General features: G+C 46.8%; 1 protein-coding gene across 3 annotated transcripts; it reads right to left on the bottom strand.

Annotated features, from left to right (window-relative positions):
* Positions 1 to 18,766: 18,766 nt before the first annotated feature.
* Positions 18,767 to 68,139, bottom strand: TMEM229B (transmembrane protein 229B). Of its 3 annotated transcripts, none has more exons than XM_053601706.1 (3): positions 68,002 to 68,139; positions 33,412 to 33,584; positions 18,767 to 22,288 (listed from the first exon to the last, which is right to left on the bottom strand). In XM_053601706.1, exon 3 carries the CDS (start codon positions 22,265 to 22,267, stop codon positions 21,764 to 21,766), a length of 504 nt encoding a protein of 167 aa, XP_053457681.1. In that variant the 5' UTR covers positions 22,268 to 22,288; positions 33,412 to 33,584; positions 68,002 to 68,139; the 3' UTR covers positions 18,767 to 21,763. The 3 variants fall into 3 exon arrangements, with proteins under 3 accessions (XP_053457681.1, XP_053457680.1, XP_053457682.1); XM_053601705.1 differs by lacking the exon at positions 68,002 to 68,139 and adding an exon at positions 67,664 to 67,951; XM_053601707.1 differs by lacking the exon at positions 68,002 to 68,139 and adding an exon at positions 35,332 to 35,445.
* Between the last annotated feature and the right edge of the window lie 3,589 nt (positions 68,140 to 71,728).

Here is a 71,728-nt window from a genome sequence, read left to right as displayed (position 1 = left end):
AAGTCTTAAAAGGTGACGTGCTTCCAAGTATTGGTCAATTTCCTTCAGATTTTCTTATTTCTGAGAATAAAGTTTCTTGTAATATTCATTAAGGATTTTTTGAATTTCTGAGGAGTCTGTTGTTATTTCGTCTTTGTCATTTCTGATTGATGAGATTAGAGATTTTACTCTTTTTTTCCTGGTTAGGTTAGCCAAAGGTTTATCTGTTTTATTGACCTTTTCAAAAAACCAGCTTTTTAATTTATTGTTCTGTTGTATAGTTCTTTTGTTTTCAATTTCATTTAATTCTGCTCTAATTTTGGTTATTTCTTTTCTTCTACTGGGTTTGGGGTTGAAATGTTCTTCCTTTTCCAGTTGCTTGAGATGTCCCATTAAGTTGTTAACTTCCTCTCTTTCCATTCTCTTGAGGAAGGCTTGCAGTGGTATAAATTTCCCTCTTAGGACTGCCTTTGAAGTATCCCAGAGGTTCTGATAATTTGTGTCTTCATTGTCATTTTGTGCCAAAAATTTGGCAATTTCCTTCTTAATCTCATCTCTGACCCAGCTATCATTCAGTATAAGGTTATTTAACTTCCATGTTTTTGTATGAGTATGCAGATTCCTGTTGTTACTGAGCTCAACTTTTATTCCACGGTGGTCCGAGAAGATGCAAGGAATAATTTCTATTCCTTTAAATTTACTGAGGTTAGATTTTTGACCTAAGATGTGATCAATTTTGGAGTATGTTCCATGGGCTGACGAGAAGTATGTGTATTCAGTTTTGTTGGGATGAAATGTTCTGTAGATGTCTGCTAAATCCAAATGTTGGATGGTTAGGTTTAAATATAAAATTTCTTTGCTCAGCTTCTTATTGGAGGATCTATTCAACACTGCCAAAGGAGTGTTGAAATCTCCAACTATTATGAGCTAGAGGAAATCAAGTTGCTCATGTCTGTTAGAGTTTCTCTTATAAATTGAGGTGCATTCTGGTTGGGTGCACAGATATTAATAATTGAAATCTCATCATATTGAGTATTACCCTTAACAAATATGAAGTGGCCATTCTTATCCTTCCTTACTTTTGTTGGTTTAAAGCCTATTGTATCTGCAAATAAAATTGCAACACCTGCTTTTTTCTGATTACCATTTGCCTGAAGTATGGATACCATCCTTTCACCCTAAGTCTATATTTGTCTTTTAAGGTAAGATGTGACTCTTGTATGCAGCAAATATCTGGCCTGAGTTTTTGTATCCAGTCAGGTAACCTGTGCCTCTTTAGAGGATAGTTTAAGCTGTTCACATTAATGGAGAATATTGATAAGTCTGGTAAAATTTTGGGTATCGAGTTTTTTGAAAGTCCAGTGGACATTTTTAATCCTTTCGCCACTGTGGAAGTTGGAGTTTGATCAAAAGTATCTGAGTGAGTTTACTCTTATGGTAGAGGATTGTGCTAGTCATTATGGAGGATAGGTCTGAGAATATCCTGAAGAGCTGGTTGGGTTATGGAAAATTTCTTCAACATAGGAATGTCATTAAAGTATTTCATTTCTCCATCATAAATGAAACTCAGTTTCGCTGGATACAGGATCTGGGTTGAAAGTTATTTTGCTTTAGGAGATTAAAAGTCGATGACCACCCTCTTCTGGCTTGAAAAGTTTCAGCAGAGAGATCTGCAGTCATTCTAATATTCTTCCCTTTGTAGGTAATGGATTTATCACGTCTGGCTGCTTTCAGAATTTTCTCCTTCATATTAACTTTAGTGAAGTTAATTATGACGTGCCTGGGGAATGTCTTATTCAGATTGAGTTGTGCTGGGGTTCTGAAACTGTTTGCTATCTGAATTTCAGATTCTCTTGGCATGTCTGGAAAATTCTCTTTCATAATTTCATGGAGAAGGGCCTCTATGCCTAGCGAGGCCACTTCATCATTTTCAGAGATTCCAATGAGGCAGATATTAGCCTTCTTCTCATTATCCCAGAGCTCTCTGAGAGAATGATCCATTTTTACTCTCCATTTCTCTTTCTCTTTGAGAGTTTGGGAGCATTCAAAAGTTTTGTCTTCAATGTCAGAAATCCTTTCTTCAGCTTGCTCCACTCTGTTACTGAGGGATTCTACTATATTTTTCAGATCTTTGAAGTCTGCAAATTCTTGCTTCAGTGCGTCAAAATCTTTGGTGGTTTTGTCTTTAAATTCATTAAATTCTTGAAACAACTTTTGAATTTCTCCTCAAATTTCTAATTCTGACTTTTGAATTGCTCCTCGAATTTCTAATTCCAAATTTTCCTTTATTTTTAAAATCTAGTTTGTGATCCAAATTCTGAATTCGATTTCTGACATCTCGGCCAGCTGTTTATGAATGGGATCTTCAGTTACATCTGCCATATCTTTCCTTGGGGGGGGGGTTGATCTATTCTGGTTATTCATGTTACCAGAGTTTTTCCACTGATTCCACCACATGATTGTTTTACACCCTTTGATTTTTTCCCCTGGAGCTTTGTCGAGGACCCATACAGTGCTATGGCCTGAGAAACTGGGGCCCTGTTTGGTGTAGTGGGACTAAGTGGTTCTGTCTTGTTTTCAGCTGGTCTCTGTTCAACCCTAGTGAAACAGTTACTCTGGGTTGAAGTCTCAGCTGTGGATAAATACCAGCAATTAAGTCACCCCACTCCCCCACAGGCAATAATTGGAAAAGGAAAATCATACCTTCCTACAAGCACACACCCAGGGCACCACCTGAATAGTTCTCGGGCAATTGGCTCAGTTCAAAAGGTCCAAATCAATTGTCTCAGTCAGCACCTGTCTCAGGTGGAGAGTTTAAAAGGTCTCTGGCAACTGGATCACAGGGGTCTGGTGACTACTCTGATATGGCTTGCTCCTGTGCTCCATGGAGTCAGGAGGACCCACCCAGCAAATAGAGTAGTCTGGGAAGGTTGATGCCTCCTTCCCTACCTTGCCCCTCTGTCACACCCAGTCACTGATAGTCCCGCAGGGCTTTGATGCAGTTGCCTGTAGTGAATAGATACTCTAGGGGGTTGCACCTGCCTGAATCACAAGGAAATCTATTTATGCTCAGCCAGGCTGTTGTGCTCTGCCTGTACCTAGCAGGTGGAGGTGAGGCCCGATAACCTTGGGCGCTTGATGGAGGCTGGGGTATGTTCACTCAGTTCCAGCCCTGCCCCTGATTGATGTTACTGACAGAACAGAACAGAACAACTTTGCGGGAATTTGTTTCTGTCCCTGCTAAATTCCCCTGCAGAAGAGAAGCTGTTTTGAATTCCCAGAGCCTGCACCTCAGGCCCTGTCTTTGCTCCTGCAGGTTTATATTCAGTTACCTATCAGTTCTAGCCTCCTGTCTTCCTTTGTCTATAGGCCGATGATCCCCTGAGGGCCGGGTGCATCTTAGGCTCAGTAAAGTGGTCCTCTGGGTCAGCCCCACCCTGGGAACTTCCTGGCTCTGCACCCAGGCTGGTACCACCTCAGGGAAACCCTTTACTCACGAGGCCTGCATTTCCATCCCAGATCTGTTCCGTGGTGGTTGCCACCTGAGTAGATGCCCGGCCTCCTCTGGTTGCCCAGGGAGACAGGAGGTGTGGCTTCAGAATATCCAGGAGTGAGCCCTATTGTTGCTAAAAGACGGCTGCTGCTCTGTGCCTCGGGGCACCGCTGCTCCGGTGTGGTTCCCTCTCAGCCGACCATTCTCTCCTCACTCCCGTGCCCCAGAGTCAGCACTGACCAGCTGCAGTTTAGGCCCTGTCCACACCCCTTGAGAAATCACCCAAGAATTTGGACTCCAGGGGGACAGGCCTCCAGACCTCAGAGTGAGAGTAGAGGGGAGTGCTGGGAGCTCAGAGTTGCAGGTAGAGAATATATACAGTTTTATACAGTTTTATGCCTGTCAGGAGAACACCGTGGCACCCTAGTAAGGGAGGTAGGTCCAGTTTTTAGAGGGTCTCTCCTGTGGAGTGTAGTGGGAGGACCTTTGAACTCTGCTCGTTTGTTTGTGGGGCACTCCAAGCCGTTCTCATTGGGGAGGGGACTCCCATCCGCTTGGTGATGGATTTTGTACCTTTTGTTTGTATCCTTGGGGTCGCAGCTTGCCTCAGTGGGGTCGATGTGCATTCTTCAATCTTCTCTCTTGGTGCAGCTCAAATCCACCTGGTTACTTGCTAAATTTCTGTCCTTTAACTCTCCTTCTGCATGGGAGCCTCTGTGGAAAGCTGGCTTCAGTCAGCCATCTTGTCTCTGCCCCCCCTCAGTCAAGTTCTTGAGGTGAAAGTAACCACTGTGGTCAAAAGCTGCTCCAGTTACCCCCAGGGGGATCAGCTTGGCACTAAGGTTCTGTGTCAAGGAGGCTGGGCCCAACAGTCAAATTGCCTCTTTTCCCTGAGCCTGTCAGCCATGTTCAAAGGAAGCCCCCCGAGGAGAGTCGGGTGGAGCAGAAGCAGGAAAAGTATCTTGCCATTCGACCTGGGTCATGAGACAGAGGACCTCTGTGCAGCTCCATGTCCCACCTGCCTGCCTGATATAATTCATGTCAGCCTGCTCGGGTACTGGGATGCTGACTTGCTGAATCCTTGAACAACATTCCCCTAGGTTGAGCTGTCACCTTCCCACCCATCAGGGATGTATAAATAGATTTTAGCTGCACCTATTTTTGCCCTCAAAAGTTGCTGATGGGCTAGGCTGTTCCTAATGCCATGCCAGGTCATGGTGGCATCCCTGTGTCTGTCACAGTGGGGGAGAGGTTCAGAGCTGGGATAGGAAGCTCTGGAGGGTGGAAAGGGGGCTGCTGAGTCAGAATGTACATGAAGGACAACCATCTGCTGGGCCTTGGCTGAAGTTCCTCAGCTCTGGTGCAGGGAATGGCAGAGGCCACCTGGTCTTACAGCACAGCCGTGAGTATCAGGAAGACACAGAACACAGTGAGGTGGCCTCAATTGCAGATCCTGACTCTGCTGCTTATCAGCTGGCTGAACCTTGGCAATCTCTTTGAGCCTCAGCTTTCTCTTCTGCAAAACAGGGAAGAATCACACCTCCTTCTCAGGAAAGCCTTTAAAAAGATATGAAGCTCCTAATTAGCACCAGGAGGAGAGCAAGGACTGGTAAGAACCTGGCTTCCAGAGCCAAGCTGCTTGGGTTCAAAGCTTGGCTCTGTCACTTACTGGCTACATGCCCTGGGGGTGGCAGTGGGGATGTGCATAACCTCTCTGCTCCTCAGTTTCCTCCCCTGCAAAATAGACAGAGTAATAATTAAATGCTTTGTGCATTTATTATGAGCATTTAAATGATTTAATGCTTACAAAGCACTTAGAATAACACTTAGCATATAGTTCACAAGCGTGTGAAAAATACACAGCTGCTGTTCTTGTCCATCCTTATAAGCCCATGCAGATTCACCTACTTAAATTCCTTTCTAGCATCTGGTAAACAAATTCTCCTCAAAACTGTCATCCCCTCTTCCTTCTAAAGGATGGCACCTTAAATCCATTTTTCCTTCATGTGACACTAACGGCATGGGATCCCATGACATTTTCCCCAGCTATCTAGCCCTTTCACCAAATGTCAGCAGGGGTTTCCTGAGTGTGTAGAACTCAAAACACCCATCCAATATACTCTATGATCTGTGGGAACTCACTCATGGATTCATCAAACACTAACAGGCACCTATCATGTCCCTCCATTGGGCACTGGCAGCATAGGATGAAAAGCCAAGGTCTCTGCCTTCAGGGAGCTCATAAATTGGGAGGTGGAAATCAAAAAGTAAGAAAAGATGCTATTAAATTGCACTTTTTCTGTTTTTGAGACAGGGTCTCACTCTTTCTACCCAGGCTAGAGTGCAGTGGCATCATCACAGCTCACTGTAACCTTGAACTCCTAGGCTCAAGCAATCCTTCTGCCCTAGTCGCCTCCGTAGCTGATTTTTTGTAGAAATGGGGTCACACTGGCCTGGCTTGTGGTTCATGCCTATAATCCTACCACTCTGGGAGGCCAAGGTGAGTGGATTGCTTAAGCTCATGAGTTCAAGACCAGCCTGAGAAAGAGAGAGATCCTGTCTCTAAAAATTAGCCAGGCGTTGTGGTGGGCACCTATAGTCCTAGCCACTTGGGAGGCTGAGGCAAGAGGATGGCTTGAGCCCAAGACTTTAAGGTTGCTGTGAGCTATGATGCCACAGTACTCTACTGGGGACAAGAAATTAAGATTCTTTTTCAAAAAAAAATGGGGGGAAAATAAATAGGGGTCTCACTATATTTCTCAGGTGATTCTCAAACTCCTAAGCTCCTAGGCTTTCCCACCTCAGCCTCCTGAAGTTTAGACCAGCCGCTGCTTCTGGTCTAAAGTGGACTTTAATAAAGTTGTAAGAGAAAGAGAAGCCCTGGGCCCTATGGGGGCCTGGGGGTTGGGAATAATCTTCTGGAGGAGGTAAGATCTCCTGAGGGCATCCTTCTCTGGTCCCACTGAGCATACTGGGACATTGCTGGCCTGTCTTCTCTTGCTCCGGCCTCACCATGGAGGCCTGTCCACTCTGACTGTGCCTCCCCTGCCAGTTTCATCCTGCACATGCTCATCCTCACCCTCCTCACACCCCAGCTGCCCCTTGATTTCTTATCCCATAGGCTCCCTCCCACCACCAGACCCTTCCCAGGCCATCCCCTCTGTCTGTAGGGGTCTTCCTTCCCCACTTTGGCTTTCAGTCAAAGACTCTCTTCTTTTAGATCTTGTGTACTTGTGACTTCCTCCAGGCAGCCTTTCCTGACCTCCCCCATTACAGATGCTCTACAACTGGGTACCCACATTTTGTAATTCTGACATGCTCATTCTGTAATTATGTAATTTTTATCTCTCCTACAGAACAAAATAGGGCTGAAGGAATAACTGAATTAATAATTAATCATTTAATAATAAATGAGTAAGTGGGACCATGTGTCTGTTAATCCTGAGATACTATGGGAATTTCTGCTTCATTTATATAATCATTTATTATAATAACTATCATTTATAATGACCATGCAAAAGAGTTCATTTGTTTGTTCATTCATTCCACAAATATTAATTAAGAGCCTGCTTTGGATTGAGTGCAGTTCCCAGTGCTGGGATGAAAAACCAATGAAAGTTAGATATCTCTGAAGCTTTACAGGTGGAAAAGATAGAAAATAAAGAGGTGAACAAATGCACAAGGAAAGAAATCACAGACTTTAGAAAGCAACTGGTTGTCAAAGCCCCCCAGCTGCAAGAGGGACCCTCAGAGCTTGTCCTCTAGGAATTTACAATGAGAAGGATGACATTGGCCCAAGAAAAACAGAAAATCTCTTCAGAAAAGCCCACCCAGTGAGCTGGGCTCTAGCCTCTGCAAAAGGACTTTCTAGAATAGGCTGAGTCTCTTTTCAGTACCACATGCCCAGGCTGGCTGGGCTAAGAGATGACAGAACACCTGAGGCCCAGCCAGCAGTGGGTGAGGGCATGGACGCTGTCTGGTGCCAGGCGTCCTTCTCAGCTGGTCAGAATGCTGCTGGAGATTGCTGATCCCTACGGCCTGATGTTCCCTGCCTCAGCAGCCAGGAGTGGGAAGTGGTGGTAGAGCTGGCCAGTCATTGTGGCAATGAGTGCTGAAGCCCTTGAAACTGGAGTAGATGGATGAGGACAGCCCTTGACTCTATTCCTCTGTCCCAGAGTGAACTTTAGGCTTCGAATCTTTGCTGCATTGAATGAAGGACCCAATAGAGTGGATACATAGTGAGAGGATGGATTTCTGGGGTGAACCAGAGTGGAGAGTGAGCCATTCCCCCTCTCTGAGTGGTGCATTGTCCCTTATAGAATTATGATAACACTTACCAACTCCCTGGTTCATTCAACAAATGTTCATGGAGCTCCTACTATGTGCCAGACATATAGTGGACCAAGTGCTCAAGATATGACAGTGATGGAGACATAGTTCCCAACATCCCCCAGATCATTTGAGCAATATTTCATTCTTTCTGAAGCATTTGTCAGGATCTTAACTGATACTAGTCACAATGTTGTGAATCACATGAGATCATTCCTGTTGTTCCCATTTGATGGATGGGCAAGTCGAGACAGAGAGAGGTTAAATAATGTGTTAAGGAGGAGCTAGATGGATCCAGCTGCCCCAGATTCATTTAGTCCTGTCGCTGACCCCAAGCCCCAACCTCACCAAGGGGGCAGGTCAAGAAACTGGTATTTTATACAGTGTTGGTTTTTAATGGTTGACCCGAATTAGAGTCTGATAGAAACTTGGTGAATTAGGGAAGTTTTCATGGAACCCCTTCACTTACTTTCCCTATTAATTATTTCATTTTTTTAGCACCTTCATGCTGAACAGAACTGATGCCATTCACAGGCCAGGGGATAGATTAAAGACTTATTTAAAGTTCTTGCTTTCACCAGGCATGTCACGCCGTGATGCCCATCTTGAAAAGCCCTGCTTAGGGCTTCCAGGCTGCATGCAAACAGAGCTGGATCTGAAGGTGAAAGGCCTCCCTGGTTACACATAAGCTCTCTGAGGGTCAGAGACACAGCTATGCTTCTGTGTATCCAAGCACCAAAGAGCATGCTGTTCCCACATAGGCACTCAATAAACCCTAATTGATTAGTTGACTGGGAACAACAATTATATAGTTGAAGTGCATGGAAAGACAATTTCCCAAAGGCTGCCAGCCAGCTGGGGGCTCAAGGGACAGATGGTTTAAAATCAATGTGCTTGCTCATCCCCATGAAAAGTTTAAAGTGTTTTGCAAGACATGATTGCAAGAGGGACTTTACATAACAATTGCAATCAGTGTAACCTGGCTTATTGTACCGTCAATGAATCCCCAACAATAAAAAAAATAAATAAATAAATAAATAAAAACTGAAAATAAATAAAAACAGCAGCATCAGGGGTGGCGCCTGTGGCTCAAAGGAGTAAGGTGCCAGCCCCATATGCTGGAGGTGGTGGGTTCAAACCCAACCCCAGCCAAAACTGCAAAAAAAAAAAAAAATAATAATAATAATAAACAAATAAATAAAAACAGCAGCATCAGTTAATACTTTATATGGATTTATAAAAAAAAGAAAAGTTTAAAGTGAATGAAGCATTATGTTAGAACAGGGCAAAATTGCAAAGATGTAAATACCCAGCAATCAGGGGATACGTAAGCAAACTAGGTTATATTAAGATTCTGGTTTTGGCACAGTAACTGAGATAACGCCAGAAAGGCTATGTTAACCACTGTGATAAAAATGTGTCAAATGGTTTATGAAGCAAGTGTATGATGCCCCATGATCATATCAATGTATACAGCTATGATTTAATAAAAAAAAAAAAAAGAATAAAAAAAAAAGATTCTGGAAGACTCTATAGTTATTTATTTATTTATTTTTTTAGAAACAGAGTCTTACTTTATCGCCCTCAGTAGAGTGCTATGGCCTCACAGCTCACAGCAACCTCCAACTCCTGGACTTAGGTGATTCTCTTGCCTTAGCCTCCTGAGTAGCTGGGACTACAGGCGCCTGCCACAAAGTCCAGCTATTTTTTTGTTTGTTTGTTTGTTTTTGTTTATTAAATCTGCCTTGTTTTTTTCTGTTGTTGTTTTGTTTTGTTTTGTTTTTTTGTAGAGACAGAGTTTCACGGTACCGCCCTCGGGTAGAGTGCCGTGGTATCACACGGCTCACAGCAACCTCTAACTCTTGGGCTTACGCGATTCTCCTGCCTCAGCCTCCGGAGCAGCTGGGACTACAGGTGCCCGCCACAACACCCGGCTATTTTTCTGTTGCAGTTTGGCCAGGGCTAGGGTTTGAACCCACCACCCTCGGCATATGGGGCCGGCGCCCTACTCACTGAGCCACAGGCGCCGCCCTTGTTTTGTTTTTTTTTTTAATTTATTTGGCCAGGGCTGGGTTTGAACCCGCCACCTCCGGCATATGGGACTGGCGCCCTACCCCTTTGAGCCACAGGCACCGCCTCCCGGCTATTTTTTGTTGCAGTTTGGCCGGGGCCAGGTTCAAACCCGCCACCCTCAGTGTATGGGGCTGGTGCCCTACCCACTGAGCCACAGGCACCACCCAACCGTAGTTATTTTTTTTTTTTTTTTTGGCCAGGGCTGGGTTTGAACCCACCACCTCCAGCATATGGGACCGGCGCCCTACTCCTTGAGCCACAGGCGCCACCCCCAACCATAGTTACTTTTAAACAGCAAATATGTTGTCTATTTTAGTACGGACAAATGTGTATCAGGTACATATTTCTGGGAAAAACAGAGACTGAAAAGAATGTAGAAATATAGATACATATACTTAGAAAGACAAGAAGAAAAGTTGACTGTGTGGTAGCGCTCTCTTTTTATTTTATTATTATTATTATTTTTGGTAAAGTTCATTCTGGAAAGGGAATTATAACAGGGTCGTAACTATCACACTCTGTGGTGTCATGGAAGGAGTCCCTGGACAAGATCCTGATGCTGCAAATTATGGACCATTTGACTTGAACAACACACTCTCCTGACCCTCAGTTTGTTATCTGTGTAGTGAAAATTATAATACCCATCCTGCCTTTCTCACCAGGTAAGGATGTAAGGTGATTAATTATTTATCCTACATAGTACAATATTCATAGGTTTGGGTGTAGAAATAACATGTTTGATTATAGGGTCCTGACCCACACCTGGCTCAGGAATTACAAAATATGCAACACATAAAGGTTGTTCTTTCTGGAATCCAAAAAGTCTTGCAAAATCCCATGGATTGTGAGTAAAGGAGCAAGGTCAGACATATACAAAGCAGGTCAGACATATCATTTTGTTCATTTAACTTAATCTACATAATAATTCTATAGTTTTCTATCATCCCATTTTATAGGTGAGAAAACTCGTATGTTTAGGGGTTAAGTAATTTGCTTTTCTATTAATAATAAATGGTCTCGGGCAGATTAGGATAACTTCAAAGCCCATGATTTTGGCCATTATTACAATGCCAGCAAAGATCCAGCAATGCTTGCTGGAGTGACATCTGCTTGCATTTTACTTGTGAGACTAATGGAGAAGAATGTTTCTCCTAATATCTGATTGAATGCTAAGCACTCGACAATCTGTGTCTCATTTAACCTCCACTACTCTGGGAGGTCTGGACTAGTATTAGTCCAGATGATTTCCTCATCTGGACCTGTTTGCAGAAGAGGAAACTGGGCTAAGATAGATCACATAACTTGCCCAAGTGAGTCAGAGAGGTGAGATTCCAACACAGGTTTCATGACTCCAAAACCAGGCAATCAGGAAGTGCCCAGGGGTACTTGGTGTGTGGGACAGCCATATTCCAGAAAAGCTGAGAAAGGAGTGAGTTGCAACAGAGTTACAAACATGGAAAAATCTGGCTTCTTTCATTTTCTGATCCTTCCTCTCCCTACCCTCTCCCTTTACCCTCACTCTCCTGCCTTTTGGACAACAAAGTCAGTTGTCATCACGTGGAGATGAAATGTAAGCCGGGATTAAGGGTCAGGTGCCTTCAGCAGAGTCATAGGAAGAAAAAAAAAAAAAAAAGAAGGGATACACAATTAATGCCAATCGTTATTTTTAGGGTGCTCAGAGCACATGCAAAGTTAGAAATGAGGAGATATTCCTACAAAAGATGCCATCTGGTCCTGCTGGTTGAAGAGGTTCAGGCAAGGTTCTGCCTCCTGCCTTGACCCTTGGTTTTGTTCCACAGGCTGGACTGTCCCAGTAGGTCAGCCAGAGAGGTGCTGTGTACTAGCTGTCCTTGACTGCCTATCTCTAAGGAACTCCTGGGGACCCCACGGCAGAAAAGGAGCCAAATCAGATCAATCCAAACTGGATCCAGTCAGCATCCTGGAGTATATGTAAAATTAGAAAGGTCATGATCAACTTCAGAATGGGAAAAGGTATTTGCATGTTATGAATCAGACAAAAGCTTGGTAACTAGGATCTACAAAGAACTCAATCACAACAACTACAAAAAACCCCCCACAATCCTATATATCACTGGGCAAGAGACATGACTAAAACCTTCTCTAAAGAAGACAGATTAGGGTGGTGCCTGTGGCTCAAAGGGGTAGGGCGCCAGCCCCATATGCTGGAGGTGGTGGGTTCAAACCCAGCCCTGGCCAAAAACTGAAAAGAAAAGAAAAAAAAAAAAAAAAAAGAAGACAGATTAATGGCCAACAAACATATGAAAAAATGCTCATCTTTCCTAATCATCAGAGAAATGGAAATCAAAACCATCCTGAGATATCACATAACCACAGTGAGAATGGCCCACATCACAAAGTCTCAAAGCTGCAGATGCTGTTGTGCATGTGGAAGGAAGGGAACACTTTAACACTGCTGGTGGGATTGCAAACTAATACAACCAGTTTTGTTTTGTTTTGTTTTTTTGAGACAGAGTCTCGCTATGTTGCCCTCAGTACAGTGCCATGGCGTCACAGCTCACAGCAACCTCAAACTCTTGAGCTTAAGCGATTCTCTTGTCTCAGCCTCCCACGTTGCTGGGACTACAGGCACCTGCCACAACACCCAGCTATTTTTTGTTGCAATTGTCATTGTTGTTTAGTTGGCCCAGGGCGAGTTCCAACCTGCCACCCTCGTTGCATGTGGCTGGCACCATAACCACTGAGCTAAGGGCGCTGAGCCATTAAAAAAATATATATTTTTGAGACAGTCATACTGTGTCACCCTTGGTAGAGTGTCATGGCGTTACAGCTTATAGCAACCTCAAACTCCTGGGCTCAAGCGATTCTCTTGCCTCAGCCTCCCAAGTAGCTAGGACTACAGGCGCCCACCACAACACCCAGCTATTTTCTGTTATAGTTGTCATTGTTCTTTGGCAGGCTTGGACTGGGTTTGAAACCGTGAGCCCTGGTATATGTGACTGGCACCTAGCCACTGTGGCTCACAGGTGCTGAGCCATAATACAATCTTTTTGGAAGGAAGTATGGAGAATCCTCTAAGAACTCAAATTAGACTTCCCATTTGATCCTGCAATCCCATACTAGGCATCTACCCAAAAGAAAAAATCATTTTATCATGTTTATCGCAGCTCAATTTACAATTGCCAAATTGTGGAAACAACCTAAATGCCCACCAACCCAGGAATGGATTAACAACTATGGTATATGTATACCCTAGAATACTATTCAGCCATTAAAAAGGTAGAGACTTTACATCTTTTGTATTAACCTGGATTGAGTTGGAACATATTCTATTAAGTAAAGCATCACAAGAACGGAGAAGCAAGAATCCAAAGTACTCAATTCTAATATGAAAGCAGTAGATGATCTAATACAAGTTGGTGGGTAGGGGAATGAGGGAGTGGGGAGAGGGGATGACGGAGGGGGTTGGGGGATCATGGCATATGGCACACCTCTTGGGAGTGGGACACAATTATAAGAGGTACTTTATCTGACAAATGCAATCGATGTAACCTAATTTTTCGTACTTCAATGAATCCCAAGCAGTAAAAAAAAAAAAAGTCATGCTATGTACTCATGGGTGCTTTACAATTTATTTTTTAAAGGGCTTAGTTTGGGGCACCTCCACATTGGAGCTTCCTCCAGATAGCAACAGAGCCAACCTAACACTCAGGAATAGGTGAAGGAGGTGCTGAGCAGAAACTGTAACAGGCGAGGTCTCCTGGAGGTGGGGTGGGAATTGGATAGGAGCAGCCACTCATGAAGATTAGGAAGGGGGTGCATAAGCGCTAAAGATATGATCACAGGTGATAGATGTTTAAAAAGAAGTCATGTAGCTAGGTGTGGTGGCATGCACCTATAGTTCTAGTAAAGAGAAAAGGCCTTGGGAGGCTGAGGCAGGAGGATCACTTAAGCCCAGGAGCTGGAGGCCACAGTGAGCTATGATGATGCTGCTGCACTCCAGACTGGGCAACAGAGCAAAACAATTTTAAATGGTCAGATGTATAGCAAGAATCTGGATTGTCAACATACTGAAGGTTGTCTCTGCTGTATGAGAGTAGGGAGAGGTGTTGGTTCAACCAACAAAACAAACTGACATAAACAAAAATGATGGCTGGGAAAATGGCTCACACCTGTAGCTCCCAGCTACTTGGGAGGCTGAGGTGGGAAGCCTGCTTGAGCCCAAGAATTGGAGGTTGCAGTGAATTATGATCTCACCACTGCACTATAGCGAGGGTGACAGAGCAAGACCCTGTGTCCAAAAAAGGAATTTACTGGAAAGCTGTGAGGAGCACCTCATGGAGTCATAGGAAAGGCTGAACAGCAAGCTGGGAAAACAACAGAAACCCAAATACTTGCGAGGATCTAGCAAGAATTAGTGGACAGTCCATTTAGGCTTTGTGTTGAGATTCATATTAAAGAGAAAAAGGCTGATTGTTCTTGTCTGGGTTAGGAATCCATCCTTAGGAAAGGAGGGCCCACCCACCAACACCATGTGCAATGGGAGAGGGGTGACTCTGCAAAGCAAGAACTAAATTGAGTTGAAATTAGTAAGAATGCTTAAGCTTCCACTAGCTAGGGTGCTGATTTGTCCTGGTTTGCCTGGTTTGGGCACTGAAAGTTCCATGTCCTGGGAAACCTCATACTGTAACTAAGAAGCTTCAACCTCAGGACCCTTCACGATCTGGGTCCTGATAGCAGAAAACTTCTTCTGTTTAGAAGGTATGATTATGACAGAGGCAAAAGAGCCAGACCAGATCATCTGTGGGTCCTTCTCTGGACTGGCACTAAAAGGCCACCTTGGCCCAAACCAAGAAAGTGTATCACCAGAATGAAGCAATGGACAGATCAATGGAAATAGGTCTTTGGCAAGGCCTAAAGGCTCTGAGGGACGTTCTGGCAGGCCTCTGCACCAACCTATGGTTTGGAGGGGGGAGGAAGACAGCAAGTTGCTTTATAGTGGTGGGCACAAATGTGACAGGGATGGCTGTTGTCTACACAGGATACCTAGCTTCAAGTTCCCCAAAGAGCCTATGGTATTCTAGAACATTCACCCTGGCCTTTAGCTTGTGGTTAACTGGGGCTAAAGCACTGTCAGACTTCATTTGTCAAGAGTTTTTTTTTTTTGAGACAGTCTCAACTATGTCACCCTCAGTAGAGTGCCATGGCGTCACAGCTCACAGCAACCTCAAACTCCTGGGCTCAAGCGATTCTCTTGCCTCAACCTCCCAAGTAGCTGGGACCACAGGCGCCTACCACAATGCCCGGCCTTTTTTTTTTTTTGGTTGCAGTTGTCATTATTGTTTAGCAGGCCTAGGCTGGGCTCGAACCCGCCACCTTCAGTGTGTGTGGCTGGCGCCCTTCTCACTGAGCTATGGGCACTGAGCCTCATCAAGAGTTTCTTGAAGCACCACTGCGCACTGACATTGTTCTGCTCTGTACCCATCTGGGCACCAACCAAAGCACAGAAACGTCTGCATTTCTACTCAGTGAGAATTTAGCCCACCTCTGGGAGCCCCAGTGATGCACCTGCAGGGCTATCTATGCTATCTCTTCCCAGGGCAATCTTGACTCTCCCAGTGGGTGAGTCAGGGTCTGCTGTCAGAGTTCCTCCTTAGAAGGCTGGCTGGCATGGTAATGTTGTGTGCTTTCTGCAATGTCTTTGTCTCCAACTGGCTGCCAGCCTCACAGCAACTAGCCTGGTCCCTGACTCACTGCAGGTGTCTGGTAAGGAGCTGATGAGGCAGTTCTCAGGTTCATCTGAGTTTTCAAAGGCACCTGGTGAAGTTTGGTCTGAGGGGAAAGGTTTCATCTGTACAGCCAGGGTCCCAGGCATTCATCCCAAGAGAAAGAAATAGGATTGAAGAGAAAAGGCCAGGCGGTGCCTGTGGCTCAAAGGAGTAGGGTGCCAGCCCCATATACCGGAGGTGGCGGGTTCAAGCCCAGCGCTGGCCAAAAACTGCAGGGGAAAAAAAAGAGAGAGTGAGAGAGAAAAGGCCCAGGGCAAAAGGGCTGTGTGTGAGAGGGGAGATGGGGACGACAGGGTGTCAAGGTTAAACCCAGGATTGTCAGAGGCCCAAATTTCACAACTCTCCTCCATGAGGGCCCTCCCACTCCCAAACTTTTTTTCTTTTTTGAGATGCTAGCCTGTTGCCCAGGCTAGCAGGCTGAAGAGGTGTGGCATCAGCCTAGCCTACAGCAACCTCAAACTCTTGAGTTCAAGTGATCCTCCTGCCTTGGCATCCCAAGTATCTGGTACTAAAGGCACCCGTCACAATGCCTGGCTAGTTTTTCTATTTTCAATAGAGACAGGGTCTGGCTCTTGCTCAGCCTAGTCTCTAACTCCCAAGCTCAAGGGATCCTCCCACTTTGGCCTCCCAGGTGCAAGCCATCATGCCCAGCCACCACTCCCAAACACTTTAACTTTGCAAATATTTAATAGTACTCACATGGACTGGATGTTTAAAGATGACTCACACCTGAAATCCTAGCACTTTGGAAGGCTGAGGTGGGCAATTGCTTGAGCTCAGAAGTTTGAGATCAGCCTGAGGAAAATCAAGACCCTGTCTCTACAAAAAAGAAAAAAAAACAACAAAAAAACTAGCCAAGTGTTGTGGCGGGCACCTGTAGTCCCAGCTACTTGAGAGGCTGAGGCAAGAGTATCACTTAAGCACAAGAGTTTGAGGTTGCTGTGAGCTATTGACACCATGGCACTCTACCAAGGGCAACAAAATGGGACTCAGTCTCAATCAATAATCAATAACAATAAAGGCATCCTGAATCTCATGAAGGGCAAAAGACATCGGCCACATCACAAACCCTGCCCTCCTGGAGAGCTTCTGCTTATAATAGAACAAAAGAGTGATTTGCAGAGAAATGTAAATCTGAGGGTGGTGTGGGTCCTGGCCACATACACAGAGGCTGAAGGGTTCGAATGAGTCCAGGCCAGCTAAAACAACAATGACAACTGCAACAACAACAACAACAACAACAAAATAGCAAGGCATTCTGTTGGATACCTGTAGTCCGAGCTACTTGGGGGGCTGAGGCAAGAGAATCGCTTGAACCCAAGAGTTTGAGGTTGCTATGAGCTATGATACCACAGCCCTCTACCCAGGGTGACAGCTTGAGACTCTGTCTCAAAAAAAAAGAAAAGAAATGTAAATCCGAGATTGCAGACTGTTTGCCAACAGACCTTCCCTGTGAATAGGGAGCTAAAGGTGGCCACTTCAAAGGGGGAAAATGAAAGAATGCAGGGAGTGCCTGGCCAAGTTGCAGTACTAGGGGTTGCGGGGCTCACCATGGCAGAAACCACAGCTGCTGTTTGAATTTTAAGGCCTAGCTCCTCTAGCCTGCTCAACAATGAATCAGCTGCTCCCTTTCCCTATATCTGTTTCCCTCCCTTGATCACACAGGGTGGGGGTAGTGTGGCCAGTCCTCCCTTCTGAGGCATGTGCCCCAGGAAGACAAGGCAAGGCTCTGGCCATTTATTCACTGTATTTAAACATTAGGCTGCTATGAAGGCTGGGCAGATTTCACAAGATGTGTCAAAGTCCTTGGCATTAGCTCTCCTAATGCAGACACATTTCTCTCAATGCAGCCTCCTTGAAAGGTCCCTTTAACTGGGTGAGGAGGTGAGGCAGGAAGGCACCCATCCAGGAGGACATAGCAGGAACAGCTCATTGAGAAGGTTCTGGGTCCCCCAGGTCTTTCTGCTTAGGGCCCTGCCTCTTGCCACTTCTTCGAACCTCCACAAAGTGACATTGCTCCACTATGCTTGCCTCTTTCTAAAAAATCCTGCTGCAAGGGAACCCCCTTGTAAATTTATGTTAACCCGTAAATTCCTGTTGGGGCTTTATGCTGGCTCATTTTCACAAAGAGAAAACCTTTCAGTCAAAGAAACAAACATGCTCAAGTGGGTAGGCAGCCTTCCCAATGATTAAGAAAGCAAGGTGCCTACTACTCCACCCAGAAAACCAGAAGGCATTCTGCAGCCTGGCTCTCGCTCTGCTCTTAAAAGGGCTCAGGCCATTTGGGCTGAACTAACTGAGCAACATTTGAACCCTCCATCCTCTCCCTGACGTAGGAAAGTGGGCAGGGATGTGGTGGGGGAAGGGAGGCCAGAGCAGCTAGATGGAAACGGAGGGGCAGAATGTAGGAATTATTCCCTTCAAATGCACCCCTCAGGGAATGCAGGGCTGCTAGAGAGGAATGCAGAGCTCTCTGTTTCTTCAAATCATGACTTTTGATGCTTTGAGCAAGGGGCTCTGGCCTTCTAGCTCTTTAGGGAACCCTCACCCCCCGCCCCCGACTTTTCTGTCCCATGAGACATCTCCCTCATGGCTGGTGTGTTTGAGAGGGGATCATTTCACCAACAGGTGCAGCCACCTGGGTACTGCCTGGGGCCCCCCATTTGCCTTGAGGGCTAGGACCAAACTTGGCCTGGATCACATTATGCTACCCAGAGGCTAGGGTGAAGGGGTAGATTCAGGTTACCAGACCGGGTGTGGGGTCAGAAAAAAAGGACTGGAAAGGAATGTTATCTGCCTTCCCACAGGGAAGCCCCACCCCAGCAGCCTTCTTGGTTCAGAAAGGGGCTTCACAAACAGAATAGGCTGACACCTGTAATCCCAGTATGTTGGGAGGCCCAGGTGGTGAAGGATCACTTAAGGTCAGGAGTTTAAGATCAGCCTGGGCAAAAATTACAAAATTTAGCTGGGTGGGGTAGCCCATACTTATAGTGTCAGCTACTCAGGAGGCTGAAGCAGGAGGCTCCCTTAAGCCCAGCAGGTTGAGGTTGCAGTGAGCTATGATACCACAGCCCTCTAGTCAGGGTGATAGAGTGAGATCTTGTCTCAAAAAAGCAACACACATACACACAATAGAAGAAAGAGAGCCAATCCTGGAACACAGACATCAGTATATTTTATGTGCACGAATGTGAAAAGGAAGAGACAGAGAGACCAATGGAGACACAGAGCAGGCAGTGGGCTCACAGACTGATCACATGTCCTTCTCGAGAGGTGCCCGGTTAGGAGACAGTCCCATTTACATCAAAGGTCCTTTTGCAGAGTCAGGGCCTACAGCTCCACCAGGCCTGGGGTGGCCTCAGGGTAGAAGGCACTCTTGCTGCCATAGCTCCTCTTCACCCCCTGGTGATGTCTGCATAAACGCAGGTTCTCATGAACTGACCCACTCAGCAGCTGCCCCTCCCCTAGGAGACCCATTCAGAATGAGGGACTAGGACAAAAGGGCTTCATGGGCACACCCTACGTATTATTGCTGTGAATAAGCATAGGCCATTGTGACTCACTGGCATCGAAGAGGGGACAGGGCACGGGGACAGGATGCCTAGCAGACATCAGAAGCGATTTAACCATGCAGAGCAGCACATTGCAACCTGTAACTCAGAGTTGCTTTCAGGTCCAGTGGAGAGTGGCCCAGGACATCAGGTTCATAGCCAGCAGACTCTCCCCACCAGCACCCATACTGCTTGGCAAGGCTGGGATTACTTCAAACTTTGAGTTCCTGGGCACTAAGGAATTGGGGCCCGGAAGAGCCCCACAAAAGCAAAAGTTGAAGTCGGTCTGGGATACCCCTGGGGAGACGTGAACCTGAGATACCATGGTCAGGCCACAGGTTTTTGCCACCTCCTTTTGGGGGCTCAGTGCCCCTCAAAGGCCAACAGGAGCAGAGGGGCACCTAGCTGTGGCAGAAGCAATGCTGCATGTTGGCCAGGCACACAGGCTCACCTCAGGACCTCCTACACTTGGGAGCTCAGAGGGCCCAGAGAGAAAGTGGTACCAGGGAATGCCCCCAGGCAGCATCTGGAGCGGCAGATCCAGGGGGCCTCGAGGGGTCACTCTGGGCGAGGATTATGGAGGCCTTACTCTGGGAGACATCAGCAAGCTTGTCACTGGATTCAGTTGTGGAAGGGGTGTGTGAAGGTGGCCTGTGTGGTCTTGGGTCCCAAGAGACCTAGATAATATGAAATTGGGAGAGAGGACCAAGGAAACAACGGCCCAGAGGAAACAGAGAAGCCAGAAAATATTCTCCCTCTGCAATCCTCTCCCCACGTGGGGAAAACAATCTGTCCCCACTGGAATCCTGATTCTCTGTGGTCCCCAAAGCCCAGGAACTGGGGCCATAATAAAATCAAAGGAAAGACCGCAGAATGTAGTTAGTTCATCCCTGGATTTGAGGAGCCTGCCCAGGTAAAAGGCAGGGAAACGCCCTCCATTATGCTCAGGACAAGACCAACTGCAGAAAAATCCTGCCAAAGGCAGTCACCAAGCCTCAGTCCTAACCCAGGACAACCCCCAGTCCTGTACCCTGGGTGGTGCTGTCTGCATGGTCCTGGTGGAACAACCAGCAAGGAAAAGGAGATTCTCTCCACAGGTTTGTCACATTTTAATGACCTATAAAAAGGGAAAGGCTAATTTCTTACTAAGAATCCTAGTGTGTTCAAGAAGAGACTAAGTACCATAGGATGGTGCACTTTATGATGGACCCCCTCCCCTCAGAGTTGGGGGCAGAGCCAGAAGTAGGCTGGAGTGAGGATTCACCCTTCCACTGCCAGCAATGGACCTGCCATGGGGGAAGAGGGGCAAACGAGATGACAAAGCCCACGAATGTGGCAGGTGAACACTGTTTAAGGAGCAAGCTCAATGAGCCAGCTTTGCGGGGAGAGTGGGGCAGTGGGCGGCACTGAGGAGGTTCTGCTACAGGGCTGGGGCAGAACCAGAACTGACCCCTTCCCAGAAAGGGTGCTCAAAGGACCTTCCAACTGACCTCTTTTTCTTCCTTGCTCACTCTTCATGGGTCTCAACAACAGACACCTGCTCTGCTCCTCCATTTCCCCAGAAACTAGACTGCTCAACTAGCTTGAAAAGAAACCAGTCAGGGCACAGATGACCTAGAACTCTGCCCTCCTCCACTTAGTTGACTTGCCTCTAGGCCCAGCTGTGGATCCACAGGGCCCCTCTCAGCTTGACTGAGGTGTCATTCCTTTTCATCAGGGCCACTGTGGGGAGGAGCACTGCCACAGCCCTCCAGACCTGAGGCAGTGGGGAGGCTAACCAGGAACGCCCCTGGCGGTGGGTGGCTGGGGTAGCAGAGGAAAGGCTGCAGGACAGCCGGGGGCCTGCTGGCTGCTGCTGTGTGTAGAGTCAGGGATGGGTGGGTGTGGTGGCCACCATGAACAAAAGGGCCGCTAGTGGTAAAGGCCTTGAAAACAAGAGAAAAAGGGAAACGCCACCAAACACACGGGGATTGAAACCTCCAAAAGCCCAAGGTTGGTGGGAATCCAGCACCACGGGGGCCCCCAGAAGGCCAAGGGAGCAGCATGGAGAGGAGCTACGGGAAGATCTCCCAGCCCTTGCAGACCTACTAAGCCGCCTCCAGGCTGCCCGTCTCTCAGGCCAGCAGCTCAGCAGGCCCCAGGGAGGTATTGGTTGCAAGCAAGCACCTGAATATTGCCTAATGGAACCAGCCAAAGCCCAGCGGAATCTCCATAAGAGGGAGTAAGCTCAGGCCTGGCCTCCCACCTGTGGACCCGTTCTCAACATCTGTTAGCCAGGACAGGACCTGCTGCTTCCCAAGTCAACCATGTAGTCCAGTCAGCCACAGACCTCCTGCCACCAGCCTCCAAGTTGCACTGAGATCCATGGACCCTTCCCAATGTCCTTCTGCTGCCTTGACACCCCCCATCCCCCAACACCTGGTCACACACCCCCACACACCGGCCCACCCTGGAGGGCAGTAGGCCTGTGAGTAACAGGGCCCCACAGGGCTGAGGCCAGGCTTGTGCTGTGTGGAAGGGGCAGCCCCACCAGCTTGGTCTCTTTGTCCATGGGTTCCCCCGCCCCCTCCTCAGTCGGTCTTGACATGACCATTGGCCAGGGCAAGGGCGCCACTGGGCTCCCCTGGCTCTGCGTCCTTGTCGAAGCGGAGACGCAGGGTGTTGCGGATGATGAACTGCTCCATGATGAGGGCCCCGCAGAACCAGGGCACGGCGTACTCCAGGGTGATGAGCCCCATGAAGTCAAAGTCGAACTGGGAGTAGTCCCAGGGGCAGGCGTTGAACTGGCGCAGGATGAAGCCAGTGGTGAACTCCCACAGGTAGGTCCAGAGTGTATAGATGAGGCAGCGCACCAGGAGCGGGCAGCGGCCACGCAGGCGCAGGTACATGCGTTCCACGATGAGGATGGACGTGCCATAGATGAAGAGGGCCCACACGCTCGTGACCCCCGGGAACTTCCAGTTCAAGTTCACCACAAACTCCCAGGCTGCTGTGAACATCACCTCGCAGAAGTAGCCGTGGATGGCGTATAGGTACCAGCGGGACAGCGCCGTCAGAGGTTCTGCAGAAGCCATGGTGCAGGCTGGGGCCGGCTGCTGGAGACACAGAGACAGGTGACGGGGGAGTCCCTTCTGCTGCCCCCACTGCACGGCCCAAGCCTCTGGCCTGACCAGGCTGGAGGGGATTTCAAACCTGCCTCTACTTTCTCCTTCCCCTAGGGAGGTGTCTCCTACACTGCTTATAACTTCCATGGATTATCTGGGGTCAATTGCAGCACTGGCCGTCCTGGCCCACCAGGCAGATAGCAGATTTCTCACCAGGTCCATCCCCCAGGGACCCTATCTCTTCCCTCACTTCCTCTCAGATAGTCCCATGTCACTCACATTTCTGCATACCTTGCCACATTTGTATATGTGTGTATATGCCATTTTAACCATTTTAAGTGTGCAATCTTCAGTATATTCACAATTTACTGTAACCATCACCACCATTCATTCCTAGAACTTTATCATCATCCCAGACTGACACGTAATCCTAGCACTCTGGGAGGCCAAGGAAGGTGGATCGCCTGAGTTCAAAACCAGCCTGAGCAAGAACGAGACTCTGTTTCTAAAAAAATAGCTGGGCGTCAAGCGGTGCCTGTGGCTCAAAGGGGTAGGGCACGGGCCCCATATGCTGGAGGGGGTATAGGTAGGTAGGAGGAGGGTGTGAGCAAGCCTGAAAGCTGAGGAAGAGTTTGGCAATTAGTGGGTGGCTTCCCAAGTAGGGTTTGCTCAACTCAAATCCAACAGCCCTCATCCTTGATGAAGGTCCTAAGGGCAGGCGGTCCACTAGAGGGCCAGGACTCAAGCTGACTTGTCTGGGCAAGGTATTATCACTCCAAGGGAACAGGTGACAGGGAGGAGAGCTGGCCTTCAGAGTATCTGCCTGCTGCTCTCAGAGCCTGCTGAACTCTTCCCCAGGGAATGGGGGCAGAAGGCAGAGCCAGCAGTGAAAGTGAAGAGACTGCCCTATAGGTCTAAGACAGGCCAGAGGCAAAACCAGAGGCCATTGGTTTTGTCAAAAACACAGGGACTGGGAACTTCTGACCAGAGTAGCACCTTGCTAGAACATTGTGATTCCTCTTCCCTGCAGCCAGGCTGGGCAGGCCTTCCTTCCACCTCACTTACTAGCCAAGCTTCATTCTCCACCCCAGACACCTAAATCCTTACAGTTCCACACTCTGGGAAGACCCACATCCCTTCTAGAAAGCTCCTGAGGGCACAGCTATGAGGCCAGTCCCCTGGGAGACGGTTTATTGGAAGTGAATGCAGGGAATGAGAGGAGGGAAGTTGTCTTTCCAACTGGGCTAAGATGCAAGGTCTGAAACTGCCCTGAGCTTCCCCTGAAGGCTGTCAAATTAGAGGGAGGAGGAAAACAGGGCTTGCTTCAGGGCCAGAAGAGAAACACATGGAGGGAAACACCTTCAGCGGCTGGCTCAGATACCATGGGGCTCCTCACTCTCACTGTGGACATCTCCTGGGAAAGTCCCTTGAGATCAGCGATGCTGCAAACCTTAATGGGGTCCTCCCCAAACTCCCAAGTCACAATAATAATAACCAGGCATTCTTCTCAGTACTTTCCATGTCAATCCTCAAGCCCATTTTACAGATGGGGAAAGTAAGGTAGGAAGAGCCTACCTTCTTACACATATAAAAGTCAGGGTTAGAATTCAACCCCCACAAGTCTAGCTCAAGTCTTCACTCCTGATCAGCATACTGCTCTACCTGAGGCAGACTGTAGGCTCCTTGGAGGGCACTACCATTTTCTTCTGAGCTTCCACTTCTGGAAGGCTGGGATAGTTATATGGGGGGATATCAGGAAGCAAGGAAAAGGAAAGGAGCTTCTGGGTTAGTGATTTTCAGCCGGCGTGCTATGAAAATTTTTAAAGATCATTAATTAATTATTTTCAAAAGAAGTTCAAAGCACAGTAAGTATAAGACAAAGTTTCACTATGTCGACCTCAGTACAGTGCCGTGGCGTCACAGCTCACAGCAACCTCAAACTCTTGGGCTGAAGTGATTCTTTTGCTTCAGCCTCCCAAGTAGCTGGGACTACAGGCATCTGCCACAAGACCCTGCTATTTTTTTGTTGCAGTTGTCACTGTTGCTCAGCTGGCTGGGACTGGATTCAAACCCGCCAGCAATGGTGTATGTGGCCGGCGCCATAATCACTGTGCTATGGGCACTGAGCCTTTTCACTCTTTTTCTTGATCGACATTATTTCAGTGTGTTGCTGAAGTATAACTATAGGTTCAAGTGTGCTGGGAGATAAAAAAGGCTGAAAAACACTGTTCTAGGTAGATCATCAACAAAGCTCACTATTCTGGGTATGAGAGCTACCAAAGGCTCCCAGCTGTGGGAGCTCTCACAGCTCACAGGCTGTGTTCTGGGAGGATCCACACTCAGCCCTATAAGGTCAAAGCTGACTCTCCTAGGACCATGGCAGCAGCCAACCCTCAGGGCCTTTAGACATGTGCCATTCCAAGACCCCTCACAAGGGGACACATGCTTGGAACCTCCCAACTGCTAGCCCACCCAGTGCTCCTGGGAATCTCAGACGGCCAAGCCCTGACACAGACATGTCAGCCAAGAGCACTGGCCAGCATGCAGGCTGCCCAGAGCAGCCACCTACCTAAAGCAGCAACAGCCAGAGCATCAGGAGCAAACATCCTTCCTACACATGGGACTTTAGGGGCCTCAGGTACTAGCAAATCCCAGCAGGAGGCAAAATAGGGCGAGCGGGTTTGAGGAATGGAGTCAGTCTTAGCACAGATGTCCACGGGGCTCAAGAAGCAAATGACACCCTGCAGATTGACTGGAATGTTCTTCCCAGACCTTCACATGGCCACACTTCCTTTTATCATCTAGGTCTCAGCTCAGATGTCATCCCTCCTCAGGGAACTTCTCTGGTCCCCCAATCCATAAAAGCCTCTGTCACTCATGTCATTCCATCTTGTTTTCTTTTTTCTTTTTTTCTTGGAGACAGAGTCTTGTTTCGTTGCCCTTGGTAGAGTGCCTTGACATCACAGCTCACAGCAACCCAAACTCTTGGGCTGAAGTGATCCTCTTGCCTCAGCCTTCCGAGTAGCTAGGACTATAGGACCCTGCCACAGTGTCTGGCTACTTTTTGAGATGGGGTCTCGCTCTAATTCAGGCTAGTCTTGCACTCCTGAGCTCAAGCAATCTACCCACCTTTGCCTCCCAGAGTGCTGGGGTTACAGGTGGAAGCCACCAGACTGGCCTCATCTTAATTTCTTCATAGCACTTTCACTTTCTAAGATTTTGTTACTTATTTATGGTCTGTCTCTTCTTCCCAACTAGAATGAAAAGCTTCATGAGGACAGAAGCTTTGTCTTGTTCACTTCTCAGTACCCAGTGCCTAGAATGTACCTGGCAATAACACTAATGCCTGGGAATGGATGGATAGACCCAAACAGGCTCAGGCACTAAGGAGGGCAGGTATAAACCACTGGCTGGCTCAGCCTCTCTCTTCTCCTCTTTCCGGGATGATACAGCCTTCTAAGATTTTTTTTTTTTTTAAGAGACAGATTCTCACTTTATTGCCCTCATTAGAGTGCCATCGCATCACAGCTCACAACAACTTCCAACTCCTGGGCCTAGGAGATTCTCTTGCCTCAGCCTCCCAAGTAGCTGGGACTACAGGCGCCCGTCACAACGCCCAGCTATTTTTTTGTTGCAGTTTGGCCGGGCCCGGGTTCGAACCCACTATCCTTGGTATATGGGGCCGGCACCCTACCCACTGAGCCACAGGCGCTGCCCGCCTTCTAAGATTTTTAATTCTAGCATTTGAAAAATTCCTTGTTTTTCCTGATTACAAAAGTACTGTGCTCTCAACTAAAACTTAAACACTACAGAGCAGAATTAAGGAGAAAGCAAAAGTCCTGTGCAATCCCACATTTTAGTGAGTCACTATTAATGGTATATTGTAAAGTCATCCAGATTAAATTTTGTTTTAAAAGAAGTCAATCCTGGCTCGGCACCCATAGCTCAGTGGTTAGGTCACTGGCCCCATACACTGGGGTTGGCAGGTTCAAACCCAGCCCAGGCCGGCCAAACAACAGTAACAACTGCAACAACAACAAAAACAACAAAATAGCTGGGCACTGTGGTGGGCACCTGTAGTCCCAGCTACTCAGGAGGCTGAGGCAAGAGACTCGCTTAAGCCCAGGAGTTGGAAGTTGCTGTGAGCTGGGATGTCATGGCACTCTACCAAGGATGACATAGTGAAACTCTGTCTCAAAATAAATAAATAAATAAATAAATAATAAAAAGTAGTCAATCCTGACCTATATCTCTCAATATAAAAAAAAATGAGGACTTTTGAAAAACTCGATATCCAAAATTTTACCAGACTTATCAATATTCTCCACTGATGTAAACGGCTTAAACTGTCCTCTAAAGAGGCACAGGTTAGCTGACTGGATACAAAAACTCAGGCCAGATATTTGCTACATACAAGAGTCACATCTTACCTTAAAAGATAAATATAGACTCAGGGTAAAAGGATGGTCGTCCATATTTCAGGCAAATGATAATCAGAAAAAAGCAGGTGTTGCAATTCTATTTGCAGACACAATAGGCTTTAAGCCAACAAAAGTAAGGAAGGATAAGAATATTCAATATGATGAGATTTCAATTATTAATATTTAAGCACCCAACCAGAATGCGCCTCAATTTATTTGAGAAACTCTAACAGACATGAGCAACTTGATTTCCTCCAGCTCCATAATAGTCGGAGATTTCAACACTCCTTTGGCAGTGTCGGATCGATCCTCCAATAAGAAGCTGAGCAAAGAAATTTTAGATTTAAACCTAACCATCCAACATTTGGATTTAGCAGACATGTACAGAACATTTCATCCCAACAAAAATGAATACACATACTTCTCGTCAGCCCACGGAACATACTCCAAAATCGATCACATCTTAGGTCACAAATCTAACCTCAGTAAATTTAAAGGAATAAAAATTATTCCTTGCATCTTCTTGGACCAACATGGAATCAAAGTTGAACTCAGTAACAACAGGAATCTGCATACTCATACAAAAACATGGAAGTTAAATAACCTTATACTGAATGATAGCTGGGTCAGAGATGAGATTAAGAAGGAAATTGCCGGGCAGCGCCTGTGGCTCAGCGGGTAGGGCGCCGGTCCCATATGCCAGAGGTGGTGGGTTCAAACCCAGCCCAGGCCAAAAAAAAAAAAAGAAGGAAATTGCCAAATTTTTGGAACAAAACGACAATGAAGACATGAATTATCAGAACCTCTGGGATACCGCAAATGCAGTCCTAAGAGGGAAATTTATAGCATTGCGAGCCCTCCTCAAGAGAACGGAAAGAGAGGAAGTTAACAACTTAACGGGACATCTCAAGCAACTGGAAAAGGAAGAACATTCCAACCGCAAATCCAGTAGAAGAAAAGAAATAACCAAAATTAGAGCAGAATTATATGAAATTGAAAACAAAAGAATTATACAACAGATCAATAAATCAAAAAAGTTGGTTTTTGAAAAGGTCAATAAAATAGATAAACCTTTGCTAACCTAACCAGGAAAAAAAAAGAGTAAAATCTCTAATTTTATCAATCAGAAACGACAAAGACGAAATAACAACAGACTCCTCAGAAATTTAAAAATCCTTAATGAATATTACAAGAAACTTTATTCTCAGAAATATGAAAATCTGAAGGAAATTGATCAATACTGGGAAGCACGTCACCTTCCAAGACTTAGCCAGAATGAAGTGGAAATGTTGAACAGGTCAATATCAAGTTCTAAAATAGCATCAATCATACGAAATCTCCCTAAAAAGAAAAGCCTGGGACCAGATGGCTTCATGTCAGAATTCTACCAAACCTTTAGAGATCTAGTACATATATTACTCAACCTGCTCCAAAATATAGAAAAAGAAGGAAGACTACCCAACACCGTCTATGAAGCAAACATCACCCTGATCCCCAAACCAGGAAAAGACTCAACAAGAAAAGAAAATTATAGACCAATATCACTAATGAATATAGATGCAAAAATATTCAACAAGATCCTAACAAACAGAATCCAGCAACACATCAAACAAATTATACATCATGACCAAGTCGGTTTTATCCCAGGGTCTAAAGGCTGGTTCAATATACGTAAATCTATAAATATAATTCAGCACATAAACAAATTAAAAAACGAAGCCCATATGATTCTCTCAATTGATGCAGAAAAAGCTTTTGATACTATACAGCATCGCTTCATGATAAGAACACTTAAGAAAATTGGAATAGAAGGGACATTTCTTTTTTTTTTTTTTTTGTAGAGACAGAGTCTCACTTTATGTCCCTCGGTAGAGTGCCATGGCCTCACACAGCTCACAGCAACCTCCAACTCCTGGGCTTAAGCGATTCTCTTGCCTCAGCCTCCTGAGCAGCTGGGACTACAGGCGCCCGCCACAACGCCCGGCTATTTTTTTTTGTTGCAGTTTGGCCGGGGCCGGGTTTGAACCCGCCACCCTCGGTATATGGGGCCGGTACCTTACCGACTGAGCCACAGGCGCCGCCCAGAAGGGACATTTCTTAAACTGATAGAGGCCATCTACAGCAAACCCACAGCCAATATCGTATTGAATGGAGTTAAATTGAAATCATTTCCACTCAGATCAGGAACCAGACAAGGCTGCCCATTGTCTCCACTGCTCTTTAACATTGTAATGAAAGTTTTAGCCATTGCAATTAGGGAAGAAAAGGCGATCAAGGGTATCCATATAGGGTCAGAAGAGATCAAACTTTCGCTCTTCGCAGATGATATGATTGTATATGTGGAAAATACCAGGGATTCTACTACAAAATTCTTAGAAGTGATCAAGGAATACATCAGCGTCTCAGGTTACAAAATCAACATTCATAAATCGGTAGCCTTTACATATACCAACAATAGTCAAGCTGAAAAAACAGTTAAGGACTCTATTCCATTCACAGTAGTGCCAAAGAAGATGAAATATTTGGGAGTTTACCTGACAAAGGACGTGAAAGATCTCTATAAAGAGAACTATGAAATTCTAAGAAAAGAAATAGCTGAAAATGTTAACAAATGGAAAAACAATACCATGCTCATGGCTGGGAAGAATCAACATTGTTAAAATGTCCATACTACCCAAAGCAATATACAATTTTAATGCAATCCCTATTAAAGCTCCACTGTCATACTTTAAAGATCTTGAAAAAATAATACTTCGTTTTATATGGAATCAGAAAAAACCTCTAATAGCCAAGACATTACTCAGAAATAAAAACAAAGCAGGAGGAATCACGCTACCAGACCTCAGACTATACTATAAATCGATAGTGATCAAAACAGCATGGTATTGGCACAAAAACAGAGAGGTAGATGTATGGAACAGAATAGAGAACCAAGAGATGAATCCAGCTACTTACCGTTATTTGATCTTTGACAAGCCAATTAAAAACATTCAGTGGGGAAAAAGATTCCCTATTTAACAAATGGTGCTGGGTGAACTGGCTGGCAACCTGTAGAAGACTGAAACTGGACCCACACCTTTCACCATTAACTAAGATAGACTCTCACTGGATTAAAGATTTAAACTTAAGACATGAAACTATAAAAATACTAGAAGAGAGTGCAGGGAAAACCCTTGAAGAAATCGGGCTGGGCGAGTATTTTATGAGGAGGACCCCCCAGGCAATTGAAGGAGCTTCAAAAATACACTACTGGGACCTGATCAAACTAAAAAGCTTCTGCACAGCCAAGAACACAGTAAGTAAAGCAAGCAGATAGCCCTCAGAATGGGAGAAGATATTTGCATGTTATGTCTCTGACAAAGGTTTAATAACCAGAATCCACAGAGAACTCAACCGTATAAGCAAGAAAAGAACAAGTGATCCCATCGCAGGCTGGGCAAGGTACTTGAAGAGAAACTTCTCTGAAGAAGACAGGCGCACGGCCTACAGACATGAAAAAATGCTCATCATCTTTAATCACCAGAGAAATGCAAATCAAAACTACTTTCAGATTTCATCTAACTCCAGTAAGATTAGCCCATATCTCAAAATCCCAAGACCAGAGATGTTGACGTGGATGTGGAGAAAAGGGAACACTTCTACACTGATGGTGGGAATGTAAATTAATACGTTCCTTTTGGAAAGATGTTTGGAGAACACTTAAGAGATCTAAAAATAGATCTGCCATTCAATCCTATAATTCTTCTACTAGGTATATACCCAGAAGACCAAAAATCACATTATTAACAAAGATATTTGTACCGGAATGTTTATTGCAGCCCAATTCATAATTGCTAAGTCATGGAAGAAGCCTGAGTGGCCATGGATCCACGAATGGATTAATAAATTGTGGTATATGTATACCATGGAATATTATGCAGCCTTAAAGAAAGATGGAGACTTTACCTCTTTCATGTTTGCATGGATGGAGCTGGAACATACTCTTCTTAGTAAAGTATCTCAAGAATGGAAGAAAAGGTATCCAATGTACACAGCCCTACTATGGAAGTAATTTATGGCTTTCATATGAAAGCTATAACTAGGTTATAACCTAAGAATATGGGGAAGGGGGAGAGGGAGGGGAGGGACGGAGAGGATGGGTGAAGGGAGGGTGATTGGTGGGATTACACCTGCAGTGCATCTTACAAGGGTACACGTGAAACTTAGTAAATGTAGAATATAAATGTCTTAACACAATAACTTAGAAAATGCCAGGAAGGCTATGTTAACCAGTGTGATGAAAATGTGTCAAACGGTCTATAAAACCAGTGTATGGTGCCCCATGATCACATTAATGTACACAGCTATGATTTAATAAAAATTAATTAATTAATTAATTAATTAAAAAAAAAGAAAAAGGTAAAATAAGCCAGCCCATGCATCATAGAAGAAAAAAACATTCATAATTCAACCCAACTAGTAGCCATTATCATTTCCTGTTACAAGGTTTTCCCACTTTTTTTTTAGACAGAGCCTCAAGCTGTTGCCCTGGGTAGAGTGCTGTGGCATCACAGCCCACAGCAACCTCCAACTCCTGGGCTTAAGCAATTTCTCTTGCCTTGGCCTCCCAACTAGCTGGGACTACAGGCACCTGCCACAATGCTATTCTTTTTTTTTTTTTTGGTTGTAGTTGTCGTTGTTTGACAGGCCCAGGCTGGCTTTGAACCCACCAGCTCTGATACATGTATGTGGCTGGTGCCTCAGCTGCTTGAGCTACAGGCACCGAACCACCATGTGTGTATTTTTTAGCTACCTTAATTTACCCTGAAACCTGCTGTTTTGATTCATTGTATCATAAATGTTTTGCAAAGTTGCTATATTGCCTATGTGCTCATTATTATAGCTATGTAATGTTCCACCAAGTGAAAAACTATAATTTACTCAACCTCAATTTTCATTCAAAAAAGGGAACAACTGTTTCCCATTTCCATGATTACAGATGATCCCAAAAGAAACATCTTCTATGCCTGTGACAAAATAATTCAGCCCTTTTCTTTTCTGAGACTATTTCCTAATAAGACTTTTTACTGAATTATTCCAGAAATAGAATCATTGATATCTCCAAGTAACGGTTAAAAAAAAGAAAAAAAAAAAAGTACCCTCACTGGACCAAAGAATACAATAGTCTTAAGGCTGTTGGTGCAGACTCCTCTGGGAAGATGTGTCATGTGGTGCCTTCCATCTTGAACACATTCCCATAGTGGCCGCCATGACTCCAGTGCCCCTCCTATATGGTCTAGCCTCACTCACACCACCCCAGCTACAAATCCACTCAAGAACACCCTTCCTGGATGGTGCGTGTGGCTCAAGGAGTAGGGTGCCAGCTCCATATACCAAGGGTGGCCGGTTCGAACCTGGCCCTGGCCAAACTGCAACAACAAAAAATAAATAAATAAACAAACATTAAAAAAAAAAAAAAAAAAGAACACCCTTCCTGATATCCCCCATACCCACCATCACAACTTAATTTTGCAATCTCAGGATCAGTGAAAAACAGATTCTAGCCCACAGTTGTAAACTCTCAACTGGAAGAGTCAAGATCTGTCAGACCAATTATCTGTCTGATGAGCTTTTGTCCACTCCCCATGAACTTCTGAAAGCCTGCCCAGGAGCCCTAAGAGCTTCTCCAGTCAAGATGTCAAAGGCACTTGGGCTGGGCATGGTGGTGGTGGCTCATGCCTGTAATTCTAGCACTCTGGGAAGCCGAGGCGGGTGGATCACCTGAGCCCACAGGTTTGAGACCAGCCTGAGCCAGAGTAAGACCTTGTCTCTAAAAATAGCTGGGCATTATGGCAGGTGCCTTTAGTCCCAGCTATGTGGGAGGCTGAAGCAAGAGAATCACTTAAGCCCAAGAGTTTGAGGTTGCTGTGAGATGTGATGCAACAGTACTCTACAGAAGGCAAAAAAAGATGGCAAAGGCAGTGCTCTGCTGCCTTCCCCGGAGCTCCCCTCCTGCTGGTGCCTGACCCCACCACTGCATTGTCTGCCCTGTATAGACACAAACCCTTCAGGCCAGGCAGGCCTCTGGGGCTTGGGAAAGCAGCCAATTGCCATTTTTTAAAGCATCATCAAGGAAAAGCCAGAGGCTGATGCTGGGAAGTAAGGCCATGTGAGGACAGGCAAGGCTGTGTGGCTACGGTTTTTCTTGGTTTCCCTGGAGCTCAACTTCCTGAGGAAGAGATGCTGACACACAGCAGAAGCAGGAAGACTCTGTTCCTCCTGACCCCCTGATGGTCACTTTTGTGAGGCTAAGGCTTGGCAAACTCCCTGGCCTCACAAGGTCTTCCGGGCCAGCACCACATGAATTGTTCATGTCTTCTGGGCCAAATCCAGTCCCAGGTGAAGGATATCCCTACACGGATGTAAAGCTTGACAGCCAAAGTAAACGCTGTCTCCCAGGTGTGGGTGTCTGGCTTCAGTCGTGTCAGCTGAGCTGAGTCTGGCTCAGTTTGGGCGGCTATGTGGCTAAATGGCTCCAGCAAGTGACACGGTCTGATATTTGACACTCCCCTCCCACTCTAGAACTGTAGCTCTGTGACCCACCCTTGCACAGGAAGCAAGCTCAGAACTACTAGAACGTCCAGACCCACACTGATGGGGTGCCAGGCAGGCAGGGGGAGCCAGTAATCCCTGGGGTGCCTGTAACATACTCACTTATCACACCCTTGAGTGATCGGCTCAGAACAGACATCAGGATCACTGTCCAGGAGTGTCCTGGGTTCACTTTTGTTGGCTGGGCCTTCGTGCCATTCTCAGCAATGTAGCCAAGCACCAGCCTCAGGGCTTAGCTGATCCGTGGCTGGTGGGCTGACAGCATCCATGTGTCCCTGGGATTAAAAGATGAGGCCTTCATTAGCTTCAGCTGCCCCCTGCAGCTCCAGGGCAAACACTGTAAGGGCCTGGGCTCTGGGTTCAGAATCAGACACTTATCCTGCCCTGGCCACCAGGGCCCCTCTCCTGGAATCTGCCACCTCCTCTGTGCCTTCCTGTTTGCTTAGGTCTGATTAATCCAACCACGTGAGTCTGGTATAGTCCTGAACAATCCATACGTGGGGTTGGGACTTAGGGTTTCTTGCACCACGACAGAATGCATACACACTTGTTAATCTGAGAGGAGATATAATTTTAGAATCTACTCCCACTCTCATTTGGCTTCAAATTACACTCACCTTCACCCTATAGAGGGTATGTTTGTTTTCAAGGGCAGTCAAGAACCCCATGAGAGGCAGACAACACATGACATTTTGTTCTAGCATTTTGGGAGTCAAGAACCACCACACACAGACAGTAACAAGCAAACAAATGCACTGTGTGCTAAAACCCCTACCAGCAATTCCACTAGCCTAAGGCTACAAGTTGACATAAGTCTTACTTTATAATGCTCTTTGACATGTAATTTTTTTTTTTTTGAGACAGTCTCATTCTGTCACCCTGGGTAGAGTGCCATGTTGTCATAGCTCACAGCAACCTCAAACTCTCAGGCATATGCAATCCTCTTGCCTCAGCCTTCAAGTAGCTGGGACTGCAGGCACCCACAACATCTGGCTATTTACAGATGAGGTCTCGCTTTTGCTCAGGCTGGTCTTGAACTCCTGAGCTGACGAGATCCATCCGCCTCAACCTGCCAGAGTGCTAGTATTACAGATGTGAGCCATTGCACCCGGCCCCCATGTACATGTTTTTTAAAATAGCCCTAAGACTTGAACACTTGATGGAGGTGCCAACATTTTTTGTTTCAATATTAAGGCACTGGCTCGGTGCCCATAGTTCAGTGAGTAGGGCGCCAGCCACATACTCCAAAGCTGGCGGTTTCCAGCCTGGCCCAGGCCTGCTAAACAACATCAACTGCAACCAAAAAATAGCCAAGCGTTGTGGCCCAGGCATTGTGTAGTCCCAGCTACTTGGAAGTCCGAGGCAAGAGAATTGCTTAAGCCCAAGAGTTTGAGGTTGCTGTGAGCTGTGATGCCACAGGATTCTAACAAGGGCGACATAGTTAGAGTCTGTCTCAAAACAACAACAACAAAAAAATCAATATGAAGGCACTGAAGCTTCTCAGAAACCCCCATGGATACAGCACCACCTGCATATACCCACAGATAACACTCAGGTCCTACAGGGCATACCAGCCACTCAGAAGCTAAGAACATTGTGTGGCTGGGGGTGAGAGCTGACAGCCTCCCGTGCATGGCCAGGCAGGGTGGAGCAGAGGTGTCAAGCTCCTGCTGAAGCCCACGCCCACCTTCCCCCAAACCCAGGCTCTCCAAGTGCAGGCAACTTGAGCCTTTGCTCCCTATGCTTACAAGCTATGAGGCAGTAGAGAAGCTGAGGAGAAATGAAAGGCAGGAGTTGGGAACCTGAAACCCCATGTACACGTGTGCTTTGGGGAGAGGGGGTGCTTCCCCTGGGTCTCCCTCAGGGCCTCTGTGCTTAGAGAAGTGCAGTGGGCTGCTGTGCTGGGCCTCACTTCTATCCCTCCCCAGTTTCTCCACAAACAAGACCCCGCAGGGCCTCCCACCTGTCTGTCCTCATCCCTCCTCCCAACCGGGCTGAAGTAAGGTTCACTTTGGCACATACCTATCACTTTGAGGAAAGGGCTTTAAGGAGACCTTCCAACACCCTTCCTTCTGACCCAGTTCCTGGGAAGTTCAAGTCTACCTATGGGCACTTCCCCTTTGGGAGGCCCTAAACAGGCCACCTTAATAGGACAAGTCAAAACAGAAACAGAAACCAACGACCACATCCTGCCACATAGCCTGCCAGTTACTGCAGTCAGTCCAAAAAGTCCTGTTGCTTGCTGAGGTGCTGCCCCAGCAGATGAAGCCCCAGCAATCACAACTTAGGGCTCTAAGTCCCTCTTAGGGCCAGCCTCTCACTGGACACCTCCTGCTTCCTGGTCTGTGGGCTTTTCCCCCAGGAAGCTGGCAGAGGAGATGAGATGATGTTATATCCAAAGCCCACCTCTTTTTCCAAGTGCACAAGCTGTTTGCAGACCCGCCACACACACACACACACACACTTCCTGGCCCCAAGAGAAAATCCCAGAGGACAGAAGACATGAAACTCCTTGGTAGACTATACACCCTGAGAAGTTTTTGGAGCATATGAATACAGGAAGAGCCCTTACAGTAACTAACATGTGGGTAGAAACTTTTATCATGTCTCATGATTCTCTCAAGACACCTGTGGGACAGGGAAAGCAGAAATGATCACTTCCACTTTTTTTTTTTTTTGACACAATCTTACTATGTTACCCTCAGTAATATGCTGTGACATCGCCGCTCACTGCCACCTCTAACTCTTGGATTACGCAATTCTCCTGCTCAGCCTCCCGGGTAGCTGGGACTAAATGCACCCGCCACAACACCCAGCTATTTTTTGGTTGCACTTGTCATTATTATTTAGCTGGCCTGGGCCAGGCTTGAACTCGCTAGCTTCGGTGTACGTGGCTGGCGCCCTACTCACTGAGCTACGGGTGCCAATCCACTTCCTTTTTTTTTTTTTTTTTGTAGAGACAGAGTCTCACTTTACCACCCTTGGTAGAGTGCCATGATGTCACAGGACTCACAGCAACTTCCAGCTCTTGGGCTTTTGCGATTCTCCTGCCTCAGCCTCCCAAGCAGCTGGGACTACAGGCACCCGCCACAACGCCCGTCTATTTTTTGGTTGCAGTTCAGCCAGGGCTGGGTTTGAACCCGTCACCCTCGGTATATGGGGCCGGCATCCTACTCACTGAGCCACAGATGCCACCACCCACTTCCATTTTTGAGATGAAAACACCAAGGTTAGTCAGGCACCATGGCTCACACCAGTAATTCCAGCACCCGGTAGAATGCTTGAACTCAGGAGTTTGAGACTTGCCTGAGTAAGAGTGAAACCACGTCTCTCTTAAAAATAGAAAAACTATGGGTGGCGCCTGTGGCTCAGTGAGTAGGGCGCCGGCCCCATATACCGAGGGTGGCGGGTTCAAACCCAGCCCCCGCAGAACCGCAACCAAAAAATAGCTGGGTATTGTGGCGGGCGCCTGTAGTCCCAGCTGCTCGGGAGGCTGAGACAAGAGATTCACGTAAGCCCAAGAGCTGGAGGTTGCTGTGAGCCGTGTGATGTCATGGCACTCTACCGAGGGTGGTACAGTGAGACTCTGTCTCTACAAAAAAAAAAAAAAATAGAAAAACTAGCCTGACATTGTGGGGGATGCCTGTAGTCCAGTTACTCAGGGGGCTGAGGGAAGAGAATCGCTTGAGCCCAGGAGTATGAGGTTGCTGTGAGCTGTGACGCCACGGCACTCTACCCAGGGGGACAGATTGAGACTCTGTCTCAAAAAAGAAAAAGAAAAAAAGAAAACACTGAGGTTCAGGACATTAAGAGACATAACAAATCTACACATGTGAGTTAAGTCACCCTTTCCCCATACAGCGTGACTTCCAATTGCTTCCCACCTGAATCTTATCATTAAGGCACATGTGGGTCTTCAGTTCAGTGTAATCTACTTAGTCATTCCATAAGCCACCCATTTTGCAAAGATACAACTGAGATTTGCCCATCAGCTTCTCTATCAACCTGCCGTGGTGCTCTGGGAGCGAGAAGGAGCAGAGACCACTGCTCAGTTTTAAGCTCTGTCATCTCTCTTGCCTTCTTCTGCAGCCATCCCCTTCTTCCTCTTCCTAGCCTAGTCATTCATGGTGCTGACCCATGTCCTCTGTATCATTCCTTCACTGAGGTTCCCCACACTGGACTTTAACCGTCTTTGTATTGAAACACATTGTCTCAGACAGCACCTGTGGCTCAGTGGGCAGGGCGCCAGGCCCCATACACCAAGGGTGGTGGGTTCGAACCTGGCCCCGGCCAAACTGCAACAAAAAATAGCCGGGCGCTGGGCGGCGCCTGTGGCTCAGTCGGTAAGGCGCCGGCCCCATATACTGAGGGTGGCGGGTTCAAACCCGGCCCCAGCCAAACTGCAACCAAAAAATAGCCGGGCGTTGTGGCGGGTGCCTGTAGTCCCAGCTACTCGGGAGGCTGAGGCAAGAGAATCGCTTAAGCCCAGGAGTTGGAGGTTGCTGTGAGCTGTGTGAGGCCACGGCACTCTACCGAGGGCCAGAAAGTAAGACTCTGTCTCTACAAAAAATAAATAAATAAATAAATAAAATAGCCGGGCGCTGTGGCAGGTGCCTGTAGTCCCAGCTACTCAGGAGGCTGAGACAAGAGAATCGCCTAAGCCCAAGAGCTGAAGGTTGCTGTGAGCCGTGACACCACAGCACTCTACCAAGGGTGATGATTCTGTCTCTAAAAAAAAAAAAAAAAGTTGTCCCACCTTGAAATTATTTCTTATGTGTCTATTTTCCCCTTTACACAATGAATTCCTTGAGACCACAGAATTTCTGTCGGATGGATGGATAGGTTAGGTGGAGGAGGGTCCATCTATATTCATGGGTGATAGAATCATCCAGTGTCACTAAGCGCAGTAATCTGTGGCATTTGTAATTTCTAGGCCACCATCCTGGAAGGGCTGTCTCCCACAGAGCACCATGAGCACCGGTTTAGAATGGCCAAGGTTGCCTCTGCAAGGTGAGGGAAACAAGGAGTGCTTGCTCTCCTTCCTCCCTTCCCCAGAAGCCACAACATGGACTTCCGGGATCACAGGTGTGAACCTGTGAACCCACCACCTCTGGCATATGGGGCCAGCGCCCTACCCCTTTGAGCCACAGGTGCCGCCCCAAGCAATTCTTCAGCAGACACTAACAGGGCATCCCAAATTCCATTTTACCTCTGATGCTATCTACCCTGAGATACCCATCTCGAAGTCTCAGACCTGCAAGGCTGCCCCACTTGAGATGCTAATCATAAGCGGTAGGTCTCATCTACACTTCTGCTCTCTAGGTTATAAACCAGGGGTCCCAGGACACCCTCCTTGGGCTCAATTAATTTGCTAGGATGGAATAAAGACTAAAGGAAATGCTTACCTTTACCAGTTTATTACGAAGAATGCAGGTGAATAGCCAAATGAACAGGCCAACAGGGCAGGGCACACCAGTACCTCCACCTGGCCAGGACCCCAGCAGCAAGCTCTTCAAACCTTCAAGAGTGTTTAAGTAGCTTCCTGGAGGCTGGTGGGCGGGGCTAAAAGTTCCCACCCTCTAATCCTCTAATCATTTGGTCTTTCTCAAAGTCTCTTCATTAGCATAAACTCCAGGGTGCTCTAAGGGGCTTATTATAAATAACAAAAGATACTGCCATCATTCAGGAAACTCCAACTCAGGACAAAGACCAAATACATTTCACATTATGTCATACGCCCCCACCCAGGTGCCCACAAAGTAAAGAGAAGATGCCCAGGGACCCCCTGGGGATCCCTCTGCTTACTCAAGGGCCCCAGCTCTTCCCACATAACGCAGAACAATTGCTTTTACTTATCCTGTAGTAAGACCAGCCCTGAACACAAATGGATCCAGCAACTTCCCAAACCAGGGAGAGACCACGCTCGGCTCGGCTACAGATGCAGTTGGTATTCCAAACCTCCAGGGAAAAGCTGTGTCTGGTCAGCTCTTCCTGGGACGCTAGGAGGAAGACCAAGCCCTAAGCAGGCTGGTGGAGGGAGAGCCAGCCTCACCCCGTGGGCGCTGTCCTTCTGCTCTGTGCCCCCTCAAGCTGAATGTGGAATCTGCATCACCCTGCATGCCCAACGTCTTGCCAGGAAGCTACCCAGTCCTGCCACTCTCCTCTGCTCTTATCCTCCCCATCCAGCTCTACTCTACCTTAGGCACTCCTCCCAATGTCCCCCTCTAAGCAAACTCTGATTACTCAATTCTGACACCTTGGAGGGTGGTCTCTGGCCCCATGCTTCTCTCTCTCACCATCCCCAGGCTGGTGAGCGGCTGCTCTGCTCTGGACAGCTGCTGGGCTCTCTAATTAGCTTCTTGGCCACAGTCCCAGAGCAAGGCATGTGTTACTGTAAAGAGCGCCTCCCCCTACTTCATCAATAGTCCCCTTTGCAGGTCCCATCAGGCAGCAGCAGAGGGGCCCTAGAATCCTCCTAGAATGACAACAGCATGCCTCCTCTTGGCCAGAAGAGGCAGCAACCTCACAGTTAGGCTGGCAGAGTGACCAGGGATTTATCAGGGTTCTCCCCATCACTACCCATGTCCTTGGGGTGTCCACAGGTTACCACTTATGCTATGCCTTCAGGGGCAGTGGGGACACTGAAGGTGGAAAGAAGCCCAGTAGGTCTCTCCAAAGGTAGTGACACCAGGCTCTGCTTTCCACAGCCTTGCACAGCCAAGTCACCCAAGAGATTGCTCAATACCAAGAAGGCCTGTGTTGCTGGTTTGTTTATTAAAGGTGTATTCCAGAAGCCAACAGATGTTTGTGTACCTGCCAACAGCCAGGCACTGTACTGTGTATGAACAGGGTGATGCCACAGGTCAATGGGAGACAGACAGGTGAGCAGGCCATCACACCCGAAATTTCTGATCTCATGCCCTGAAGATGCAGAAAGGCCTGGTGGAAGGGCAGAAAGAAACTGGACGCTGGAGGGCAGGTCTTAAATGTTAAGGAGGTAGCATTTAGACGTCTTTCTTGTCAGAAAAGACAATAAGGAGCCATGCTGAGAAGCTTGGGGAAAGCATTTCAGGCAAGGGAACAGTAAGTGAAAAGACCCTGAAGTAGGGGAAAGCTAAGCGAGTTTGAGAAATAGCAGGGCCAGAGTAGCTGTGGCTGTGCTACCACTGATCCCTGCTTGCTCGGGTGCACACTGACCCTGCTGGCCCAGCCACTCACAGCATCATGTTCCCCTGGCCTGGACGCAAGCAGAGCTCATCCTGGGACTTTCATGGGAATGACCAGAAAAAAGGCACTCCTTTTTCACTGGACTTGGAGCTATAAGGATATATATAAGTCTAGGGCGGCGCCTGTGGCTCAGTCGGTAAGGCGCCGGCCCCATATACCGAGGGTGGCGGGTTCAAACCCGGCCCCAGCTGAACTGCAACCAAAAAATAGCTGGGCGTTGTGGCAGGCGCCTGTAGTCCCAGCTACTTGGGAGGCTGAGGCAAGAGAATCGCTTAAGCCCAGGAGTTGGAGGTTGCTGTGAGCTGTGTGATGCCATGGCACTCTACTGAGGGCCATAAAGTGAGACTCTGTCTCTACAAAAAAAGAAAAAAAGGATATGTCTAAAGTGGATGGGGTGAAAATGGAAGCAGTCTGAGAGCAAATCACAACCGTATTTGTATGAACCCTGGATCCAGCTATTAAGGATGACCCAAATGGAGGTTGAGAGCACCTGACACCACCTGTCAAGCAATGAGTTTCCCACTTAACTGAAAACAAAGGGTATTAACAAATTAGGACCACTGGCTGCATTTATTTATGTATTTATTTATCTATGAGTCAGGGTCTTGCTATCACCCAGGCTGGGGTCCAGTGGTGTGATCATAGCTCTCTGCAGCCTTGACCTCCTGAGCTCAAGCTATCCTCCTACCTCAGCTAAGACTACAGGTATGTGTCACCCTGGCAATCAAGCACTGCCAATCTACTCCCCAAAAGACAGACCACAAATCCATCATGATATATGGTCTTTATCTAGACTTTGTCATGTCTCCTTGATTGCTTAGAGAAGACAACATGCCTAACTCTTGCCAGCAACTTGGCATACCCTAACCATCTTTTGCGAACAGGACTCATGAAAACTAGAGACAAAGCATAGCCAAGAATAGGCCTGATAGTACAACAAATAGATTGGCTGGGCTAGGTGGTGCATGCCTGTGATCCTAGCACTCTGGGAGGCCAAGGTGGTTGGACCGTTTGAAGTTAGGAGTTCGAGACCAGCCTGAGCAAGAGCTAGATCCCGTCTCTACTAAAAATAGAAAAACTAGCTGGGCATGGTGACACACACCTGTTAGTCTCAGCTACTTGGGAGACTGAGGCAAGATGATAGGTTGTGCCCAAGAGTTTGAGGTTGCTGTGAGTTATGATGACACGGCACTCTACCCAAGGTGACAGACTCTGTCTCCAAAAAATAAATAAAAATAAAAATTCCACACCATTTATTGCTGACTTTTCATGTGCTGGGCAGCTTCCACTCAGACCATCTTATCAGTCCCTCCTGCAAGTCTACTCAGCAAGCATCAATCCTGATTTACTCAAGGGGCAAGTGAAGCTCAGAAAAGTTAAGGATCTTGCTTAAGGCCACAGTTCGAAAATAGGAGGGCCAGATCTCTCTGCTTTTTCATGTGGACAGAAAGCAGAGGGACTTGATTTATCTATGGCAATGGGCCACATACCAGACAATCTCAGATAAGCTGCCCCCTGGGGCTTGGGAGAGTTGCCTTCCAAAGGTCTCCTCACCAAGGCCAAAGGCTAATTCTGGAAAGACACCACATCTGAACCACAAGAGGGCCACAGCAGATAAGATAAATCTGGCAGGTTTAAGGGGCAGGACAAAGACGAGCAGCATTTCTCCTTGGGTAGAGGGGAGGCCATGATCCAAACTGTGTTTGTTTGTTTTGTTTTTGTTTTGAGACAGAGTCTCACTATGTTGCCCTCAGTAGAATGTCATGGCATTACAGCTCACAGCAACCTCAAACTCTTGGGCTTAAGCAATTCTCTTGCCTCATCCCAAGTAGCTGGGACTACTTGAGTCATCACCTCATGACTCTTGCCTCATCCCAAGTAGCTGGGACTATAGGTACCTGCCACAACGCCCTGCTATTTTTTGTTGAACTTGTCATCATTGTTGTTTAGCTGGCCTGGGCCAGGTTTGAACCCACCAGTTTTGGTGTATGTGGCTGGTGCCGTAACCACTGTGCCACGGGTGCCAAGCCAAACTGCTTTCTTTCTTTTTTTTTTTTGAACCAGAGTCTCAAGCTGTCACCCTGGGTAGAGTACTGTGGTGTCACAGCTCACAGCAACCTCAAACTCTTGGGCTTAAGCGTTTCCTCTTGCCTCAGCCTCCCAAGTAGCTGGGACTACAGGTCTACCCCACAATGTCCGGCTATTTTTTGTTGCAATTGTCATTCATGTTTTAGCAGGCCCAGGCTGGGTCCGAACCCACCAGCCTCAGTGTATGTGGCCAGCGTCCTGCCCACCGAACCATGGGCACCGCCTGATCCAAACTGTTTTTGAAAGTTATTTGGACCATGCATTCATTATCTCTGCATCCCCATATCCTGGATAATACTTGACACTGAGAAGGACTCACTCTCTAGTTGGTTGCTGACCGGGAGGAAGGCAGGGTGCAGGCCCTCAAAGCGCCAAGGGAGGCTGGCCAAAAGGAGCCTGAAGTTCAGTAGCAGAGGGAAAGACTGAAGAATGAGAGCTGTTCTGGGGGAGCCCTGATGACTGCTGTTTGCCCTCCACCTGGCCCAATCTGGACTTCCCTTTCCATAAGTAACAGTTCACAGGAAGGGACCAGCAACCCCAAACCCTGCACTCAACCACTTGCTGGACAGCTCCATCTACCGAGAATGCACAGAGCTTTACAGCACGCTCAAAATATGACTCCAAACAGCAGTTAGGCAAGAGTAATTAAAGGGAATGTTATCTCATTCAGTCTCTCATTAGCCACGTAATTAGGCTGCTGAAAATAATTAACATTCCTTTTGACAAAGGAAACAAAGGACCCATTACATTCATTAGGACAGCCTCAAACCAGCCTGAGGAAGGCAGAGAAGAGAATTTATAAATAAGACCAGAAGCGGTTACATAGCTTTCTCAAGGTCACAGTGCTAGTATGTGTCAGGTGTAGGATCTGAAGCCAAGCAGTGTAGATTCTATGCTTCACCAGAGGAGGAGCTCTGGGAGCTCCAAGTTTGGACCCAGCAGATCTGAGTACAGGAGGGTCCCTGAATTGGTGGTGACTGGATTTGGAGCAGCCAGGCCGGCACCCCCCAACCCCTATCATGCTCAAGACACTGGAGTGGAGGGACAAGGGGACACCCAGACCAGGTCCTGCAGTGCCCTGCAGGCACATCCCACCCTTCTGTCCACAAGTAATGGTGGCTGTCTCTGTTGCACAGAGTTAGCATTGTCCCCCAATCCCACAGTGGGTAGGGCGCCAGCCACCATGAGAAGCGTGCATAACCAAGGCTCATCTAACATTTGACAGGTTGTGGAAGAAGCACCAAATTTAGAAACAGGAGAAAGTATAGCTAGGAAACAAAATTAATAGCACCAATAATATAAAATGTTTTAAAAAGTATTATCAACATCCTCTGAAGGATGAGAGGGACTACCATGCTTATGAAACAAAGCAATACTGTTACCAAAAAAAAAAAAAAGTTAAATATCTTCAAAATAAAGGAAATACACCACGGTTATCTCTGGAAAAAAGGGTAGAGTGACTTATTTAAAACACTATATAATTGTCCCTTGATATCTACAGGGGATTGGTTTCCACCCCCCAGGGATATCAAAATCCCCAGACGCTTAAGTCCCTTATATAAAATGTGTAGCACTTGCACGTAACCTACACACATTCTCCTGTATACTTTAAGTCATCTCTAGATTACTTATAATATCTGATACGATCAGGGGTGTCCAAGTGAAAGCCTGTGGCCTGCATGTGGATTAATGAATTTTTGCTTATCTGTGGCAGTGGATATCATGAAAATTAGTCATGAATCTTTTTTTCCCACTAATCAGCTTTCATTACTGTTTTGTGTATTTAATGTGTAGCCCAAGACAACTCTTCTTCCAATGTGGTACAGATAAGCCAAAGGTTAGACACTCCTAATAATTGTTATACTGTATTGGTTTTTTATGCTTATATTTTAATTGCTGGGTTTTTTTTTTTTTTTCTTTTGAGACAGAGCCTTAAGCTGTCACCCTGGGTAGAGTGCCGTGGCATCCCAGCTCACAGCAACCTCCAACTCCTGGGCTCAAGTGATTCTCCTGCCTTGGCCTCCCAAGTAGCTGGCACTACAGGCGCCCGCCACAACACCCGGCTATTTTTTTTTTTAGGTTGCAGCCCATTATTGTTGTTTGGTGGGCCCAGGCTGGATTCCAACCTGCCAGCTCAGGTGTATGTGGCTGGTGCCTTAGCCGCTTGAGCCACAGGCGCCGAGCCATTGCTGTTTTTTTATTCAAAAAATTTTTCTTTTTTTTTTTTTCTTTTTGACAGAGCCTCACTTTGTCACCCCTGGTAGAGTGCAATGGCATCATAGCTCACAGCAACCTCAAACTCTTGGGCTTAAGCGATTCTTTGCCTCAGCCTCCCAAGTACCTGGGACCACAGGCACCCACAACGCCCAGCTTTTTTTGATTGTACTTATCATTGTTGTTTGGCAGACCCGGGCTGGATTCGAACCCACCAGCTCTGGTGTATGTGGCTGGCACCCTAGCCGCTGAGATACAGGTGCCAAGCCAAAAAACATTTTCTTTTTTTGAGACAGAGTCTCATCCTATCACCCTGGGTAGAGTGCCAAGGTGTTATTACACCTTATAGTGACCTCAAACTCTTGAGCTCAAGCAATCCTCTTGTCTCAGCCTCTCCAACAGCTGGGACTACAGGTGCCCACCATAATGCCAGGCTAGTATTTCTATTTTTTTTTTTTTTTGTAGAGACAGAGTCTCACTGTACCGCCCTCGGGTAGAGTGCCGTGGCATCACACGGCTCACAGCAACCTCTATCTCTTGGGCTTATGCGATTCTCTTGCCTCAGCCTCCCGAGCAGCTGGGACAGGCGCCCGCCACAACGCCTGGCTATTTTTTGTTGCAGTTTGGCCGGGGCCGGGTTTGAACCCGCCACCCTCAGCATATGGGGCCGGCGCCCTACTCACTGAGCCACAGGCGCCGCCCCTAGTATTTCTATTTTTAGTAGAGACAGGGTCTCACTCTTACTCAGGATGGTCTTGAACTCCTGAGCTCCAGTGATCTACCTACCTCTGCCTACTAGAATGCTAGGATTACAAGAGTGAGCCACTGTGCCCCGCCTTTTTTTCAAATATTTTCAACATTCAGTACGTTGAATCTGAGGATATGGAATCCCTGGAAACAATAGAGGGCTGACTGTATATTTCTACTTTTCTAAACTTCCTATGCTGTATTACTTTCAGAATTGGAAAAGTTATTTTTTAAAACTGGCACGAGGTAGGTGGCACGAGGTAGGTGCTGGATAAAATTTTGTCGAACAAACTACTTTCCAAGTAAAAGGGGGGCAGATCCTATCCCCTGCACCAGCTGTTGGTGCTCTCCAGGCTGGTCCATAACTGGCTGTCCCCCAATCACACCATCCATTCTCTTGCCTCTAGGTCTCTGCCTACAGGGTCCCCCACCTGGAATGTCCTTATTTCTTGTCTGTGTTTACCTGCATTTGCCAATCCTTCTATGTCCCCTCAGAGACCCTCCTTAACCCAGTTTGATCCTTCCTCCCCCAAACTGCTTAGAGCACCTAGTTCTCCAGGGTTGTGGGATAGCTCTGGTTGAGTTGTCCTGTGAATCACAGTATTGACAACTTATCCCTTACCTTTCAGCGAGTCAACTGTTGTCTCATCAACTCTATCGTAGGCTACTTAAAGACACAGAGAAACACTCCTTCCTTTTATACTCCCACTGTGCTGAAATAAAGCTGAGAAGCTTTTGCAATAACATTCTTATACGTCAGTTAAGTGAATGACGAATGAACTATTGTTTCTCATGGAAGAGGAAAACAATTATGGAGTTGAAGTTACTCACTAGGGCTGGAACCACAAGGAAGGGGAAATAGTAAATACACAGTGAAGAAACTGGACAACACCTTGATGGGGTGATCAAACTTAACACCACACACACATAAGGGCAAATGGACATCCAGTGCCTTTAGATGTGACATACTGAAAAGGACACAGCATCATTCATGTGTTTTCCAGCCAGGAATGTACATATAACCCAGAGCCTAAACATGAGGCAACATTAGAAAAATCCAAAAAGAAGATTCCATTTTTCAAATAGGAGAGGCTTGGAGCCTGTGGCTCAGTGGTTAGGGCCCTGGCCACATGCACCAGGGCTGGTGGGTTCGAACCAGACCCAGGCCTGCTAAATAAACAACAACAAAAATAGTCAGGCATTATGGCGGGTGCCTGTAGTCCCAGCTACTTGGGAGACTAAGGCAAGAGAATCACTTAAGCCCAAGAGTTTGAGGTTGCTGTGAGCTGTGATGCCATGGCACTCTACCAAGGGCAACATAGTGAGACTCTGCCTCAAACAAATAAATAAATAAATAAATAAATAAAATAAAATAAAAATTTTAAAAAGGAGAGGGCCAGGTGCAGCGGCTCACACCTATAATCCTAGCATCCTGGGAGGCTGCAGTGAATAGATTCCTTGAGCTCAGGAGTTCCAAGACCAGCCAGAGTAAGAGGGAGACACCACTTCTACTAAAAATAGAAAAATTAGCTAGATGTGGTGGCAGTTCCCTGTAGTCCCAGCTACACAGGAGGCTGAGGCAGGAAGAGGTTGTTGTGAGCTATATAGTGATAGAATAAGACTCTGTCTCTAAATAAATAAATACATATAAATAAATTTTTAAAAGGAGGGGGCGAAGCTATATTCTTCAAAAATGTCAGTGTCATAAAAGACAAAGAAACGCCACAGAACTATTCTAGATTAAAAGAGACTAAAGAGAAATGACAACTAAGTGCAGAGTGTGATCCTAGACTGGGTCCTCTACTGCAGAATGCTGTCAAGGACACAGGGGTCAACTGACAAAACCAGAATATGAGCAGAACAGCAGAAAATGTACTGTCTCAGTGCCAACATACTCGAGGTTATATAAAAGAATATCCTTACTCTGGGCAGGCACAGTGGCTCATGCCAGTAATCGTAGCACTTTGGGAGAGCTAGGCAGGAGTATTGCTTAAGGCCAGGAGTTCAAGACTAACCTGGGCAACATAGCAAGAACTTCTCTTTACAAAAAAAAAAATCCCTATCCTGGGCGGCACCTGTGGCTCAGTGAGCAGGGCACCGGCCCCATATACCGAGGGTGGCGGGTTCAAACCCAGCCCCGGCCAAACTGCAACAAAAAAATAGCCAGGAAAAAAATAAATAAATAAAAGAGGAAAAAAAAATAAATGTACTGCAGTCTAAAAAATAAATAAAAAATAAAAATAAAAAAATAGCCGGGCGTTGTGGCGGGCGCCTATAGTCCCAGCTGCTCGGGAGGCTGAGGTAAGAGAATCACATAAGCCCAAGAGCTGGAGGTTGCTGTGAGCCGTGTGACGCCATGGCAGTCTACCGAGGGCAATAAAGTGAGATTCTGTCTCTACAAAAAAAAAAAAAAAAAATCCTTATCCTTGGAAATATGTTTGGATAAAAGGCCATGATATAGCCAACTGACTCTTTTTTTTTTTTTCTTTTAAATTTAGCCTGGGCACTCTGTTGCCCAGGCTAAAGTGCCATGGCATCAGCCTAGCTCATAGCAACCTCAAACTTCTGGGATCGGGTGGCACCTATGGCTCAAAGGAGTAGGGCGCTGGGCCCATATGCCAGAGGTGGTGGGTTCAAACCCAGCCCCGGCCGAAAACTACACAAAAAAAAAACCAAAAAAACTTCTGGGATCGAAGTCATCCTCCTGCCTCAGCCTCCTCAGTAGCTGGAACTACAGGCACCCCCTACAGTGCCCTGCTAATTTTTCTTTTTTTCGAGACAGAGTCTCAAGCTGTCTCCCTGGGTAGAGTGCTGTGGTGTCACAGCTCACAGCAACCTCAAACTCTTGGGCTAAGCGATTCTCTTGCCTCAGCCTCCCAAGTACCTAAGACTACAGGTGCCCACTACAACGCCGGGCTATTTTTTTGTTGTTGCAGTTGTCATTGTTGCTTTAGCTGGCCCAGGCCAGGTCTGAACCTGAACCTGAGCACCACCCCTCATTTTCTTTTCTTTTTTTTTTTTTTGTAGAGACAGAGTCTCACTTTATGGCCCTCGGTAGAGTGCTGTGGCCTCACACAGCTCACAGCAACCTCCAACTCCTGGGCTTAAGCGATTCTCTTGCCTCAGCCTCCCGAGTAGCTGGGACTACAGGCGCCCGCCACAACGCCCGGCTATTTTTTGGTTGCAGTTTGGCCGGGGCCGGGTTTGAACCCGCCACCCTCGGTATATGGGGCCCGCGCCTTACCGACTGAGCCACAGGCACCGCCCCCTCATTTTATTTTCTAATATGACAGTGCAGAATTTTCCTAGTTAAAGAAAATTATGAAATGAATTTTTTTTTAATTTAAAGAATTTAAACTATAGGCTGAGTGCCCATAGCACAGTGGTTACAGCACAAACCACATATACCTAGGCTGGCAGGTTCAAACTCAGCCTGGGCCAGCTAAGCAACAATGACAACTGCAACAAAAAAATAGCCAGGCCTTGTGGTGGGCACCTGCAGTCCCAACTATTTGGGAGGCTGAGGCCTACTTTTTCTATTTTTAGTAGAAGTGGGGCCAAGGCTGTCTGGAACTCCTGATCTTAAGCAATCCTTCTGCCTTGACCTCCCAAAGTGCTGGGATTCCAGGTGTGAGCCACCTCGCCCGGCCTAGGGAGCATCCTCTTTATGGTACCAAAAGAAAAGAAAAAGAAAAAAACTTATCCAGAGAAAGAACACAAATGATAAAGCAGGTAGGGAGAACAAAATGTTTGTAGGAAAGCAGTGCAACCACAAAAGGGACCCTCCCATTACAACAGGGGTGGGGTACAGGTGGAACATAGAGGGCAAATCCAGGGAAACAACATTGGTCATTAGAGGTCTGCACTGGGCACAAAAATTCCAGCTCTAGGATTTCTGCCTGCCAAAATGTCCCTCATGGAAACAGTTTCTCTCCCAATTTGGCCCTTTCTTTTCTTGCTTCTCTGTTACATCTCCTCTCTCTTCCCCAAATCAGAAATCCTCCAGGTCTCCATCCCAATGCCAGAAGACAGGGTTAAACTTTGAGGTCTGTTAGTATGTGTGATTAATTAATATCTCCTGCCAATATTTTGACACTTGTTTTGTCCACAAGCCTATAATAATGAGTCATGCTAAACGTGTTAAACCACAGCCTTCTGAGGTATTTTTTTTTTTTTTTTTGAGACAGAGTCTCACTTGGTCACCCTTGTTAGAGTGCTGTAAAGTCATAGCTCACAGCAACATCAAACTCTTGGGCTCAAGTGATCCCCTTGCCTCAATTTCCCAAGTAGCTGGGACTACAGACATCTGCCACAATGCCCATCTATTTTTTAAAGACAGAGTTTTGCTTTTGCTCAGGCTGGTCTCAAACTCATGAGTTCAGGCAATCCACCTGCCTCAGCCCCCCAGAATGCTAGGATTACAAGTGTCAGCCATTGCACCCAGTCTTAGCCTTCTGAGTTTTATCTGATCCTTCATTTCCAAAAATTTCAGTTCCAAGTCCTAGTCACACTAGCTAACTTAGGCCTTGGGGTCATATTCCTCCCTTCTGAAGTCTCATGCAAGTGGATGCCCCATTTTGACACCCCACCCCTATCACCATCACCACCACCTAATTCCAAAGTAAAGCCCCCAGACACAGGTAAAATCCCCTTCCTTAGGTTCACTGTCGCAGCTGTGTGTGGCTAGACAGCTGACAGTGTCTTTAAAGAGACTCGCTGAGAGCTAAAGAGACTCAGGCAAACCATCCTATTGTATTATACAAATTCATTTAGTTATTAATTCAGAAATCCTTTTATGCCTCTTTTATGTGCAGACCACTGAATGCTGGCGTATGAATGCCAAAGCACAAAGGTGGGGTTGATTGTTTTTTATAATATTGTAAATTATCCTATGACATCAAACATTGGAAAACTAATAATAACTAACATTCTTATAGCTCTTTTTACTTAAAGGAGCCTTTTCAAGTTCATCTCATTATGCACGCATTCATTCACACGTTTATTAAACATTTACTCAGTGCCTATTCTGCGCCACCAGGGACATGCTCTAACTACAAAGTGGAAGGCCCCAGGCCAGGCTGAAGGAAGCTGACATTCTGTATGGTCCTGGATTATCCACTGGCACAACATATGCTTGGGGCACCAGTCACAATGGGGAGCCAAAGAAAATTATTTTATTTATTTTTTGAGACAGAATTTTACTTTTTCACCCTGGGTTGAGGGCTGTGGCATCATCATAGTTCGCAGCAACCTCAAACTCTTGGGCTCAAGTGATCCTCCTGCCTCAGCCTCCCAAGTACTCCCAAGTAGCTGGGACTACAGGTATATGCCACAACACCCCGGCTAGTTTTTCTATCTTAAGTATAGATAGGGTCTCGCTCTTCCTTAGGCTAGTCTCAAACTCCTGAGCTCAAGGAATCAACCTGCCTCAGCCTCCCAGAGTGCTAGGATTACAGGTGTGAGCCATTGTGCTTGTCCAAGAAAATTATTTTGAAGAGAAGAAAACGAGATTAGGTATGGTGGCTCACACCTATAATTCTAGCACTCTGGGAGGCCAAGGTGGATGGACAGCCTGAGCCCAGGAGTTCAAGACCAGCCTGAGCAAGAGTAAGACCTTGTCTCTGCTAAAGACAGAAAACCTAGCAGGGGCATTGTGGCAGGAGCTTATAGTCCCAGCTACTTGGGAGGCTGAGACAAGGGGATCGCTTGAGCCCAAGAGTAGTTTTGAGATTGCTGTGAACTATGACACCATGGCACTCAATCTCAGGGTGGCTGAGTGAGACTGTCTCAAAAAAAAAAAAAAAGAAGAAGAAGAGAAAATGAGAGAGAATCAAAAAGATGCTATTACGGCCTCAGTGCACATATAAATTTTCTGGTTTCTAAAAATATAGCTTTAGGGCTCAAGCAGCTAGGGTGCCAGCCACATACACCTGACCTGGTGGGTTCAAATCCAGCCCAGGCCCACCAAACAATGACGGCTGCAACCAAAAAAAAAAGATAGCTGGGTCATTGTGGCAGGCACTTGTAAGTCCCAGCTACTTGGGAGGCAGAGGTAGGAGAATCGCTTGAACCCAGGAGTTGGAGGTTGCTGTGAGCTGTGATGCTATGGCACTCTACCCAGGGCAACAGCTTGAGGCTCTGTCTCAAAAAATAAAAAAAATACAGCTTTAGGTTATAACTTAGAATTATGTTAATTTATTTTTAATTACTTATGGGACCTTAATGTCATCTGTGCTGAGGGCCTCTAAAGGCCTTAATTCAGCCCAATTAGTAAATCAGGGGTTTCAATCCTAAATGCTAACAAGGGTCAAGCAGCCACCCCAAGTAGGGCAGACTATTACCCACAGACTCAGTGAATGGTCGAGAGGGGAAGGGGGACAGAGGAGTGCGGATGACTTCTGACTTGGACAGCTCGTGGATGGGACATTCATTGTGGGGTACACACCAATGCTCCAGGCTGTCCTTGAGGTTGTGGGAGGGGAACACAGTAAGCCACGATCCTGAAGGCAGATAGGACACATGTGTCATCATAATCCCCTTTACAGAGAGAGGCCCCGGGCACACAGAGTAAGTTGCCTAAGGTCATACAGATAGTGAGATAGTGTAGCCTAGAACACAGGTCTCCCAGTTCCTAGTCCTAGGTCCTTCTCTTAGTGCAGGAGAGGTGAATCACAAAGGATAGCTCTGTCAGTGCCACGGTGAGTGGGGAGCATTATAGGAACTTAGAAGTGGGGAATGCAATCCCCAGATGGCCCAGTTCTACTGGACATCACAGAGGTATTATCTATGTCTAGAAACTAACTCCCTGTCTGAAATATACATAGGGGATTTTTTGCGTGGTTTTTTTTTTGTTTGTTTTTTGTTTTTTTTTTTTTTGTAGAGACAGAGTTTCACTTTATGGCCCTAGGTAGAGTGCCATGGCATCACACAGCTCACAGCAACCTCCAACTCCTGGGCTTAAGTGATTCTCTTGACTCAGCCTCCCAAGTAGCTGGGACTACAGGCGCCCGCCACAACGCCCGGCTATTTTTTGTTGTTGCAGTTTGGCTGGGGCCGGGTTTGAACCCGCCACCCTCGGTATATGAGGCCGGCACCTTACCGACTGAGCCACAGTTGCCACCCTTTTTTGCGTGGTTTTAACATATGCCGAATTATCCAGGAATGCCATTAGCATGCAAAGTGAGCAGATACTGCACTTTCTGTTCTTTGGCACTTTACCAAGAATGGTTCATCATTTTGGAAAATCACATCAACCCCAGCAGCACCTCTCCTGGCATTTGATTCACCCACACAGTCCACCTGTACCACTCGGGTATTTGCGGAGATTATTTTCTCAATGAGTCTATGTAAAGATGCAAGCATCTGACTGCATCCTTCAGTCTTCTTGCGGTCATGCACAAGCAATTACTTATTAGAATACATATTATCAGAAACTGATATTGTAAGTCTCCCTGCCCTTTCTCTCTCCCTTCCCCACCCATCCTCTCAAAGTCAGGATCAAGTTCTCCAAAGTTTTCCTTTATCTGCCTAAGATTCAGAGCTGCTACAGGGAACAATTATTCTTTCTTCCCCTTCCTGTAAAACCAAGAATGTAAACACACCAGAAAACCACTTTTGAACAGACCATTTACAAATTAATCTCTGTTCGTGGATCCATTCGTTTCCCTAGTAATCCTTTATTGTCCCCCAACAGAATTCCTCTTCTCCCCTCTCCTATTACCTAGTATACATATATATAAGCTTCTGAATCCCACTGGGGGGTTGGCAATCACTCTGTGATTCTCCCTGTGTACATGTTTTTAATTAATTAATTTATTTATTTATTTTTTGAGACAGAGTCTCAAGCTGTCTCCTGGGTAGAGTGCTGTGGCGTCACTGTTCACAGCAACCTCAAACCTAAGCGATTCTCTCGCCTCAGCCTCCCAAGTAGCTGGGACTACAGGCGCCTGCCACAACGCCTGGCTATTTTTGGTTATAGTTGTCATTGTTGTTTGGTGGGCCTGGACTAGATTTGATGTATGTGGCTGGTGCCTTAGCTGCTTGAGCTACAGGCTCCGAGCCCCTGTGTGCATGTTAAATAAATCTGTATGACTTTTCTCCAATTAATCTGCCTTTTTTTTTTTTTGGTAGAGACAGAGTCTCACTCTATTGCCCTCGGTAGAGTGCCATGGCATCACACAACTCACAGCAACCTCCAACTCCTGGGCTTAAGTGATTCTCTTGTCTCAGCCTCCCAAGTAGCTGGGACTACAGGCGCCCGCCACAACGCCCAGCTATTTTTTGGTTGCAGTTCAGCCGGGGCCGGGTTTGAACCCGCCACCCTCGGTATATGGGGCTGGCACCTTACCAACTGAGCCACAGGCGCCGCCCTTAATCTACCTTTTTAAATTGACGACAAAGCTTCCCATCAGCCCCTACAGTATCATAACTAATTTTCCCTTTATTTCTCTTTTGGAGTACAGTTGAGGCATTATAGTGACTCTTAAAAACTTATGTATATAGGTAGGCCATATGATCTATGAATTTCTTTTTTTCTTTTTTGGAGACGGAGTCTCACTTTGTCACCCTTGATAAAGTGCTGTGTTGGCACAGCTCACAGTAACCTCAAACTCTTGGACTCAAGCATTTGCCTCTTGCCTCAGCCTCCCAAGTAGCTGGAACTACAGGCACTTGCCACAAAACCTGGCTATTTTTAGAGATGGGTTCTCACTGTGGCTCAGGCTGGTCTCCAACTCTTGAGCTCAAGTGATCTATCCACCTTAGCCTCCCAGAATGCTAAGATTACAGTTGTGAGCCACCGAACTTAGCCAACCTATGAATTTCTTTTCTTTTTTTTCTTTCTTTCTTTTTTTTTTTTTTTTTTTTGAGACGGTGTCTCGCTCTGGCTAGAGTGCAGTGGCATCATGATAGTTCACTTCAACCCCAAACTCCTGGGCTCAAGTGATCCTCCACCTCAGCCTTCCAGAGCAAAACAAAGTCTTCTACTGGTATCAACACAAAGTTCCCAAATGATGGGTACAGACAATGTGGTCAATCTACAGGGCATACAAAGACTATTCAGTTGGGTGGGCACCTTTGGGAAATGTTATTTCCCATGATTAATTCATATTATGTTATATGTCAGCATTTTCCAGCATAACAATGGGTAGAAAACTACAAATCATCTGTAGGGGCCAGGAAAATGATAAATGGTTCAATGTCTGGAGGCAAAAATGTATTTAGATGGGCAGCACCTGTGGCTCAGTGAGCAGGGCGCCGGCCCCATATGCCGAGGGTGGTGGGTTCAAACCCAGCCCCGGCCAAACTGCAACAAAAAAATAGCCGGGCGTTGTGGCGGGCGCCTATAGTCCCAGCTGCTCGGGAGGCTGAGGCAAGAGAATCACGTAAGCCCAAGAGTTAGAGGTTGCTGTGAGCCGTGTGACACCACGGCACTCTACCCGAGGGTGGTACAGTGAGACTCCGTCTCTACAAAAAAAAAAAAAATGTGTTTAGATGAAGTCAGAGAAATAGGCGCCAGGTCTGTGGAATATCTTCCCTAATGGACAAGAAGATGAGTAAACAATATGTAAGAGGATGCTTAAGGATATTTACGGAAAATGCTGTATCGTGAGGAATCATGAACAGAAATAGGGACAGAGAAGTGATCATCCCCGAGGACCTCCAATAGGTTAAAAAGGAAGGGCCAGAGGTATTTATGGCTCAGACTCTGGGAGGGGCTGGTTATTTAATAGTGAGGGGAAGGCAGCCTCAATTCCCACAGGCATGGCCATCACTGCTAAACAGGGACAAAGGCTAAAAGAAAAAACAAAGAGGGGATAGCTGATTCATGTGCCCCATAATCTGAGGACATCTGAGGGTAGGGAGATTGGAGGGGACCAGCCTCCTGGCTGGTGGAAGGTCCAGAGGCAAGGCTTTCCTAGAGCTCCAGCACCGACACTGGTAACTCTGAGTCGATCATTGTTTCTCCCAGTTTCCGTATCAAAGAAACAAAATGCAATAGAACACTTTAGATTCCATCATTGTGCGTGTTTGTATTGTTCTTATGTTTTTCCATGTGCATTTATACTTCTTCTAAATTTTAAAACATCTGGTCAAAGCAGTTATAGGAATTACACAAATTGACTCTCAAATGAGTAGCGGCATCACTTCCCAGATGAAAGGGGAGCAAGGTACATTTGGGCTCCAAAGAAGCATCCAGATGCAGGAAATGCTTCCAGAGACTATATGCCTCTTTGTATGAGTTAACTTGGCCAAAGGGTAACAGGGTCCCACCCAAGTTGAACTGCAATGCAACCCTCCAGTAGGTGCTCCTACCCTGGCTGTACCAGTTCATCCTAGAATCATGGCAGTGGGAAGAGGAAATGCCTTCTTGGTTTAGGAGTCATGAAGGGATTGAGCCACAAACAGGACTAGGTGAAGCAGGAGAGGCACTCGCCTCAGGCACAAAATTTAAGGGAGTGCCAAAAACCTTAGTAATCAAGATCGATGATATTCAACAAAAATCAAATTGGTAAACCAGAGCCATAGCTACACTGGAACCAGGGCCATGATTAGGGAGAAGCCAATGTGGTGGGCTCTATGTGAGGTTCTGTGAGATGTAAAAAGCCTAAAGACTCAACCCACTCCAGCACTAACAGCACTATAATCTGTTATTTGAAACTCTTGCAATTGAGTATTTATTTATTTATTTTATTTATTTTTGAGACGGAGTCTCACTCAGTTGTTCTGGGTTTGAGTGTTGTGGCATCATAGCTCACAGCAACCTCAAACTCTTGGGCTCAAGTGATCCTCTTGCCTCAGCCTCCTCAGTAGCTGGGACTACAGGAGCCCACCACAATGCCTGGCTATTTTTAGAGACAGAGTTTCTTGCTTGCTCAAACTGGTCTCGAACTCCTGAGCTCAAGCAATACACCCACCTCGGCTTCTCAGAGTGCTAGCATTATAGGAGTGAGCCACTGGGCCTGGTCTTTCAATTCAGAATTTTTTGATTTTTATAAAGGTTAATGTAGATCACACATCACAAATTACATAATCCCCACAACGGGGTCTGGGCAGCACTTCTTAATCAAACATGCTAACACTTCTGTGGTGACACTGATGAATATTCAAACCCTGGGATGTGAATAGACCATCAATGATCTTCTCTTAGCCCAGATCAGGTTTTGCCATCGCTTGAGTTCAAAAAAAAGCTTTCAGTGTTAGGATGTTCAGATTTCAGAATTGCAGACAAAAGAAGACTATAGACCTGATCAGCATGATGTTAGTCTCTCTCTATCTTTTTTTCATTTTTTGGTTGTAGTTGTCATTGTTGTTTGGAAGGCCCGGGCTGGATTCGAACCAGCCAGCTCTGGCGTATGTGGCTGGTGCCCTAGCTGAGCTACAGGCACCAAGCTGATGTTAGGTTTCTTAAAGAAAGGCATAGCCAGGCACAGTGGCATGTGCCTACAGTCCCAGCTATAGGAAGGATGAGGCAGGAAGACTGATTGAGCCTAGGAGATCAAGGCTATACTGCTCTATGATCACATGTTTGGTCAAATATACCTTTGAAGATAGACATTGCACTTCAGCCTGCATAGCATAGCAAGACTGTATTTCTAGGTTGGGCGCAGTGGCTCACACCTGGAATCCTAGCACTCTGGGAGGCTGAGGTGAATGGATCCCTTGAACTTAGGAGTTCAAGACCAGCCTCAGCAAAAGCAAGATCCAGGCTTGGCACCCGTAGCACAGTGGTATGGCACCAGCCACATACAGTGAGGCTGGCAGGTTTGAACCCGGCCCAGGCCACCTAAAAGACAACAACTGCAACAACAACAACAAAAATAGCCGGTCATTGTGGCGGGCACCTGTAGTCCCAGCTACTTGTGAAGCTGAGGCAAGAGAATCACTTAAGCCCAAGAGTTTGAGGTTGCTGTGAGCTGTGACTCCACAGCACTCTACCGAGGATAACATAGTGAGACTCTGTCTCAAAAACAAAAACAAACAAACAACAAAGAAAACAAGATCCAGTCTTTCCTAGGATCGGCACCAGTGGTTATGGCACCGGCCCCATATACTGAGGTTGGTAGGTTCAAACCCAGCCCCAGCCAAACTGCAACAAAAAAATAGCTGGGTGTTGTGGCGGGCGCCTGTAGTCCCAGCTACTTGGGAGGCGGAGACAGGAGACTCGCTTGAGCCCAGGAGTTTGAGGTTGCTGTGAGCTATGATTCACAGCACTCTACCCAGGGCAACAGCTTGAGGCTCTGTCTCAAAAAAAAAAAAAAACTGTAAGAATCTAATTCACACCCACAATTTATTTACTTATTTATTTATTTACTTTTGAGGCAGAGTCTCATTCTGTTGCCTAGGATGGAGTGCAGTAGCATCAGCAATCTCATACTCCTGGGTTTGAGCAATCCTCCTGCGTCAGCCTCTGGAGTAGCTGGCACCCACCACAACACCAGCTAGTTTTTCTATTGTTAGTAGAGACAGGGTCTCTCTTTTGCTTATGCTGGTCTCAAGCTCTTGAGTTCAAGGAATCCTCCTGCCTCAGCCTCCCAGAGTACTAGGATTAGAGGCAGAGACACCAAGCCTGGCCTCATACCCACAATTTAAAGATGACAAAACCAAGGTTCAGAGCACTCAAGGGTTTTGTATACATTAGCAACAGGCAGATAGTGGCATGGAGAGACCAGGATCTGTATTTGCCTACCACCATTTACTGCTTCTTACATAAAAATATATAATATTTACAACTTAGTGATGAAATTACAAAAAGAGTTAAATAATCCCAGCAGACGTGGTTTTGGTCAATTACGCCAAATAGATGGGATCTGACTTTTTAAAGGACTGTGATTTGGTGGGCATCAAGGCAAATGAAGGCCCTCCGGGCAGAGGGACAGTAAGAGGGATGCAGGTGGATTAAGCTCTGGTAAAGAGCATGGAAGAAGGAGAAATAAGTTTGGAAAAGCAGGTTAAGGCAATGCATGGAGAACATGAACAGAGTGAAAAACCTACAGTCACCTCCTAAGGTAGCTCACACCACTGTCATTTGGCATGGCTGCCTGCCACCCTTGTGAGAAGAGAGGGTGAAGGTTTAAAAGCACACACTCTAAGATCAAATTCCTTCCATTCAAATCCCAAGTCTGACACCAATTGTGTGACTTTACACAAGCAGATTAACCTCTCTGCCTCAGTTTACTCATTTGTGAAACAGAGATAATATGTGTACAAAGTACCTCTCTCGTGATGACTAAGTGGAAGAGAGCAAATTTATTGCACTAAAAACAGTAGCATTATACTCATAAGTCCTCAAATGTTAGTTGTCATCGTCAACCTTTTTATTTAAGTCAATTTTTCATTTAAATATGTACTGTAGCCTTACCAAACAACAATACCCATGAAATCATGGGCTCTGGTGACAGTTATAGTTTTGATGATATGCATACGATATGTTAAATCAAAAAGTCTTAACTAGGGCAGCACCTGTCGCTCAAAGGAGTAGGGCACTGGCTCCATATACTGGAGGTGGCAGGTTCAAACCCAGCCCTGGCCAAAAACTGCAAAAAAAAAAAAAAAAAGTCTTAACTAAGGCGCTGAAATACAACAGGTATTATGCTCCCAAGTCTAACACCAGACAAGAGTGCACTTTTTCAAGAGCGCAATGACCTCTCCCCCACGCTGAGGGTATAATGGGTCAGAATGGGCAGGGATTGTAGGAAAATCTTTGTGGAAGAATTTTGGGATTGTTGTTGGTGTGCTATATAATCTTACTCTACTGCAATAGAGCACTTGCCCTCTCAAAAATCTGGTGAAAGGGGCTTCAGCAGAACCTTTCAGGAAACTTGATATCTGTGCCCTGCAACTAGGAGGACAGAGTGGACTGGCAACTGACCACCACCTGTGACACCCGAAAGGCAAGACACAGGCTGGCCATCTGCTGATGAAGGGTCCAAGGGAGACAGACTACTGAGGTGGGTGTCAGCCTGCATTCCCAAGTTTAGTGCTGAATTGGAGGTCAGTCTGCATTCCTAAATTCACTGTGCCAAAGGATTATTTCCTTAGATTAATGTGGGCCACTTTGCAAGAGTGGGCTGGCACAAGGTCAGAACAGGTCTTGTGAAGAGGGCTACGTGAAGAGCCTGAAGGATCTTAGCTAAAAGAGGCTGGAGGCAAACTGCTGGATTTTAGAAGCTAAGGAAGGAGCAATGATCTAAAATAGAGGATAATTTTTTTGTTTTCAGGACAATGAAAGCGAGACATCCCAGCAATTGAGGGGGGCAGGCGGGGTCTCTGAGAAGCCCATGAATATGTCCAGAAGAGAGAATGGAAACAAAATATCCGACAGTCCCAGGAAACTGGAGGCCAGCAGACAACCGTGCTGACTCCTGAGAATTTCCCTGCCTGCCCAGCCCAGTGATAAAGGAATGAATGTACTAAGTACTTGAGACATGTTTGTGACTTAGGGTGACCACATGACCTTCCACTGCCTATGAATGACCAGAAAAGTTATAGGGCGTTTGTTTTCATACAAGGGCAAGGAAAGAGCTAATCCCATTGCATAAACATAAAGGGACAGTGGGAGGCAAAATTAGTTGCTTGATGAGTACATCCCAGTGAATCATGTTTCTTTTTTTTTTTTTTTTTTTTTGGCCGGGGCTGGGTTTGAACCCGCCACCTCCGGCATATGGGACTGGCGCCCTACTCCTTGAGCCACAGGCGCCACCCTGAATCATGTTTCTTTATGCTTACTAGAAACAGCTATTAAAATGAAATGTTGTCCCTATAGCATACCCCCCAGTGGTACAGTAACCACCATTAAAAATAACTCAAATGGGCAATAAGGAGCTAAGGGAAAAAACAGGCAGACACAGAAAATATCGGTTTGGTGGGTTCCTCATCCTTGAATATGATGAAATGAAAACATGTGCCAATGAATGAAAGAATCCAAATGTCCTTAGACAAATGGCTTTGTTCAGAGGGAACTCAAGATAGTCCAATTCCATGAACAAAGAAGCTGTGAGCCCTGCGTTCCTGGGCTCAGTTTATAGTTTGGTCTTGCCCTTTCAGGTAAAGGAGGCATGTTCTCACTAAGCCTGAGTCATCCAAAGAGCACCAACCAAAGTCTGTAAGTCCTGGAGACCTGCACAGCACAAGAGCAGGGGTTGGGAGGGAGAATCCTGGGCTGAACCAAGCCCTGGGGTCTGCCAAACCGAGGGCAGAAGGTGAGACACACCCAATGCACAACTTTACTGCTGACTTCACTTTGGGGCTTCTCTGCTCAGGGGTGGTCAGAGGATGAAGGGGGAGGTGAAGTTAAAGTTTTAAGACACAAGGGGAACTCCCCACCTCCCCGTGCAGGAAATGAGGAGTATAGGCATATAACACCACCTCTCAGCTGCCCCATTAAGACAGTCAAAGGAATGATTGGACCCAATCGCCCCTTCACAGGAAGAGACCTCCTCCAGCTCTGACTTTGTCCCTTAACTTCCGATTTGGCTTCTTTCTCCTTCAATGCCACCTCTGTTCTACCAACTCTGACTTCCAGACCAGCTGAATTATTCCCTGAGAAAATCCAGACTCACCCCATCTACTGGGCCATCTAGCATTATCACTAGTGGAGGCGTCAGAGAATATCTCATCCAACATTCTTATTTTATAGGTAAAAAAAAAAAAAAAACCCTAAAGTCCAAAGAACTCATGTCACATGCCCACAGTGACTAAACTGAGCCCAAGGCTCCTGACCCTTGTTAGCACACTGCTCCATTAAACAGCATCTTGCCAACTCTCAAAGAGGAGTCAGCTCTCCTCCCCAGGCCACCATCTAAAGCCTCATCCACCTTTTACAAACCTCCCAAAATGGTAGAAGAGACTGAGAGTTAGCAAGCTTGGAAAAAAACAAAAATGGATCTCAATGAACTAGCAGCTGGTCACCTTTGAATGGAGAAAATCAGTGGCCATAAAAACTTTCTCGGAAGAACAGGAGAGTCTAATCCTTTCTATACTCTGCAAACTTTGCAGAGTGTACCCAGGACCGCAGAGCCAAAATCAAGTCTCCCCACCTGGATTATGATGACAGGCAGGGAAAGGCCGAGAAACTAGGCTGGTGAATGAGGACTGGAGTCAAGAATCTGCAAAGATAAGCTGCTGTGATTAGAAGCAGTGAGGTAAGAGAAAGAAAAACACTACACAAAGAGCCTGTTAAGCAAGAGGAAAATTTTGCCATCAAAATGAAATGGGGGCTTGGCACCTGTAGCTCAAGAGGCTAAGGCGCCAGCCACATACACCAGAGCTGGCGGGTTCGAATCCAGCCCAGGCCTGCCAAACAACAGTGACAACTACAAGCAAAAAATAGCTGGGCACTGTAGCAGGCGCCTGTGGTCCCAGCTACTTGGGAGGCTGAGGGAAGAGAATCACTTAAGCCCAGGAGTTGGAGGTTGCTGTAAGCGGTAATGCCACGGTATTCTACCCAGGGCGACAGCTTGAGGCTCTGTCTCAAAAAAAAAAAAAAAAAAAGAAAGAAAGAAAGGCCATCTGGTCTTCTACCCCACTGCTGGGTATAGACCTCTCTCTCCCCCAAACATTCACTGAGATGCTATTTTGCAAATAAGTATCAGTACTTCTATCTTCCATCTCCTTTTAACTAGTTGTGTTTAATCCACACTAACTGTCTTTAAATTTTCATTTTTATTTTTTTAGAGACAGGGTCTTGTTATATTGCTCAGGCTGGCCTCAAGTTCCTGGGCTCAAGTGACCTTCCTGCACCAGCCTTCCCTGTAGTTGGGACTACAGGTATATGCCACCAGTCAGCTCAACTCTCCTTCTTCTATGTTAACTAACACTACTTCTACTTCCATTTTTACCTTCTCCCCACCATTTGTTCCATCCCTGATCCAAGGCTATATAGCACAATAGAATCACACACATCTCAGTTTAAATATCAGTTTGGACACTCACTAGCTGCATGATATGTACAATCTGCACAGCCTCTGTTTTTCTAACTATAAAATGAGGATAATTAATAGCTATCTCATTACTGTGAGAAAATGAGAACATATGTAAAATGCTTAGCCCAATGATTGACATATTATAACTGTTCAATAAATGGTGGCTGTCATTGTTATGTCTATGACCACTAAAGCCAGCTGAAGATCCATTTGCAGAATTAAGTTTCAGAAGGCTGGAAAGGGCTGTCCAAGGTCACACAAGTGAGTGAATAAGGGAGGGATCCCAGATTTCCTGATCTCTAAAGCCTTTGCCAACCATCAGCTTCCACACAAACAACATCATTGCCCAATGACCTAGAAATCTGGGTATCTGATCACATCCAAGTACCGCAGCTGGTGATTTAATAAGCACCACACGTGCTTGAAATTGTGCAGGCTATATGAAAGCTTTAAGGCATCTATAGGTCAGAATCAGAAGGTCACTTCATTACTTGTGGCAAGCAAAAAAACAAGACAAGACACAAATCCAAAACCGCTGCTTGTGTTGTCCAGTGGTAAGGATACTTCTTGTCCACATTTGTTTTAAGAAGGTAGATGTAGGTTGGAAACAGTAGGGCATACCTGTGATCTTTCCACTCTGGGAGGCTGAGGCTTGTGGATCACTTGAGCTCAGGAGTTGGAGAACAGCCTGAGCAAGAGCAAGACACCATTTCTAAAAAATAGCCAGGTGTTATGGTAAGCACCTATAGTCCCAGCTACCAGGGAAACTGAGACAAGAGGATCACTTGAGCCCAAGTGTACGAGGTTGTTGTGAGCTATGATGCCATGGTACTCCACCAAGGGTGACAAAGTAAGACTCTGTGTCAAAAAACAAAAAAAGAAGGTAGATGTAAGACCAAAGCCATGGCTGCTTTATTCCTGACTTTGAAAAGGACTTTTTGATTGGGAACAAGAGGGAAAGAGATCCTCTTAAGGACTAGGGAACCAAAATGGAGTTTGGCCAAGGACAGCTGTGAAAAGGGAGGTGGGCGAAAAACAGGTCCTCGCCAGTGCTCCAAAGAACTGCAGTTATTGTCATCAAGGTGCACCAGGGCCTGTCCCTCCACTGACTGTGCGAGAACTGAAACCATGGCGCCCCAGAAGCATGTTTTATCTGGAAGCATGAATAACCCCTCAAAAGTCCAGAAAAGAATCCCCTCTTTGTGGCCCTTCAATCTCCTTCTTGGCTGGCATTCTTAGCACTGAGGAGGTGGTGTCAAAGCCTTACTAAAACTCAGGGTGAGTGACCTTTCTGATGGAAATGGACCATTCCAGAAGCTCATGTGACAGGGGTGTCTCTTAATAACTGAAAGGAAACAATGAATGAATGAACCAGCTAGAAGGCATTCGTCATTCACTTCCAAAACCACAAAAGCAGTCAGAAGTGGATAATCCAGTAAATTCTGAATGAGGGACTTCTGCAGAGCAAAGGATTGATAGAAAGTGCTCTCTCCCCTCACATCCCCTATTAGCTCTCCCTACATTAGTTGACAGGTGAAGTTTTAATTTTTTTAAACTGCCGTGCCTCTGGGGAATGCAACAGCAGAAAGGAGCAATCTGAGGACCCAACTCCTGTCCACATAGACTGTTCACCCAATTTCAAGGATGCTGTTCCTTCTATAACATCAGCCACTTTGGGCATTAAGAACCTTGAAAGGATATCAAACTCCCACTGGGGAGCCAGTAAAGGATAATGAGGAGGTGAATGCTCAGAAATGGGAAGTGGTGATGACTTTGGTTATTTCTTAAATTGCCAGACTGGCTTGGGACTCACCCCAAAGGTAGCAGCACCAACATCAGAGAGGAAGGAAAGTTACCTTTCAGAACTATGTTTTGAAGGAGCAGGGGACCAATATTGTGCTGTGACATCAACCCTGCATAGGGGAATTGATGTTAAAATAAACTTTAAGTACAGCCTTATTGGGGAGGAGAACTGGAGTCAGTACCTGCAGCCTGATGGGTGAGAACCGGGAAGAGAGTGGGCCCTTGCTTTCATCTTGGGAATATGATGGATTACTTACTCAGCCTCAGTTCCATCTATGGATGTATTTGCCAGGGGTAAAAACCACTTACTTTTCCTTGAATCACGGCAGCATGGAGCACCCCACAGCTCAAAGTCTGAGGCAAACATACATCTTGAACCAAACACACCAGGACCTAAACTTTGAGTGCATCTTCATCTTCTAATGGAAAAATACAACTGCTGGATTTACTTGGGTACTTGCTTCTAAACACTCTTGAATCCCAGGAAAGAAAAACTTCTGCAACATATGCATTCACACACTCCACAGCCTGTATGCTCAGTGTGACTCAGTTTTCCTAAAGGTAAACTATAACCCAGAGTGCCTTGTCCTACCCCCTTCCTCTGAAATCGGCTTACACTTTACTTCTCAAATATAAAGCCTCTGATTTCTGAGAAGTAGTGGTGGAATAAGCAGATCTGGCCAGCAAGGCTGAATTTTTTCCTGTTCAGAACATCAGAACCCCTTTGGATATTCCCTCCTTTGGCCAGGTGTTGCCACAAAGGAAGCTGAACGTTTGCCAAGTCAGAAATTATCCTCACCTTAAAAGGAATTTTTTTGCAACTAAAAAAAAAAAAAAAAAACAAATAAATCCAAACCACCTTGTCTATAAGTTGGGGGAGGGAATGGGTGGGAGCGGGAAAGTAAAGGAATACAAATTTGAAAACAGCCAGGAGGGTTATATTCCTTCCCTCCCCTCAAGGACAGCCAGATCTGATATGGCTGCTGATAAGACCAAGTTGTTTCACTTTACTGCCCTTACCCAGGTCTCTCCTTATGACATAAGAGTCCCCAAAATAATTGGAGACCCTCCTCAGAGCTTGGAGGGTGACTGCCACCAATATCCTAGCTGGACATTGTCTATCAGGAAAAATCTCTCACCAGGAAAGAGCCCTAAGGTGTTTCAGAGAGCAGAGGCAGAATGAAAAAAACCCTTGCTGCCTAAATGCTATAGTAAGAGCTTTTCTCATAAAAACTATACTTTTATAACCAACATGAGCTTTCCCTATCACAAAGCTGTAATTTAGCCCCTTCCTGAAAAATGACACCTTTCCCTTTAAAAACAATATATAAATCTCATATAACTGAAATAAAAACAGTATAATACTCACTAACTCACTTAACATCTTTTCTTCAAGGACTAGAGGCTCTTCAATCACTTTATGAAAGTAAAAATTCATGTCTCATCACTTGAAAAGAAAGAGTCAAGGGAGTTTCATTTTCCTTTCCCATCTCAGGTCAGCACATTTGAGGAACATGCCATGGAAAAGCCCTTTCTCTCACCACTGGAGGTGGAAAGGTCAGGCCTGCACATATATCAGCTTAGAGAACAACTTGCAATAAACCCAATGGGAGATTGAGTGATAGTCAATCCTGCCCTGTTAGAGGGGGAAAGTCCATAGAAATGGGGCTGGACGCGCTCTCTGATCTAGCACCTGCACCTGACATTAGCCACAAGTTCCAGGGCCACAGATCTATAACTCAGGGGACTTCATTTTCTCCTAATGCCCCTTACTGGTTCTAGAACCTACCTCACTCCTATACCAAAGGAGTGCCCCAGTGGCCATAAGTCAAAACTAAATAAATCAGCTTGTCACCTACCAACCCCTGGCTGTCTCCTCAGTTGCCCATGTCTGTCTCCACATACAAAGCCTTGGGGAGGGCAGCTTCATCTCAGAGCCCTTCCACATCTCTAAAGCAAGTGTCCTGGCCCACCCTGGCTGAACCACTTGTACTATTAGCTCACTTACAGAAACAGGCAAGAGGGTCACCCACTAGTCCAGAGCCCTCCAGTGCCTTCTGGCTCTACAGGCAAGGAAAGGTAGCTCTGCCTTCCAACCAGCCGGGAAAACCTGAGCTTCCCCCCCATCCCCTCCCTGGCCACAGGAGGAGAGCTGGTGGTCACATGCAAGCCAGCCCAGAGCCAGAGGCACTTGTTCCCTGGGAATCCTCTAGTGTGTTTTCTAGAGAAAAAGTCACTATACTACCCCCCAGGAAAGGTTTGGCCCTCCCCTTGACCCTTATTCCTGGCACAGCAAAGAGAGAAACCTAGGTCTCCCCATGACCCTGATCTCACGGTTGAGAAACAACTCTTTTGTTACTAGAGTGAGGGCCGGTGAGGGAGAGCAGTCCCCAAGATTAGGCTGGCAGGCAGCACCCTGGGGTCCTATTCTCAGAGGAGAGCTTTGAAGCAGCATCAGAACAACCTGACACCTCAACCTCTGTGCCTGAGGCATTCAAATGTACCCCCAAGGAAACCCTGGAGAAAGAAAGGAGACATAGTAAAGGGAAGGAAGGGAAAGGGGTCCGTTTCTGACTGGGCATAGAAAGAAGGAAAGGAAGACACCCGGGAAAGAGGCCAATGTCTCCCTGCCCTTGCCAGAAATAGGGCTGTAACACTGCCCATCCCAGCTCAGCATCTCCCACCAGAGACCGGGAAGGCAGGCGAAGAGCCGGCAGCCAGGGGGTCTGGGCTAGGACCTGGGGAGGGAAGGACGCCTAGGTGTACAGTCCACCATCACCCAGTTTTTCCAGACACCCTGGGGAGAAGGCAGCAGGGTCATCTAGGCAGGGCTCCCTCCCCTTCTTGGAAGTCCTCAGCCTCAGAAGGGTCCGTAGTTCCCACTCTCAAGCTCTGGCTACCCTTCCACCCCGCGTGGCGCCTCCCTCTGTCCTCCGAGGCGGCCTCACCGGTGCTTTCCTCTCGGAGGAAGGGTGGGGGATTGTCAACCTTCCACTGCCCGAGGTCCCCAGTTGCCCCTTGCCCTCGCCGCTCCTCGACACCCTTTTGTTTCGGGCGGGGAAAGTTGCCAATCCGCACCCCTTCCCCAACACGCCCCCCTGCGCGCCCATCCCCCGCAGGGAATCCAAGCCGGGCGCACCACCTAATTTGCTGCTAGCTCTCAAAACCGGACAGCCGCCACGAAACCGAAAGCAAAGAGGAAGTAGGATAGCGAAGCGCCCCCAGCCCGGTCGCCCGGTCTTCCCCACCACCGCCCCCATCGCCCGCGCTCCCCGCGCTTGGCGCTGCCCGCCCCGCGCGGCCACCTCTCTGGGCGGCGGAAAGGCCTCTCTGCTGGCATCGCGCGCACCTACCCGTGCCGGGCAGGGACTGCGGGCAGGGGCAGAGCAGGGCCGGCCGCTTGCCGGGCGCAGGTGCCGCCAGGAGGGCAGTCTCCGAGGCTGGCTCCCGCTCCTCCTCCCGCACAGAAACTCGGGGCGCTCTTCTGCGCTGCCTGCTCCCCGCCCCCACGCCTGGCGCTCGGGCTCCCCCGCGCCGAGTTGCCGGCCGTGCCTCCCCCACGCCGCGGCCCTCCTGCGCCGCGCCTAGTCCCGCATTGTGTGGCCGCGGCGGCACGGGGGCCGGGGGGTTGCAGCCGTAGCTGCCGGGGCGGATTGGAGCCCCCGGCGGCGGCGGCGGCTGCGGCACTCACCCATAGTACGGATGCGCGCACACTGCACATGCTCGGGTCTGACAGGCGTTCTACCCCCAGCCCAGCTTAACTCCTAGCTCGCCCGCTAGCCCGCCGGGCCTGCTGCCACCAAGAGCCCGGTCGCCTCCGGCTGCCGGGAGACCGCCCCTCCTCCGGCACCTAGAGGCGCGCTCCCTGCCCCGGCCACGGCTCAGGTGACTGCGGTGCCAGGCTCCTAGGTCCTCCTGCCCCCGCCACCCTGCCTACATCTGAGGTATCTGTGGGGCCGGGGAGGAGAGGGCTAACCCGGGCTCCCTACCTGCCGGCTTGTGGGAGTTGTGCGGACCGCGTGCACAGCATCCACTGTGACTATCATGCAGGCCTGGGCTACCTGAGGCCCGCGGTCCCCACGGTTGGCAGACTATGTGCCAGCGCTGTGTTCCATGTGGTCCCTTCGTTGAAACGGCCATGCAAGGTTCTTTTTTATTATCCCCATTTCCAAGATGGAGAAACTGAGCTTATGGAATTTAAGGAATTTGCCTAAGGCAAGGCCTGAACCTCCAAAGCCCATAATTTTGTTCAGGGAGTATGTTAAGGGGTGTATGTTCTTTCTGAGGTCAATCTAGATTCTTTTATTAGAAAGTGGGAAATGACGAATGTTATCTGGAAAGCCTGGCAGGGATCCTCAAACTAGGCCCGCGGGTCACATGTGGCTGTGTGATTGTATTTGTTCCCGTTTTTTTTTTTTTTTACTTCAAAATAAGATATGTGCAGTGTGCATAGTAATTTGTCCATAGTTTTTTTTTTTTTTTTTTAACTATAGTCCGGCCCTCCAACGGTCTGAGGGACAGTGAACTGGCCCCCTGTTTAAAAAGTTTGAGGACCCCTGTGACCAGGAGTCTCCGTTATGTTACCCAGCCTAGTCTGGAACCCCTGGGCTCAAGTGCTCCACCCGCCTCCGTTTCCTGAGTAGCCCAGATTACAGACACTCCTATCCAAGCCTGTATAGGAGATTCCAGAATATGTACTGTGAGAAATTGGGATTAAGAGTCCTTTCTTGATACTGATCCCGCTGACTAGTCCTGGGTCCTGCAGAAAGGCTGAACAGGGAGTGGAATGAAATCCAACCCCATCCTCACACCCTCTTGTAATTCTCACACAAACACTATGTGTGCCCAGGCCTGATCTGAAAAAGGGACTGATGGCTACTTCTCAACCTGGGAGATAGGGTTGGAGGAGAAGAGATATGAGACTTTGCTGCCCTAGCTCTTTTTATAACATGCCACAGTTATAGGGTTCAAGGCAACACAAAGACTTCTAAGAAAAGGATCCAGCCAGGCTCTGGGTGGCTCCCATCTGTAATCCTAGCACTCTAGGAGGCCAAGGCCAGAGGATCCCTGGAGCTCAGGAGTTCAAGACCAGCCTGAGCAAGAGCAAGACCCTGTCTCTACTAAAAAAAAAAAAAAAAAAGAAAGAAAAAAAAAATTACCTGAGCATTGTAGTTGACTGCACTCAACCCAGGGAGAGAGTGACTCTGTCTGGGGGAAAAAAAAGGAAAGAAAAGGATCCTGAGGTTCATCCATTCCAGCTGGTCTAGCTCCATTTTGGGTGAGAAGCTAGGCTGCTAGGCTGTTTTCCTATCTGAATTTAATCTTTTTTTTTGAAAGACAAGGTCCAGCTCTGTTGTCCACGTTAGAGTGAAGTGACATGGCCTGATCATAATTCACTGCAACCTTGAACTCTTGGCCTTCAGCAATCTTCCCACCTCAACCTCCTGAGTGGCTAGGACTTACAGGTGCGTACCACCATGCCTAGGTAATACAAGAAAAAATTTTTTTGTAGTGATAGAGGTCTCAATATGTTGCCTAGGCTAGCCATGAATTCCTGGACTTGAGCAATTCTTCCTGCCTCAGCCTCCCACAGTGCTGGGATTATAGGCCAGCCATCATGCCTGGCCTGAACCTAATCTTAATTTGATTTTGCACCTAGTGATTCTAATTGTCTGATGGGCCCTAGACCTTTCATCAACCTGTTCCTGGTCAGGATATTCAAAGTCAAACAAAGGTACTTCCTAAAGTTGGCAATGGGCCAATGTGGACAAGGCATTCTAAGCCCATCACTACACATACTCTGTTCTTGGGCTGGCCAAGCCATTCTTCAGAAGGAAAGCCCTGGGTTTCTGATCAGAGCAAAGAGAGTGATGTTGAGTTCCATAAACTAGTATAGGAAACACACAGCCATGTGGTGTCAGTGGCAGGAGCTCTTGACATCTCTGAGTTTGTTTCCTTTTCTGTGAAATGGAAATGTCACTTACCCTGTATGTATACTTCAATGACCCAGTGACATAATGCATATAAAGTCCTCAGCACTCTGTAGGCATTTGATAACAGGAAACCATTTTCTGTGGTGGTGGTGGGGGGGGATCAGGAAGGAAGTTAGGCAGGGAGAAGAGAGAAAGGCGCAGGGCTACAAGCAGGCATGTGGGCTGTCCCACATGGTCAGAAAGGCAGGAGACAGCTCTCTCTCTCAGGGACACCTGGGTGAGAAGTGGCTTCAGTTAGTCTGACAGCAAGGTCCACCCGACAAAGAGGAACATCCCCGCACCTCCTTGCTGCGGGAGGCATAGTACTCCCACTCCAGTTCTCTATTTGAGGCTGGCAGCTGGCTGGGCTCTCTCCTAGGCTCTGGGAGGCAGCATTGTGCAGAAGAAAGCACGATAGGCAGGAAAAGCTTCAGAAGATGTGAATACCCAGGGTGGTGCCTGTGGCTCAAAGGGGTAGGGTGCCAGCCCCATCTGCCAGAGGTGGTGGGTTCAAACCCAGCCCCAGCCAAAAAAAATCTGAATGCCCAGCAACTTATCCATTTAGGCACTGTAGGTGCAGTGCCTAGCACCAGCAACATTATTAGGGGCCCACAAAAATGTTTGAATTTCTTTCTTTTTTTTTTTTCCAAGATAGAGTCTCACTCTGTCACCCAGCATAAAGTTTCATGGCATCATAGATCACAGCAACCTCAAACTCTTGGGCTCAAAAGTTCTTCTTGCCTCAGTTTTTCTATTTTTAGTAGAGACAGAGTCTCACTCTTGTTCAGGCTGATCTCGAACTCCTGAGCTCAAGTAATCCAGCCACCTCGGCCTCCCAGAGTGCTAGGATTACAGATATGAGCCATTGCGCCCAGCCTGAATTTCCTTTAAAATCAGAGGCAGGCCAGGCACAGTGGCTCACGCCTGTAATCCTAGCATTCTGGGAGGCCAAGGTGGGTGGAGCCAGAGAGAGACCCTGTCTCTAAAAATAGCCACACGTTGTGGGGTGGGCACCTGTAGTCCCAGCTGCTTGGGAAGCTGAGGCAAGAGAATCATTTGAGCCCAAGAGTTTGAGGTTTCTGTGAGCTGTGATGCCACGACACTCTACTGAGGGTGACAAAGTTAGAGTCTGTCTCAAAAAAAAAAAAAAAAATCAGAGGCAAAAAAAACTTTGAGGTCAAAGAAAATGTTTTCATATATAATACTGGTATTTTCATCCTGTATAGAAGCCAATATTCTGGTTACAGAATCAAAAAAAAAAAGGAAGAGTTGGGAAATAAAGTGCAAGACTTGCTGTCATCCAATCTCTACTGCATCTAACTTTCCCATGGACTTAACACCATGACCTGTATTGTCTTCATTCCTTACATTAGGGATCATTTCTTCCTAACAAAAATGTATCTAGTGCTTTCCAATTGACATATTTTCTGTGTTTGGAGAGGGTAG

The sequence above is a fragment of the Nycticebus coucang genome, chromosome 9, assembly GCF_027406575.1.
Source record: "Nycticebus coucang isolate mNycCou1 chromosome 9, mNycCou1.pri, whole genome shotgun sequence".
Lineage (NCBI taxonomy): Eukaryota > Metazoa > Chordata > Mammalia > Primates > Lorisidae > Nycticebus > Nycticebus coucang.
This window is presented reverse-complemented; position numbering and strand designations above follow the sequence as displayed.

What these genes read in the sequence shown, in the direction of transcription:
- TMEM229B (XM_053601706.1), bottom strand. Translation starts at nt 22,267, where the DNA reads ATGGCTTCTGCAGAACCTCTGACGGCGCTGTCCCGCTGGTACCTATAC.